This window comes from Apium graveolens, chromosome 9, assembly GCF_009905375.1.
Source record: "Apium graveolens cultivar Ventura chromosome 9, ASM990537v1, whole genome shotgun sequence".
In the NCBI taxonomy this organism is placed as follows: domain Eukaryota; kingdom Viridiplantae; phylum Streptophyta; class Magnoliopsida; order Apiales; family Apiaceae; genus Apium; species Apium graveolens.
Genome location: NC_133655.1, coordinates 209632834 through 209702708, shown reverse-complemented (window position 1 = coordinate 209702708; position 69875 = coordinate 209632834). Strand labels below are relative to the sequence as shown.

The following is a 69875-nucleotide window of genomic DNA, read 5'->3' as shown; positions in this document are numbered from 1 at the left end:
ATAGGCCTGGGAATGTCATGGATAGATCCCATTAAGACCCATATTCAAATTGGTTGGTTACCAAACTATCCTACTGAAGCACAAAAGTTAGCTGTTCGAGCACTAATGTACTCTTTGATAGATGGGATTCTGTATAAAAGATCTTTCGTAAGGTGTCTCAGGCCCGATGAGGCACGCTTGGCTCTTGAAGAAGTACATGAAGGTATTTGTGGGAAATACTTGGGGGGCAGGGCCTTAGCTCATAAGATAACCCGTTTAGGCTTCTATTGGCCAGAAATGATGGCTGATACCAAAGAATATGTGAAGAAGTGTGACTGCTGTCAGAAGCATGCACCAGTCGTTAGACAACCCCCCGAGATGCTGACCTCCATCAACTCGCCCATCCCCTTTGCTATGTGAGGAATGGATATACTGGGACCTTTCCCCATGGCCACGGCATAAAGGAAGTTCCTAATTGTAGCCATTGATTATTTTACTAAGTGGATTGAAGCCAGGCCTTTGGCCAAAATCACAACTAAACAAGTTGCACAATTCCTGTGGGAAAATATTATGTGCCGGTATGGAATCCCCCACACCCTAGTCACTGACAATGAAACACAATTCAACAATGAAGAATTCAAGAAGTATTGTGAGGAGAATGAAATTGAGTTACGGTTCACCTCTTTGGCTCACCCGCAAGGCAATGGGCAAGCGAAAGTAGCGAATCGAATAATCCTGGATGGACTAAAGAAGAGGATCGAGAAGTCAAGGAATAACTGGGTGGATGAAATACTCCCAATACTATGGGCCTATAGGACTACCTTCATGTTAGCCCTGGTGCAAAAGCTGTTGTTCCTGTAGAGATATCACATTCCTCCCCCAGGATTCAAGCTTTCAATGCTGAGGAAAATGAAGAAGGGCAAAGGTTAGCCCTGGATCTAATTGATGAAGTACGAGATGAGGCACATGCGAAGATAGTGGAATATCAGAAAAAAGCTTCATTCTACTACAACCTAAGGGTTAAAGAAAGGTTCTTCAAACAAGGTGACTTGGTCTTAAGGAAAGTGGAAGCTTCTGGCGTAGGGCAGAAAGGGAAACTTGCCCCAAATTGGGAAGGGCCATACAAAGTCAAGAGCGTTCAGGGTAGAGGAACCTACAGGCTGGAGACTATGGATGGTTTTGAAGTCCCGAGAACTTGGCATGCCCAAAACCTGAAGGTTTATTATGTGTAGAATAGTTAAAGTACGATTCTCACTTGTCAGAATGACAAGTAGGTTTAAAAGCACCTTGAAGCTTTGCTTGCTTAGGATTTTTTATATAGAAGTTATGTTTTAGATTTTATCAGGGTTGAACCCATTTTATGAAAGGTATCAAGAATACCAAGTTATAATAAAAAGCGTGCGACTTAATCTTAGCCTATTAGATTGATGCATTGTGAAGGATAAAACCAAGTTATAAACTTGAGTTTGAAAAATCGGAAAAAATACGATGACGCTTGGGCAAATACAACAGAAAATAATAAAAGTCAATTATAAAGTTCAAATATTGAAATACATAAAACTTAAGCCTTGGAAGGCTCAGATTCCTCAGAACCACTATTCGAAGTCTCCTCGGATGTCTCTCCAGTCGGTCCCTCGGATGTCTCTTCGGAAGTCTCCGCAGAGGTTCCCTCGGAACTATCCTCGGACGCCTTGGAGGCCGCAGGAGACGCTGGCTTTAGAGGCTCTTCTACCCTGGCCTTCTTTATAACGGGCTCAGGCTCCTCCTCAGAAGAAGATTCCTCCTCTTCAGAGCTGGATTCAAGCTCCTTTCTTTTTTGTCCTTGGCCTTGACTCCCTGATTATCCCTCCTTAATCAAATCGGCGAGCTTATCCGCAATGCCCCCAAGTGTTGGGACTTTCATAGGGCAGGGGAAAGGAGATTGTTCAAGAACCTCAGGAAATTCTTCCTGGATAGTCTCCACCACAGTGTCCCAGCCTTCCTTATAGCTGACTGGATATAGGAGGGCGTCATGCTCCACCATTAAATCCTTAAATTCCTGAGTATCCATCCAGCCGTCAAAGCTTTGTCTTTTTGAGCCTTGAGGATAACATTCTCAGCCCGGGCCGTTTCAAGGTCAGAAGTTGATGAGGCGAGTTGGGCTTCAAGAGCCTCTATCCTCTGGTTGGCCTCCTCCAGCTTCTTGTTTGCATCCTCTCGGCCGACTTTCCAAGCCTTGGCTTGGTGAATCGCCCCTTGAAAATGGACGTTCGCCTACAAGATACAAAGCAAAAGTGAGAAATGAGAAAAATTACAGCAAAAAACTATGAATGCCAAAGGAAAAAGACGTACCGTCGCCAAAGCCTGAGCTCCGAAAAGCTCGTTAGCCTCCAAGTCCTGTTGAAGGACAAAGTCTTGATAGTTAACCGGGGAAGTGGAATGCATAGACCATTCCTTGGCAAGCGTTGTGTTGCCAACAATCGAATCCCTGCCCCGGATTCCCCAAGCGGATTGGAAGAAAGCCCCTGGTTTTTGTTTGGTACGTAAAAGTTGGTTGGGGCCTTCTTCACCTGGTTCCTTCGCTTGGAGTAGGAACTCTGGGAAGCGATCCCCGAGGCGCGGGTCTTTGAAGACCTTTCCAGCACGCTTCATCCTGGTCGTTTCCAGGTCTTTAGGCTTTGTAGCCTCCTCAATCTTCTCAGCCACTGCAACAAATAAAATAAGTGAGTTGAGAAATTAGCAAAGTAGAATGTGGAAGAAACTAAGATAATTAGAGAAGGAAGGAAACATACTCTTTTTAGGAACGGGAGAAAGGCCACGTTCTACAAGAACGGTCTTCCTGCTAAGATCCCAAGAGTGGGAAGTTCCATTATCTTGAGTAAGGAGGTTGAAAGCTCTGGTCTCCTCCTCAGATAAAACTATATCATTAGGGCTCCCACCTACGGCTATACCAAAAGACGAACGAAATAGGGTGCCCCAATCGCCACCCTCCCAAAGGACGTACATAAAATCTTTCTTCCACCCCAAATTGTTGTCAGGGATGGACTTCCCATTCACTATGTGGGGAAAGATTGGGCGCTGGTTCAAAGAAACCCACCCCGGATTCTTGTCAGGACTGTTCTTGAACTGAAAAATCTTTCTAAAAACAGCAATCGAGGTAGGGACATTGTGCTTGGCGCATTGCGACAAGTAGCACAGAATCAACTCCAAGAGTTTGGAGGGAGTTGGCAAGGGCTGATGCCCACATCAGCTAGAAAAACAGGGATAAATGGGTGAAAGGGGAGTCTGATACCTGCCCTTAAAGTGTCCCTGTAGATGCATAGTGCGTCCTTCCTCCATTGACAGGCCCTGTCGGCCGGACCCGCAATAACTAGCTTGAAAGGTTCCTTGATTTTGAAACAACCACTTAACTTGTCCAGCTCCTTTGGATCCCGCAAGGCACTGATATGGTTGTGCGTGTCTAAATGCGTATCAGACGGGTACTCGTCCCCTCGGGTGTTGATCATATCAATCAAGGAAGTGTACCTTGATCGAATGGGAAATTCATTGGACTTTCTGGCCACATTCATCTTGGCCAAACGAGTCATTTTCTTATCAGCCATCTAAAAAAAAGAGGGCACATAAGAAGACAATTTTAAACGCAAACTATGCAAAAACAAGCACAAAAAGAAAAAGGGAAAAGGGTTTACCTGAAGTAATGCTGCTAAAAGAGGCTGGCTTGCTAAATGGAGGATTTGGGGCTTTAAATACTCCGACCTACAGTTATTTCTCTGAGATCCTTAACAGAAGAAAAAAGAAGGAGAATTTAGAAATGAGAAAGTGAGGAGCAATAAAATCTACTCACTCTTTTATATAGGAGAAAAAGTGAAGTTGAAGGGACAAAAAGCCCAGTAAGAATAAAGGCCCAAAGAAGAAAGCCCAGAAATGGAACGTTCCAGAATACTCCAAAAAAATTCCAAAGAAAATAAATAAAAATTCCCGAGAATTCTAGAAAATTTTAAAGAAGGTGTTTTAATATATTAAAGTCCAGATTAATATGGAAGAGGCCCAAGGGGAGGCCCAAATCCAATTAGGATTTGGAAAAATAGAAGGCCCAAATCCAATTAGGATTTGGAAAAATAGAAGGCCCAATCCAATTAGGATTTAGAAAAATACAGGCCCAAATCAAAGCCCTAAAAAGAGAAGGCCCAAACAAGGCCCAATCCAAATTGAATTAGAAGGAAGCCCAATACAGACCAGGATTGAGGTCGAATTCCAGGTCGTGAATTCTATTCGAATTCTTTCGAATAGGCACCCGAAAATTACGGGTAAAATAGAACAGGATTGAGGTCGAAAGCCAGGTAAATAAGACCAGGATCGAGGTCGAATTCCAGGTCGTGAATTCTATTCGAATTCTTTCGAATAAACACCCAAAAATTACGGGTAAAATAGAACAGGATTGAGGTCGAAAGCCAGGTAAATAAGACCAGGATTGAGGTTGAATTCCTGAATCAAGCACAATATTTTTCGAGAATAAGTGCAGAAACCTCGACTAAAATCCATGTCGAAGGTTCGACTAGGATCCTGGTCGAAATCCAGGTCGTGAATCCTAGCCGAAACCTTTCGACCAGGAAATAAATAAGAACAGAAATCTCGACTAAGATCTAAGTCAAAGGTTCGACTAGGATCCTGGTCGAAATCCAGGTCGTGAATCCTAGTCGAAACCTGACGACCAGGAAGCAAAGAAAGACATAAATTTCGACCAAAATCCAGGTCGAAGATTCGACTAGGATCCTGGTCGAAATCTAGGTCATGGATCCTAGTCGAAGTCCTTCGACCAGGATTGAAAGGCTGTCCCAAAATTTGACTAGGATCCAGGTCGAAATTTCGACTAGGATCCTGGTCGAAAAAGGGCTGAAAATTTGAAAATATTTGTGAAAAATTGCAGAAAATTTGGAAAAATCTCGGAAAAAAGGGAAAATTCCTGAAAAATACCAGAAAATTTCTAAAAATAGGGAGAAGGTAAGAAAATAAAAAGGGAAGTTTTTAAACGACCCTGAAGCCACGTACAAGGCAAATCGTTGTAAACGTGTAGGTCACTCCACACTTTATGCAAAACGATACCCTGAAAGGGAATGAACGAACTTAACTTTTGCGAAATCTTATACGGTTTCCTAAAGGTTGGGGGGCAAATGATAGGGATAAATAAATCCTCACCGTGTAATTAAATATTATTTGGTCTGCTAGGCCCAATAAGAAGATGTATGACATTCAAACCAAAAAGGTTAACACATTGATCGGGCCTGATGGACCAGATCAGGCCTGATGGAACAAATAAGGCCCAAAAACCCTGAATATTAATTAATTTCGTAATTAATTAATAAGGAAAAAATCAGCTATTAAGAAGAGTCCCAATAAAGATATAAATCCTTGCAGATTAGCCTCTAAGGGACCTAGAAGGATAAGAAATCAGTTTCCTACTATTTAGGACTCCAAAGTCTATTCTAATTCTGAGACTTGGCTACCAAGTCTCCTATACCAAGTCCAATTCAAGGACTACCAACATCTATATAAGGGGCCTCACCCCACAAATCAGAACTACGTTTTTGGCTTGATTCTCTAATTCACAGAGATACGTAGGCATCTCATAAAGGCAGAGTTAAGCTACGAAATACGAGAGCAACCATTAAAGGCCTTGAGCTCCCGAACCTTAGTAATAAATACAGCAAATAATAACCTTAGTTTTTTACCCATAACAATTATTATTCAAGACTATCGAATATACCTCATTCGATTAATAGTTATAGAAAACTATATATATAAACACTCGGGAAAATCGCCTCCAGGTTTAGAAAAATGTTCAACTTTGGGTCCTCTATACTAAGGGTATACGCAATTACTGCTTATCTTTAGCATATGTATTATGCAGCTTATAAGCAATTGTATTTGACAATGAAACATGCATGCATATATATATATATATATATTATATCAACATGCTTCCCAAAATATACATGCAAAAATATATCGCAAGATTTTCTAACAATACTAAAGCAATTATCTTAAGTTAACACACATATATATAGGGTCTTACTCCATTGAGAACCTTTTTTTGGTGATATATGAGATCTAATCTTAACCATGAAAATTTAAATTTATTTTTAATCTAGACCATTTATTTTAAATCTAATCATCTTCTCCAACCATCATCTCTTCCATCTTCTTTCTACTTACCACCCACAAGCACCTCCAACAACCAACCATCATTTCAGGCCACCACCACCGATGACCACCACCACCTCCGGCGACTACCAAAAAAATACCACCGTTAAATTAAAAATCACCACCGGAAAACTAGAAATCACCATCGAAAAATAAAAAATCATCGCAACCGACAACCGACAACCGATAAACAAAAAATTAATTCTGGAATAAAAAAATCACCACAACCGGTCACTGCCTATACCCACCAGATCCACCACCAGTTCAATTCATCAACTCCGATCACCACCATTATAACAAAAATCACCATATTTAACTATAAACACCATAATCAAATCCACCATGTCATCGTCACCACCACAACAACCACCACCATCCACTGACCCCCAATATTGGAAGAATCACCAGAATTTTATGAAAAATTACATATGATATTGAGCAACAAATTTCAAACTATATATATTGAAGGAATTATAGAGCCAATATTCGAGGGGAAGCTCTGATCGGTGAAATTAACAGTGGACGAATCAATAAAAGCAGATCTAACGACGAATGAACTAAGCTCGAATGAAAAGTGTGGTGTATTTAATCTGTTGTGGGGGAGAGAGAGAAAGTAGGGGGAGTGAACAGTCCGGCGAGGAGTGGTGTTGTCGCAACATCGAGTAGCGAGGGTGGAGAGAGTGCAGTGGTGGGTGGGATGGGTGTCCAGAGAGAATTGACAAGAAAATAGTTGGGTGGAAGAAGGAAATGTGTGGTAGGAATTAAAAGAAAAATAAAAAATATTATTAAATGGAGGGCTGAGATTAGATCCCATATCTCATCATAATTGGGGTTCTCATTTGAGCAATTCCCTATATATATCATCACAACAATAGTAATACGGGTAGAAAACTTGCCTGAGTGATCTGGGGTGAAAATGGGTCTGGGATGAGTCCGGTAACCTATAAACAACACATAAGCCATAATTAATCCTCGGTCACCTAAGAAACTAGACTCTATTCAATCATACCTAACGCTCGCTTTCTCGCTCAAGGTTTTACGTTAGTCGCTCACGTACCCTTGCCTCCACCATTTTTATAACATTAACTGTTAAACATTTTAAGGAGACTCTTTCGCAAGGACTTTAGTAACTGTCTAATCCACTTTACATTATTGTTTCGTGTTCCGATTAGTCTTTTAAGGGGCTTAAACACGATCTCAAAATTATGCGAGGGGTAAGGGTTCATTCGCGAAACGTCGTCACTTAAAACGGTCGTTTCTCCTAAGACGTAAATCGGATTAAAGCAAACTATATACCAAAAAGAATCTTACAACATAATCTAGCTAATAATGGCAGTGGGGAAGTTTTGACAGTGAAGGTCTCGGGCCTACTGTCTAACACAAACTAGTCATTAGAAATTCGGGCATCATAACGGCCATGTTTACACGATTCCCAAATTTTTACCAATCCAAATCATACCAATGCAACTAAAAATCATCAAAAACTCAAGATCCATATCTAGGCTACTTATTTTAGTCAAAATGAGCTCAAGAATATCAATCCAATCCAATATCATACTATTTCCAAAATCAGCTAAACTACTTAATCAAACAAAGTTCAAATTATGCTTATCATTCAAATTACTACTCATTCATCCAAACCATCTTAAAACTTCAACATTCAAACTTAGTACTAAAGGGTTTGAAGCTTCATACCTTTCTTGGTGGGTGAATAGTTGCTAGGGAGCCTCAAAGAACTTTGATCTAACCTTATACTACCTTGATCTTGTAAATGAAATCAAGAATACAAAGTTATAATTTTGAAAACACTATTCACCCTAACTTTGGTAAATTAATAAGATATATAATCCTTGGAATAAAGGGCTCAAAATCATACCAAGGCTAAGTTATGAAATCTAGAATCCATAGAACAAACCTTGGAATTTATTCTTGAGTGGAGCTTGAACTTTGGAATTTGCTTCCTTGATTTCTTGAGAAAAGCCGAGAGCAAAGTGAAGATGGGGGGAAGAGAAATGCTTCTTATTTTTTCTTTGATAATTGTGTGGTGTTTAATTTTTTGGTTAGCTTAACCTTGGTTTAATCAAGGGTTAAAACACTTGGCTATAATTAATCATTGCATAAATATCTCTTCAATTGCTTACCTCATCATGCTTACATCACATCTTTGCCATTTGTTTAACTCTTGTATGTTGATGACATCATCTTGATATAATCCTCTTGATTAGTACTTAACTGTTTGGTTAATCTCCTTGTCATTTGCATAAACTTTATTCTTGGTCGCTTATTTATTTTACGATTCGTTTAACTCTCGTTCTCGTTCTCGTTGTTCATTTGAGGGATCATATCCGGGATCTTATTACTTGGGATTCCCTAAACCTTTCTTAATATTTTATATTCCTTTAATGATCCTCTGTTAAAATCCTTAAATTGAATTCCTTTTAATCATGTTACCTTATACTTAATTCTTTCGATATCTGATGGATTTTTGGGAAAACTCAAAGTGCTCGAATTCGAATTCAAATTATGACGACCTTTATATACACTTATTTACTTTATGAAATGCTAATACGGTCTCATAATTTCCATAACTGTACTCCTATATAGGGTGGTCTAATAATTTTCCTTAGTCTGTACAATCAGCAAAAAAGTTACTATTCATAAGAATTACAAAAATTCCAAAAATTGGGGTTATTACACCCATGCACATCGCTCAAGACGTACTCATAGAGAGATCTGTCACGACGACTTGGAGATTGAAAAGCAGTGAATGAGACTATCTCGTTTGAAGAAAAGTCTCGACATCCAATTGAGTGACGAGGATTTAAAGAAGTTGATTGCGGAAACGTAAAAGATTGATCAACATGAGATAAGGACTAACGGACGAACCGATATACCCTTTACAAGGGAAGAAAGGCCTCGCAATAACAAATACCCTTCCTCGAAAAGAACCAAAAAAAGCTTTGAACGTAGGAGAAAGGGAAAAGAACCTGAAGATGATGATCGCATGAGCAACATATGGAGAAGTAGAAGCGATACTCAAGGACTCACATACCGAAAACAATGGAAGAATAGAGATCTACGCATCCCAGATGGTGAAAGGAGGCAACGAGGAGAATATCAATGGTCGACAAATCGACAAAAGATCAATACTCATAATGACATACGGCCGCAATCACAAGTTGTTACGCCAACACAACCACAATGAGTAATGCCTCCATCACAAAGCTGTTGTGCCAACGCAACCACAACGAGTCGCACTTTAACCATAATTTATTGTGCCACCACAACCGCAAGGTGCGATGCAAGCCTAAGCTCAAGTAGTGACAACACCCGTGATCTCACCGCGAGCCAAAATCCAGAACATACCCGGAGTCGAAAACATCAAAATGGATGGATGATTTAAGGAAGCTGTTGTCGCACTTGGAAGGCGGAAAAGTCATGGCATCCGCGTAAACTACATCTCCATTTAATTCAGTGGTTAGGGAAGCACCCTTACCTACAATATATAAGAGTACCACCCATGACTTACGCTTTCACGGAAATTCTGATCCAGTGGAGTTTTTGGGAAAGTTCAACATTGAGATGGATGTGTGTCAAGTACAAGGTTTGGCGAGATGTAGGATCTTGGCGGAAACCTTCGGGGATAATGCTCAACATTGGTTCTAAAAGTTGGGACCGGAAGTAATTTAGTCATGAGAATAAATGAAGGTGATGTTCCTAACTCAGTTTCAATCTGCGGTGAAGTATACGTCACCGGTGACAGTCCTGGAGAATGTAAGACAAATAGAAGGGGAGACTTTACAAACTTATTTTAAGCAATTCAATGTTGAGGCATCAGGAGTAAGAGGCGCAATGAACGAAACATTGAAAAATTTCTTGATTGTTGGTCTGCGCATAAGGACGGATTTCTCTAAACACATTCAAGGAGGGAGTCCTAACACCCTTGGAGAATACTACAAATAAGTGGATGCTTTCAAGTTTTTTGAAGAATTACAAATCGAAAACAAAAAAGTGGAGTCTCGCGGAGCCGCAAAAGTGAATAATGGGAAAAGAAAAGATAGGTGTCCTAGGCCAAGTTATCGAAGGAAGCAAAAAATATATCAAGTCAAAGGAAGGGAGTTAAGTCCCTCAAGTAACTATGAAAAGGACTCCACCGCTTTACTCCTTTGGTGGCATTCATAGAGTATATTTATGAGGTTAATAAGAGAAAATGGATCTTTCGGAGACCGGATCCCTTAACCGCATGGAAAATCAAGCACAGGAAGAGGTACTGTGAATACCATGAATCTGTTGGGCATAACATTCATGAATGTCTACAATTGAAAGATGAGATAGAAGAACTTATCAAGGAAGGACAACTTTGAGAGTGGATTGTCAAAGAAGTAAGAAAGTATCGAAGTGACCGCTCGACCAACCGAGAAGGTTTAGGGCGCGCCCAAGTAAGGGAAGAGAAGGAAAAATCTGACGAAGTCAAGTTCGTTAAGTCAGGAAGTATTCACTCTATCTTTGGAGGACCTTATTGTGCAGGAGACACGAATGAAGTTATGAACCGATATGCTAGGAAAGCAAGATGACCTACACTCACTGACGTTAACCGTCTCGAGGAAAGTCCTCCCATAATGTTCCAAAGAGAGACAAGGGAAACCACTTTCACGGAGGAAGATACCAAATGGGTTCACCATCCTCACAATTATACTTTAGTTATGAAGGTTTGTATTGCGGCCATGAACGTCTATCGCGTGTTCATCGACAACAAAAACACAATCAATATCCTTACTACGATGCTTATAAAAAGATAGGATTTCTTGATAAAGATACGTAATTCAAATATATATATATATCCATGGCTTTGGCGGAGAAGCGGTAAAAGTAAAGGGGATAGTGAGACTCCCTGTCACTATTGGGGAATGTCCTCTCTCGACAACATAGATCGTCCAGTTCATGGTGGTGGATCATGCGTCATTTCACAATGCTCTTCTAGGATGACCATTTCTAAAGGATATGCGAGTTTTCACCTCCATTCATCACTTGTCCATGAAGTTTCCAACATCTAACGGCGTAAGATGCGTCCGAAAATGTCAAGCGGATTCGAGAGAATGTTATAACAAGTCTATAAGAGAATTCCAAAAGAGGAGTTCTAACCAAAGTGAGAGGATCAACATGTTATACTCTCTTTACAAGTCAGAGGAGGATAGTATGGAAGCGGAAGCGGAAGACATGTAAGTTGAAGATGAAGTAGAGGAATAAGCGACTTTGGCCATAAAGGATGAAGCATCGAAAAATCTTTCAAAAATAGATGAGTAAAGGAAAGTTGAGGATAAAAAGGTAGAACTGGGAGATGAAAAGGTGGAAGAGTAATTTGATTCCAGCTTGTGTATGTCATTGGGATTGTACAACACTAGAGCTACGAATGAAAAATGGGTATTCCTCATGTAAGACGCGGCTTCAGCCCCTTACTCGCATATTTATATGATGTTGATTTAAGTAAGGCTTAGCCCGAATAGTATACTTAAAGCAATAAAATTCCTCTTAGCCTGGGGGATAATGCATGTGCTATCTCGCTCAGTGTTAGTCGTAGGATGTTTACTATCATTTGTTTTATTCATCAACCGATGATAGCGTCACTAGAACGTATTATTAATAAAATTTTAAAGTTTTTTGTTTCAAAGTTTCTATCTTGAAGATATGGAAAACAACTCTTATTATTACGATAAGTTTGAGTTATGTTAATAGTTAAAGAAAAGGATTGTTTCCAAGCTAGCTAGATAATGCGAAGAAGATGCAAAGTCCCCGACGAAGTCCTACACTTCATAGGGCGTGCCCTATGAGGACTTCCTCCGAGGGTACGATTGTTTAGATTAAGTTGTTAGAGCTACAAGTCCATTTATTATTTTGTTATGATTCTCAATAGCATCAAGAACAGCTCCAGGACACCCCAAAAGAATCAACACCAACATCGGTCGCATCAGCCACGACTCCTACCATGACTACTGTTGTGACGGGCATACCCGAAGCCTGAACATGGTAGTGATCGAATCCTAAGGAGACCCTCCTGTCAACAATGGTCTATGCATTGTCTCTCATGAAGTCTTCAACATAAGATAATATCTCTGCATCGAAGAAGCTCAAGTCATAAGCGGGATCGTTGGCCAAGAAAGTAGTTAGAAGTATGGAAAAACCCTGCTCGATCCCTTGGTCACGAATCTTTCTCCTCTCCTCCGGCCAACCGTGCAGATGATCCTCTCGAAGCTCATCCACCTGAGTCTGAAACTGACACTTCTCAGCGAGTGTTGAATCCAAAGTGTTGCACAAGTCGGTGATGATCTCTCTCTGTTGTCTCGGCTCCTCTACCTGTCCGGAAATCATAACATATTTCTCCTCAGAAACCATCTTCAACTTCTTCTTCGCAGTGGTGGCACGTGCAAGTAAACTCCTACACTCTGTCTCAAGGCTCTCCAGACGAGTCCTACCCCTCAGAGTCTCAGAAGCATCCTTCAAAGAAAGAAATAATAGCTGCGCATCAACTCTAACTTAACACTGTCTCTGTCAGCTGGCACTAAGTCCTTCCAAGAAGATAGCTCATCATTTTCAAGGAATGGAGTAACTAAAGGACCTAGGTGAGATTCTACTTGTGAAAGAGAAGAAGAAGCCATCACCTTTTTTGAAGTACCAACCCTCGAACTAGCTCTAACACGCTTCGACGAAGGAACTGAAAGCGCATGAACGACCTCCGTGGGAGGTAGACTATGGCGCTGAGCCCCTTGCTCGACGTGGGGCGCCCCCAGAAGGTATATTACCTAGGGTAGGGGCGCTCGGAACATACCAGGGGAGGTGGAGCGTTCTTCGTGGTCTCCAAATCACCTCTTCTCTATACTCAGAACCTATGTCAGGGTAGAGCACTCCAATAATCCTGAAGTTATTCTCTGTAACAAGAGCCTCAATGTCAAAATTTATATCGGGGAGATGAAGTATTGCACGAGCTCTCTCCGCAGCCACACCTTTCAACCTCATCATAATCGTATCACCTAGTTGAAGGAGCGGGGAATGGCGTCACAAAATAAGGAAAGGTACAAGAACGACTATGTAATAAGTGCGTAAAGCGTAAGATAAAAATACTCACAAGAGTCTCCATTGAAACTCATGCGAACTCTCTCAATATCATACAAGTAGAAGAAGGTATCCTTAGACCTTTTGTCATTGCTCTTCCTCCTTCTTCCGGAGAATCCAGGAAAGTTATGGCACGAACGAACAACCAAGTAGTAGAAACCCTTAACACCTCAGCGGAGACTAAATAAGTAAGCAACCTCCCTCCCGGTAGGAGCACCAAAGTAATGACGAGCATGCAACACAAACAAAGCCAATGTTAACTTCCAACTATTGGGAGATAACTGAAGAGGAGCTATGTCATACCACTTCAAGATAAAGTGGAAAAAAGGGTGAAGAGGTTCCCTGATACCAAGCTCGACCAAACTCAAGGAAGTGACCATCCGAGATATCCTAAAGTTCTCCCCATAGTTAAAAAGATGGCATCTCATGAAAGATAACAGACGATTCCATAAACTTTCCATCATATAATACTCCATGGTGAATCCAATATGGGCATCCGATGCTCGCGATGCCATACCAACATAATCCCATCTATCATGAATCTTCCGAAGACTATCCATCTATTTCAGAGTAAGCTTCTCATCCTGATCGCTCATCCAATCCAAGTCCAAGTCACACTCCTTTATCTCCGGGTGAAGATAAGGTATAGAAGACTCCGGAGGAGTAACAACGTACTCGGTAGTCGACAAAAAAAAGAACTCCGCCTCGTTTCTAAACACATCCTGAGTAGTAGGCTCATGCATGGGAGAATTGCTCTCCTCATCAAAAACCACGGTCTTGCCTTTCCTCTTGCCATTTGCCTATAAATTTGAAATTTTATACTCATACCAATCTTCCAAAGTGGAACGAGGACTCGGAGCATGTAGTCCATAAAGAACGTCAGAAGTAGATGCCTCATGCTCAATAGCCATAAAAATTTATCCTCGCCGAATCCCGTCTACCAAAGTCTCAGAAATATGAAATAAGGACGAAGTCGACAAAGGAGACGGTGACTGAAGTGGAGTGGTGGAAAGCCCCAACTTGCGGTTAAACTCCGCGAACAGATGGAAATACTTAGGCGAATCGTCATCTAGCTACGATAAGTGCAAGGAAAAATGTTCAGACGCGTCATAACACCAAAAAATATAAAAGTATGTTTTAGAGGAACTAATACACACCCCAACGAAAGGGATAAAAAAATGCAAGAACCTCAGGAACCTCCCCCCGCATTACGCGACGGGCCGCGACCAGAGAGCCGCAAAGCCCCGGGCTCACGGGCTCACCCCGCACTATTACCCAGAATCAAGAAGGCTTCATGCCTTCGATGCGCCCTATGAACGGAATAGGGGGCCGCGACTCGAGGATGTTAAAAGCTTTAGGCGTGCCCCGCATAAGGCGGAGGCCGCGGCCCGTGGCTCCTAACGCGCTTCGGGGGCGCCCCATACAAGAAAATTGGGGCCGTGACCCGAGAGTCCCCATGGCGTGCCTCGGGTGCCCCCCATGTATGTGGGTACATATTTTTTAATCCTAAATTTCAAAATTCAAGTTACTAACATACATGGAAGTCAAATTGGCGCATCTACAAGAATCAAGAAATTATGTATACAACCTATACACGCATATATACACAAAACATGGCATAAAAATTGAAGTTCAAGAAGCTCAAATTTCTTATATCTAGTAGCATACATGGGAGGAATTTAAAAGAGAGACATGGATGAGTACCTTGGAAGATGGAGGATGAGTGGGTTGAAGCTAAAACAAAGATGGAGCCAAGAACAAGCCAGATCGAAGCTTCTTGAAATTTTTGGAGAAAATGGGTTTATGTTTTTGGATTGGGTATTTTGGAAGATGGGAGATAAAAATAAAATAAAGGACAAAGAAGAGTTAAAAGGAAGCAAAGTTTATTTTTTTTTGAAATTTGAACCCCCAGAATAGTTTCCCAGGGTGTAGGGTGTGCCCCGTATGTCTTCGGAAGAGGGAAGAAAGAATTTTTTGTGAAAAATATTTACGGATGACGCTTGCGGAGGATATTTGCGCAAAATACTTACAGAAAATATTTGCGGAAAATATTGATGAGAGATTTTATGGAAGCACTTGTCATAAAGACTCGGAAGAAAATTTTTACGACGAAGATTATCAACTAAAATATTCCTTTACGGAAGAAAGAATTCAAGCATATGGAAGGGATTTTATTTGCAAAAGAAGAAGTGAAGACATCGCGGCTGACAAAAATCATCGAAGGAAGAAGGAAGTAGAAGAAGATTTTATACTTTATTTTAACAAACTTGAAAATCGGAGGGTAGTTGTTATACCATAAAATTATCATGGGTATTTTATCGGATCTTTAAAGAAATGGGTCGGATCACCGCCGAGGAAGAGGACGAACGAGCTCCAGAGAACGTGTCTCCAAAGCCTAAGGCGCCCCTATAGGGCGCTCCCTATATAGGAGTCGCTTACGACGACTATTGACGGTGAGAAGTTACGACGACGATTGGTGAAGTTATTATATGAAGGTTTATGATGATCATTACGACGGGGGATCACGACGACCATAGTGGAGGAACTGTGTGACGACCGCTACGATGACTAGACCACGACGGTCACTATGGTAGAAGATGACAACGAGGAACAAATATTGATAAGGTGATTATGAAGAATGATCTTTAGTCAAGGAAGAAGGAGTGAGATGATCAAGAAATGAAGAATGATCCGGGCTCCGGGAAAATGTCCTTGGACCCCTATAGGGTGCTCCCCGTGCTATGGCCGCACGGGGCGGCCGCTCCGCAATATAAGTAAGGTGGCAAGGAAGAATTTGCGAGGAGGTTGCTCCCACAACTAAATTGGGAAGTTAACAAATCATAAAAATTGTACAAGGAAGGAAAAGGAGCCCCCGGAGGACCTCTCCATGCTCAGGGCGCGCCCTAGGCATGAGGAAGGACTACGGAGAGCTCCAACCCTTCACAGGGTGCGCCCCGTGAAGGAAAAGGGCCCTTCGGGAGCCCTTCATTCCGGAAAATATGTCGAGGGCATCATTCTGTAGTCTTACGGTTTATCCTCGTAGGGGAACGATCGTAAACATCTAGTGTGTGCTTTGGAAGCCCTGTCTCCGTATTCGGCTGGTTGTCCTCGATGGGAGACTTTGGGTTTATCTCGCACTTTGCACTTCTACGCATATGATCACTTATCCTGAAGTCTGGTGCGTTATCCTCATCAGGGGGGAAGTATGCGCTTTGGCATTTGTAGTAAGTCATGGCCATACCTACGGTTACGATCAACAGAAGTAGCGGTTGCAGATGAGGATATCCTTAGGCCGGGGAGTTTCCTTGTTCGTGAAGTCTCGAAGTCATAACCGAGCTTTGGGACTTTGTGATTAGTCCGCATCGTCGGGCACCCCTAAAGCAATACAATGTTTGAGTTATAATAGAAAGTTGGTTCGACAACTCCCATGGGGCCTTGGAATGAGAAGCCAAGTCAATATAGGTTTCTTGTTCCCCAAGAACTACGTCTGACTTGATCCTCTATAAAAGGAGGTACATAGGAACATTGTGAGGACACATGTTTGACAGATCTGATAAGGTAAGCATAAACCCTAGCAATCTCAGTCGTTTTTTAAGCACAAATTTATGCATTCCAGTGATTTCTCCGGTCACTGACCGCTGCAGCAGATCTTGATTCCGGCCGCAAATTTTAAATCTTTGTTAACCAAATTCCTCTGTTAAAATTTGTAATGCAACAATAGGGAAAAATTGTGCGTATCAGGATGAACTGCTTAAGATTGTTGAAGATTAACGTATTGAGATTCCATTTTTTTTATGGCCGATTTGTTCTCATTCTTCAAATTTCTTGAATACGTGACTGGAATGAGGCCAACGTTGGAGATGATGAGGAAGAAATTTGACCAAATATTTGATAAAAATTATTCAGGAGCATTTTTAAAAGAAGTCTAGCGAAGAAGACCACAATGTGCATGACACTGATGATAATCTGATTAATGTTCTTCTGAGAATCACTAAAGCTAAACTCTAAAATCCAAATAAAAACAAAAAATGTTCAAAGAATTACTCTTGTAAGTCTGGTTAATGATCCATGCATGTAAACTGTAATCTATTGTAGAACATAGTATTATTTTTATCAGAGTAACATGTTAACATATAAAATTATATTATATTATTGGATAGTTTCATTATTATAATAGTTTCATTAATAAAATATTATCCTTTACTATATTTGGATTTTGGGTATATAAGACTCTCTTCTATTGTAATAGAGAACAAGTCGTATTATAATAAAATCTCACTTTTCTCCTTTCTCTCCATACTTTATCATGGTATCAAGAGATAGGTTTATTCGATCGGCGACAGGTTGATAGTGAGTTATAACGGGATGACTTTCACGGTTTAAAACATGTGTTTTAATTATTATTTTTTCTTATTTTTTTTCTTTAAATCGGTTCTTTAGATGCTTTTAAGTTTTAATCATGAATATTTTTTTCTTCAAATTGGTGGATTTTTTTTGGAAAACAATTTTGATTTTTTGTTGTAGTTTTTTCTCTTGATTTCGTTTTATTTTGGTTGGAATCCAATACACACTTTCTGCCTCTATTTGATGATATTGACTAATTATTTTTTTTTCTTTACTTTCCATCTCATCTTTTATTCTCTTTCTCGCGTGATCTATAATGGGAGTAGCCTTAGGCGCATCTGTATACTTTTTCACTTTTTATTTTTTTCCTAACTTTACATCTCATTTTCTTTTCTCATTTTCGCGTGATCTATAATGGGAGTAGCCCTAGGCGCATCTGTATATTTTTTCGTCTTTTGTTTTTTATCTTGTGCTCTAGGCACAATTGACCCTTCGTGGGATATGTTTACTTTATTTAGTGCTATAGGCACATTGCCCCTTCGTGGGATTGGTATAGTTTATTTATTGTTATAGGCACATTGCCCCTTCGTGGGATTGGTATAGTTTATTTATTGTTATAGGCACATTGCCCCTTCGTGGGATTGGTATAGTTTATTTGGTACTCTAGGCACAATTGACCTTTCGTGGATTGGTTTAGTTTATTTGGTGCTCTAGGCACAGTTGACTCTTCATAATATTGGTTTAGTTTATTTGTTGCTCTAGACACAATTGGCCTTTCGTGGGATTGGTTTAGTTTATTTGATACTCTAGGCACATTGGCCCTTTGGATAATTTGATTAATTTGGATATGAATTTGAATTTGGTTTGGTTTTGATATTAGGAATGGATAAAGTTTATTATGTTGGATTTATATACGATTTGGATTGAATCTTTGTATTAGATTAGATTTCGAGTTGGTTTGTATTAGGCTAATTATGGAGTTTGTTTTTGGATTTGGATTTAGTTTCGCATGCAGTTTTGGTATTATTTTCGATGGTTACAGATTTGTTACTTTGGTGATTTGATGGCTTTATTTTCTCTTCGGTTGCTGCGTCTTTTGGACGATTTCTCTTTTGTTGTTGTGTTTTCTTTTGTTGTTGCATAATTGAATTCGTTTGAAAGTTTTTGGTTTATTTGGATTCGTAACTGTATTTTTGGATTTGTTTAGATGCTCTTCAATCTGGTGTTGCAGCTTATGATTTGTTTGTTATGTGACTCTGTCTCTTGGTTGGCAGACTCCCAAGTCAACATCCTGAGTTTGAGGGGATGTTACATATATAATGATATTATATTATTGGATAGTTTCATTGTTAGGATATTTTTATTTATTATATTTAGTTGTTGGCTATATAAGTCTCTCTTTTATTGTAACAGAGAATAATTCATATTATAATAAAACTCTGTTTTTCTCTTTTCTCTCCTTATTTTATCGGAACCACATTAGGAGAACCACCTTAGGAACATAAGAGGCTAATGTCTAATTTAATACATTTCCATACCAAAACAAGTCATAACTCAGCTCGTAAACAAAACTTGTGTTCATCCTCTAAATCTTTCTCTAATATTAACTTTTCCAGTTTGTTTTTTTAATTCAGCTATAATTCACTTTTTCTTTGATTCTTTTCCGTCGAATCTAGCTAGAAGTAAATTCTAGGTCTACTTAGCTTAATTGGATTTGCAGTGGCTACACTTGAACTTCTCTAAGTAAAATGTAAATGATGCAGGACATGTTTATGGCTGGAACTGATAGTACTTCAGCTACACTTCAGTGGATGATGAGAGAGCTAATGAGAAATTCTTGATTAATGAAGGCGGCAGAAATTGAAGTGGAGAAGACAAATGTACTAATACGATGTTCAATGATTGAGTTACCTAAATCTGGTGATCAAAGAAACTCTACGCCTGCATGCTCCAGTTCCCTTGTTAGTCCCTAGAGAGTGCAGAAAACAATGTATGAATTATGAATTACGAATTATGATCGATGGCTACATTCTACCAGTGAGAACCAAAGTCATGATAAAGTAAATGCTTGTGTCATTGGAAGAGATCCCAAGACTTGAATTAATTAAGAAAGTTTTGTGCCAGAAATATTTGAGGATTCATCGTAGGACTTTATAGGAGCCAGATACGAGTACATCCCATTTGGTGCAAGAAGGAGAATTTGTGCTGGAATTGAATTTGCAGTGGCTACACTTGAGCTTCCAATGGCTCAGTTGCTTTATTGTTTTGATTGGAAACTGCCCAATGACATGAAACCAGTAAATATTGATAATGAGGAGAGCAATGGTGTCACTGTGATTCCATGCATTTTTCATTTTAGTTATAAGATTAACAACAGATGCTGATTTCTGGAATTCATAACTGCTTATCAGCAATCCCATATTTCCTGTGTTTATTAATTATACGATCCTATTGAGATCTTTCTCTAAGACCTTAAAATTTTAGATGAGCCCATTAGATATCAGATTTTAGAGACCCATAAATGAATTTTTGAATGAGGAGAGTATTAATTATATAATCGTATTAAAGTATTTTTTTGGAACCTTAAGATTTACAATGAACGGGTTACTTTATCATTTAAACTGCAAGCTTTCGAGGATAGATATATTACACACTTGTGTGCTGCAAATGAGGCGGAGTAGCTCAGCTTTCGGCTAAAAACTGGGCTAATATGTGGCTTGTCTATAAATTAGTGGCGTGCACAATTTCAGATTAGTGTTAGAGCATCTTCAAATGAATTAACTATTTTTATTAGCTAAAAGATGGTAAAAATAGATATTATTTAAAATTTGTTGAACAATTTGTTTAACGTGTAAGAAATTTTGCTTTAATGGTATTAATTATAATGGTTAGTCATATTAGAAAAACATTATTGATTGTTATTTTTAAATTTTAATGGTTTTATTCATATTTTATATCTAATATTTTATTTATATTTTTATTAAACACAAGTAAAAATAAAATATACAATTAATAATTTTTTTTAAAATCTGAAAAACTAGTTAACAAACATTACATATATGTTTTAAAATATTTACTAATTTTATTTATTATCGTTTATAAGTAATTTTTATAAATACATAATTTACATTAAAATAGCTATAAAATTAATTAATAAATTTAGTTAACAGTGATTTTTTTTAAACAAACAATGAATTGTTTTTGCATTTTATAATAAAATAATTTTACACTTAACATTAAATAAAATTAAAATTTAAAATTTAAAAGTAATACATATATATATTATAACTATTAAATTATGAATATATATATATATATATATATATACATATATACCTAGACACATAACTAGGTTATAGCAGGAAAATACATTATTTTGGAGAGAAATGACATGGATTTGATATATATAATGGATTCTTATTCAATATATGTAGGGTGCTGGTTTTCGTTATCTAAGCTCTGTGTTGAAGAACTGTTTTTTTTAAGTATATTTTCAAATTTTTGACTGAGAACTAAATTTTATAGCTAGCATTCCGTTCGAGATGCTCTTGATAGGAAATATTGAGCATAGGGGAAATCGGCTCAAAACTTTGCAGTGAAGGTCGGTTAATAGGGCCCTCTACAAGCTCGCGAGCATCCTCTTTTATAATATTAGAAAGATTTAGTTTTAGGGTCTAGGTCTATAGCAAGTGTTTTCTATTTTACCATAATCTAGCAAATTGTTCAGGAGCCGTTTGATTAAAACAGAGGAACGGTCAGGATTACAAATAATAAAGTTTGCGGGAGAAACTTTGCACAAAACTCATTAATGTTTTGTGAACAAAAAACATGAAGTGCTAATGGGATATAATGATTTTCAATATCTTCTTTTAAAATTTGTTAAATTTTAAAAATCATGATAGGTCCAAAATCAGACCCTTACTAAGAAGTGATTTCTATGAAACTGAATCAAAGAGTTATTACCATCTGATGTCATGTAAAATAATCAATTTATATCTATTTACATGTTTATTTTAATTTTTAAGAATTTAAATTGATCAATTTTTGAATATATATTAGAAATTTTCTATTTCTTATTTGTAAAAAAAATAATTAAAAGTTGCATATTAAAATAGATTAAATATATTTTTAATAATATATATATATTTTTATTTTTTTAATATTATGATATATAAAAATTTCAGTCAAATTAAAGTCAATTTGATAACATTGTGCTCAGTTAGCTATATATTGATTAAATATAGTTTAAAAAAGATAATTTATTCATTTATTTAGAGTGATGATGATTATCTAGTAATCAAATTTATATATTTTGACCGGAAATGGACATGTTTAGCTAATGAATTGAGATCAACAAAACCAAATTAAAATATCTAAAATTTATATAATTTAAAATATATAATTAATTTTATTCAGTTCGATTCAATTTGTATTCAGTTTAAAAAATATTAAAACCATAATCATATTCTCAGTTCGGTTTTTATTCGGTTCGATTTTTAATGGTACGATCTTACTCGATTTTATTTGGTTTCGGTTTTGGTAGTCCCTGGTCTTCATAGCGGGAGATATTGTACTAGTTAAACTATAAAGAATTGCAAGTGCGATGAGCATTACAAAGCTTTGCTTGATTAATTACAAATCAAAATGAACTCAACTTGTGTCCCGCTAGTGATGCAATGAATAAATTCCAGATGAAATACGTATATATCATGAAACAGAATATTAAGTAATGTTTAAATTTTGAATACATTGGCATACTTGCACAAGACACAAATGCAAATTTTATACTTTGGTTTGCAAAATACTCCTTATTCATGTGAAACGTCGAAGTTGCACGAGTCATGACCTGTCAAGTGTAATCAAACTTTTGTGTTAGAAAAGGGCTTTGTAATTTTCGTAAACAACACACAAATATTCACCAACTGATACCTACAAGAACTTGAAATATGTAATGTCATCATCTTTTAATCTCCAGCTAGCCTATCTTTATGGGGAACAAAGCCAGAAGAGAATAGTTACGAAAGACCTTGTATTAAGCTTCCTCTTTTTCTTTATATATTTTCATCTTTTCTCAAATATGGCCCCTACTTTGATACGTCTCTTCAAGATTTAGTATCAACTGAAATTGATATAATTTTAATATGCAGAAGAGAATAGCCCTTGTGCACATGGATCTCCTTGAATTAAGATCTCATGCAGTTAAGAAATGTCCTCGTCTCTAGTAGCAAAGTATTGCAACATTTTCAATTTTATGAGATTTCCGATATATTAAAAACTATATACTTGTGAGAGCATCAAGTGACCGGCTCTTCCAACACATGTGTAGGCTGAATGCACAGGACATATCAGAAGACAATTGAACAAACAAAAGATGGAGGTAATAGAATTATAGAAAGGGGTACATTAAAGATATTATTGCTTACTTGGATCGAGGGAAGTGATAATTGCAGCAGCATTGAAATAGCAATCTCCGCCTTTGCTTTTCATGTTGTGATAGTAGCTATTGAATGCAAAAGAAGCATGATCCGCGGTTGTGTTTGGAAAAAAACAAGCCTGGTTTAACTGAATCTTGCTACAGTCCGCGCCATTTTTACAAGCCCAGTCCATTGCCCCTTGCAGTAAATCTTCCGGGGTCTGAACATCAGCTACGCACCAATCCTCAAACTGTGCATCTACAATTCATCACATTACAATAACTATGCTAATTACTACATAAAAACATTTGTGATAATAATCAAAAATCCAGGTATCCATCGAATATTACCACTTAAGTGTGACATTATTGATGAGAAGATAATCATAGTGATTATAATCTTTGGCATTGAAGACAACATGACTGATCCCTCCTCAACTCATGCAGGGTGGACTTCCCTTTGTCCTTTTATATGCGTGGATTGTACAAAGTTGAAACTCCAAAGAATACGAAACTTCGTAGCTGTCATAATCTTGGATCTTGTGATCTACATTACATTTCTATTTATAATCTATCTCTTCATTATTCTCGGCAGTCATTTGAAAGTCTATTTACGGTTGGGGTGACAGAAAGTCAAACTTAAGTCCTTTCACCAGAGTTTTGGTAAATAGTCGCTCTAAAGCGTAAGATGTGTCATTTCAAAATTTTATATTAGTATTATAACAAATATTTTGAAAGATTGTATGTAAATATCATTTTACCATAAGTATTTTATATGAGTTGATTTATTTTAGAAGAAAAAGGTGAGACCATCTTCCTTTCATTTTTCTTGGTAATACTATTGAGACAAATTTATCTTCGTTACTACAATTCTAACTTTAACTTCCGAGAGTGAAGGACGCATGACATTTTGGTCTTGGACGTAATAGTGATATTTTGAAGCATGAGTATTATAAATGTGGCATATTCAATATTATTTCAACGAGACAGATATACTTTAGGCTTTTGCTAAATTTGCAGGATGAATATATATCGTTGGGAATCAAGCTGGGCCTATATTTGAACATTGTAGTTACCGCGAAGAAAAGAAGATAGGGTGGCCCTTTCTTCCACGCTACCATATTCCATATTCTTCTTTTCACAATGCTTCATTCTTCATCTCTGCCTCTCTCTTTATTCCAAATTAATTATTATAAACAGAAGTCTGTCAATTTTACAGCTACACATCACGACACAATAAAAACCATATCTTAATCTCTTTGTATATATAGAATCTGCAAAAGTTGATATTGTCACTTTGCACTTGGGAAATTAATTAGTAAAACAAGTAAAACTGTGATGTCTGGGGCAAGTAATCCCAAACAGCTAAACCCAGGGTGTTAGCCAGCCGGCCACAAGAAAAGATCTATCCTGGACTAAAATGGTCCGATCTGGCCGAAATCAACTATCTCCGCCCTAATTAACATAGCAGTGGCAATGACAATATGTTTACCAATTGCGAATGGAAAGACACACCTGTCACTTGCTAACAAATTTAGGGAAGAAAAGAAAAACAATAATATAGCAACTGAAGCTTTTGCTATTCAAATATAAGGTTTCTTCCCTACATGAGAGCGTAAAGACTGAAGCTTTTACTATCCAAAACTACGACGAAAATTTGACATTTATTGGACATACACAGCTCATCATACAAGTTTGGTATACTGCATAATTTATATATCATAAGGATGTGTGAAATGAAAGAAAAAATGACTGCAAATAATACATCCAAGGAAGTGCAAGCATTCACATAATCATTGTACAGAAAGGGTTAGGTTCATATTTAATAACAAGAAAAACACAATTAACATCTCATGAACCCCTATTCAAGAGGAAGCTCACTGCAAAACATACACATGCTAAAGCAAAACAGTTTAGTAGAGTATAAACACTCACAGCACCTAGTCTGTTATCATTGGATTCCTTAACAAAACTAAATAGAAAGTTTACGGCTTCTAAAACAGTTCCTAGTTATGGACTTACTCAAGGGATAGGCACCAAGGGAGTGGAGACAACTGAACTGGTCTTCTTTAAAAGGTACACTCTACATATTCTTTAGTAGGTCCTGGATCTTGCTGTACATTAGCATCTGGGAAGTGTCACTTCCACTGGCACTGCTTTGAGTATGAGATGCTCTTGAACTCTCTTGAAGCTTAATCTTCTCAAAAAGATACTGCTTCTCAGCCTCCGCCTCGTTCAAACGTTGTTTCAGATACCTGCTTGCATAATCTTCCTCCGATTTTTCAGTTTTAGCAAGTGCAATCCTCTGTATCCTCTCTGATTCTCGTCTAGCCTCACTAGCCTTAAGATCAAACATATCAGCCTCAGCCAGTTTGAGCCTGACAATGCTTTCAAGTTCATCAATCTGTTGCTTATTTCTCTGCCGATCCATTTTCAGTGTTGTCACCTCCCTAGCTTTATCCTTAAGCTCTTGATCACAAGCCTCAACAGCTAGTCGGGCTTTCTTCACCATCCGCAACTTCTCCTCTTCCACCATCTCCATTTTTTTAACAGCTTCCTGAACAACATCAGCTATCCGGTTGAATGCCTCCTGTGGCGCTATAAGCCCGCCACCTTCCTCACTCTCCGAACTCTTTGAAGGGTCCGCCTCAAATTCTGTCCAAAATGAAAGTTCAATACAAGGAAACAATCAATACCATTTCTTACAGGATATAGCCAGTCATACAGAAAAACAAATGATTATCTCCCCCCCCCCCAACACCTTCCTCACTTAGGCCTGTTGTACACCCAAGCTTAAATGGTAAAAATCCTGGAGCTTATTTATCATTCCCAAACAATAAAAATTTTAAAAGAGCCCAATTTGGACCTACAAGATTAAACTTGTTTAATCACATGCTAAAAGCTACAAAAATTGCTAAATAACAGTTCCCACTTTCTTTTCTTCTATTGCCCAAGTCAGATCATTTAAAAAGAAGCATGCAAGGACTCAAACTGATCAACAATGTAATATGGATTTTCATGATTTCCAGTGTAAAGGAAGCTTCTACATGTCTATACTTCATGACTACAGAGGAAGATTTAGGTAAAATTAGAGCCATTTAAGTATATCTCTAATTTTGTTCACATTGTTGTCTATAATAACTCAAACTGATTACAAATGTAATATGATTTCAATGGTTCCCGGTGCAAAGGCATATTTTACATGTCTATACTTCATTACTATAGACAACGATTTGAGAAAAACTACAGAAATTCTTTAATAGCTTAACACTTTGTATAGATGAAACACACACGTTGTTAAGCAGCATATATGAACAGAACAACGTAAACAAGGGAAGTAGTTCGTTACTGTCTTACTGATATATGCATGCAATATGGGAAAACAGGTCAGCATCACCATACCTTGAAAAAACATCAATACCGCCCTAGAAATAACAGGTTCTGTAAACCCTCCTTTCAGTTTGTCTATTAGTTCTTCACACTTCCAGAAAAGTTTTCTTCCCTTGGAATCCTCACTCCCACGGAAAATTCTACCCACATAGTCAAATTCACGAATCAGAGCTTCCCGGTCCCAGCTTGGTACACAGCTCATGAATACATCCTTCACCCAGCCAAATAGCTCGGATGTTCTATTGCAAGCCCGACACCTGAAAATCATCTCAGATATGCCTGCCCCACTTTTCACAGAAGATCCCATTCCAATATGTCCATTACGGATAGCGCAGTCTGTGTGGGTCCAGTGATTGCACAAATCGCAACCAATCCACCTACATGTATTCACTTCAAAATCAAACTTATTGCAAATTAAACACATGCACAGGTTGCAAAAACCAGTCATCTTCGAACAAGGTTCACAGGTACAGTCCTCAGTTGGAAGTACACTCCCACATGATATGTTACGGCACCTTTTGTAAAGAAAAACTTCGATCAGAGAAGCTTGAGAAAGACTAACACTCGGATGAAGAAATGCCTGAATTGCAGTTCTGATAGCTACTAGAATCTCTAGATGGACCTTATGTGCCATTCTCAGTGTATTCTCTGTTAAATCAGTACGAGTCTGGATTAGCTTCTGTAAAAACAGAAACTCTTCCCTGTGTTGTGAACCACCTGTACCCTCAAGCAGACTTCGAACCTCATTCTTCAACTTTTCCAGAACTTCGTCAGGCAGACGTCGCATTTTCTCAGCAATGTTATCCACTCTTTCTCTGACCAAGTCACGAAGAGACATCCTATCCGAGCTAGAAACACGACGGGTGACAGAATGCTCAGTAAACCCATTCTCCCTTTCCTTCTCTAATTTTTGAGCTAGTAAAGCTTCAGCATTTGCATTTGGCCAAGTTTCACGTGAACTAGCACTCTCAGTAGGGGACTCGCGAACCTGATCCGAATTAGAGACTCGCTCTTGGACATTGGGAGACCCAGAAGCATCTACAGCATTTACAGACAATGAAGTTTGTAATCCTCCTCCAGAATGCGACTGTTGACGTGGTGGCAGCATGTTCGGCGAAGGCTGATGATTGAAATGAGACCCAGAAGATGTTCCCATATACAAATTAACAGTTCAAACGTCAAATCTACACCACAACCATCCAAATTTCCAATTTAGTCACAATACGGGCCACCAAAAGTAATCACAATTTCACATTTCTTACTTAAACTAAAGTGAACCAAAAATAAGTTACGAATACAAAACAAGCGAAAGAAACAACATTTATCAATAGTTAAAAAATAAGCTTAAAAAAAACTCTTATTAATTGTAAAACTAAATTAAAAGCATTCTAGTACATGCATTTAGTAGCAAGTAAAATTCCTCACGAATGTCAATTTTATTTTATTTTCTCTTTGCTAAACTTTAAGAAATTAAAATCTTTACCAAGGAGTCAACATGTCACACTTCAAAAACTCAGGAAAGAACCAAAATTGGTGACAAATTACTGAAATTCCCAATCCACACTAACAATATATACATATATATAACATCAAACAATAACAATTTACACCTTTACAAGATACAATAATAGAAATTCAAACATCTCTCTCTACAGTAATTACTAACCAGTAATTTAAATCAAGATCATCTCATAAAACAATAACAATTACTATCTTATCACATAAAACGAACTAAACACATTAAATCATAACCAAAGAAGCTAAAAATGCAATAAAATGAAGCAAGATCTAGGGTTTCAAATACTCACCAGAAAAATCAGAAATGAAGGATAAAACCAAAAGGGGTTGCAATTAAAGTGAAAGTAAAAACACCCTTTTACTGATTACTTGTATGAATGAGAAACGAAAAAAGGCCCAATTCAGCTCTGAAGAGAAGAAGAGGGTGCTATTGCATTTTGATCAACAAAGTAAACGTTAGAGAAAGAGAGGATAAATAAGACTAGACTCATGGAGTCATGGAGACGACTAAGTGACCGGATGAGCCGGTGACAATTTGATCTTATTTTGGTTTAAAAATAAGAGAAAAACATGCCTAAATTCTTATGGGTTTTAAGTTTTAAGCAGGTACATAGTGAGAGTATGAATCTCAAAAAAAAAAAATCGCTTTTTCCGAAAATAAAAACAATAGTATTATTAATAACATAATTCACATTATCTTATTTTTTTTTCTGATAATTGATACCGCACCAGTACTTTCTTGGCTATTTTTTTTATTTAATGAATATAAAAATATGTCCATTTTTTAACTTGCAAAAACAAGGGGGTCAGGTTAGTTGGAGAGAACATGAAACTAGTCTTGGGGGCATTTCAGTTGAACAATCTGGCCTCCTGGAATAAAGATGCACAATATCACATTTTGAACAAATAGGGACCTTAGATCAAGAATATGCAATACAAACAATTCGCACTCTTGATAACAAGTTCCACATTACAGGAGAGACACAACTAGATACTAATGCTCATTTGTTTACAGCAGTGTAAAATTGTACAGAAACAGCCTCTTGATTGTTTACATTTCCACTATTATTTTACCAGTAGCATGGCCATCAATGCTCTTAGCCCAAGCATCCTCAGCCTTGTTTAATGGATGCCTAGAGTCTACTATTGTTGTAAGCTTCCCTTCCTTCACCAACTTTACAAGGTAAGCCAGGTTTTTTCCCTTGGGAATTAGAAGCAACGGGACTATTTGCTTCCTAGAGAAAGTGATTTTTCCAGTTAGGAATTTCCATATGGTCGCAGGACCAGGAGTAATGTCAATAACCTTCCCCTTTGAGCTCAACTGGGGCTCGAAAGTAGACCAAGGAATACGTGTGCCACAGTGGATCACGACATCATATTTCTTGCCTGACGGACTTTCCAGAGTTGCTCCAGCTTCTGTCTTGTAGTCAAGAACCTCATCAGCTCCCAGACTCTTCACCAAATCAATGTTACGAGCACCACAAGTGGCTGTCACATGTGTGTTTCCAAGCTTTGCAAGTTGAACAGCATACAATCCCACACCTCCTGAGGCAGCAGTAATGAGAATATTTGCTCGCGGACCACTTGCATCAAGCTTTATTCCAGCAGAGTAGGTGACAGCCTGATAAGCAGTAAGACCTGCAATAGGTAGGCCGGCACCTTCGGCAGCTGATACTTCAGGTGGCCTAAAAATTGTCAGATTCTTATTCGCCACAGCATACTCAGCTAATCCACCACCTCTTCCCTGCCAGATAAAACATACAGAGAGTGGCCATATCAGCTAACCATTGATACATAGATTTGTCTTTCAGAAGATTGAAACCTAATATGAACCTCATTAGGCAGATCGGTCCCACAAACAACTGCTAACTGTAATATTTACATTACCAACATTTGTTTTTGCAAAATGCATTGTGGAAAACCTATCGTCAGTTGTTTTTCAATATAAACAATGAACAGATGGATAGATATGGTCTGCAGTGATCAAGAACACTAGATTGTTGTGCGTACATATTGACAATGTTTAGTTGAAACTCGATAGGGAAAGCTAAGAAGAACACGACACTTACAAAAACGCTAAGCATCGCCACAACTTTATCACCTGCTTTCAAATTTTTTACCCCAGCTCCAGTCTCAACAACCTCTCCCGCTACATCAGTTACTGTTGTGCCACCAAAAAATAATAAGTCTAATATTTATCAGAAAAGGACTTTTTTAACACATCTAGTACCGTTCAAATTATACTTTCAAACAAATAGCTGCAATAGAAAGATTCATCACATTGTCATGAAAAAGAAAAGAATAAAAGGTTGGTAAAAAACCTGTTTTTTTCGATATCACATCTCAACTCATTTTTTTTATCAACGGATAGATTTACATTTTTCACTAAAGAAAACATCAACTATATTATAAATTGTAGTCGTTAGCTGCAACTTACGAAGTCTATAAAACCACATGATATGCAAAGCTAGAGTTCCAGCAATATGCTGAGTAAAACTAAAATCTTTGAAGATTTATTAGATATTGTTATGCCCGCTTTCGGCCATGGGCCCTAAACAGGTCCCTGTGGGTGCATTAAATAGCTGGACTCTTGTGTGTGGGCTAGAACCATGGATTTATATGACTTGGGCCAGCACATGCGGGCTGGGCTCGCAACATGTGAGCTGGGTTCACATGCGGGCTGGGCTCGTAACATGCGAGCTGAGTTTACATGCGAGCTGGGCTCATGATATGAGAGCTGGGCTCAAACATGCGAGCTGGGCTCAAGTGAGGACATGCGAGCTGGGCTCACACATGTAAGGTGAGCTCATATTTGTCATTTGGGCTCTCATATGCGAGCCGAGCTCGGTTGTGCCCACGCGAGGTGGGCTCAGGTGCCTTCATGCGAGGTGGGCTTAGCTGCCCATACGCGGGCTGAGCTCATGAGCCCACATCTTATAGAAACAGAGGTAAGATTATATTTATTGTTTGAAGGCGGTGCGGGCCGAGGTGACCAGGCCGGGCCGCATCGAAAGACTTTGTGTACAACATGGAAAGTAACTCATAGATGACTGAGTTGCTCGTAGATTTCGGGATCGACACGGGTTGTTCCTACAATCACGGGAAGGATTGCGGAGATGCCGCGAGATTGTAGGAAGCGTGTGGAGCCGATCGAGATTTACGTGACTAATTGGCTGAAGGCCTGACTTTATCGTGGGCTTGGCTACACGGGCTGAAGAGTCCTAACCCTAGCCTACGTGACTTGTTCCCCAAGAACTACGTGAGGCTTGATCCCTATAAATAGGGTACGTAGGCACTTGTATGAGACATGAGTCGACACTTGACGGAGAATAACAAACCCTATTCTTTCTTAAGGAGTCCACATACAAGCTCAGCCACCACCAAACAACCTTCCTCCGCCCTCAAACACCGTCCTTGATCTTTGTTCCGCCCATTAACCTCCACAACATTGTTATACGAAATTCTCCCTATAACATTTGGCGCTAGAAGGAGGGCTTATTATTCGAGGAGGACGAATAATATTACAAAACTCGTGGGTTTATGGTTCATCCATACAATGGGGGATCGATAGTCAATTACCGATGGTGAAAAAAAAGGGGCTCGTGGCAGATATATCCTATATGGATGTACAATAACACACAATTCAGCGGAGTCCAGGCGGTGCAATATGGTGCAGCAAAGGCAGTCTCATGATGAATAACAAGACCCAGCGGCGGCATGCAAACTTGGCGAAAAAAAATAATATTTAACATGGAGCGACCCGTGGCATTTAAGAAAACCCAACGATCAGGCGTTTGTAGTCACACGCGGACGGACATGTTAAGGTAATATACACGCGCGGACAAGGAGAAATAAAAAAAAGGGAAGCAACCATGGAGTAAAAAGAATGACGAATGAACATGTCATGTTGAGATTGCGGGGCCAGCAGGAAAAAGAAGACAAAAAACTTGAGGAACACTGAAACGCACCATAAAAAAATGGTGACACTCGGAAATTCACAGCCTGTTAGAAGCGGAAAATAAAGATAAGATTTTTCTTCTCCAGATTTATTTCTGCAAATTTATTATTACGTGATGAATGCATAGATATTATGTTTTTCTTCTAATTTTTTATAAGAAAAATATTTAGTGATAAAATTCGTGCGAGTCACATATTTTTATGATTGTAAAATTATTGCGTCATCTTAATTTTGGACGACACACATATTTTGGGAAAAAATCGTACGAGATATTTATTTGAGAGAATTGTGGATTTTTAGAAGATCGTACGAGCTGCATCTTTTGGAAAAATAAATTATATATGCGAGATGCATAATTTTGGGAAAATATTTAAGAAAGAGCATTATTTTTGGGAAAAATAAATATCGTGACAATTTTAAATTGGCATATTTATTATGTTTGAATTGCGTTTAAAATATTTTGCATATACTGTCGCGATAATACATATATGTCGAAAAATATTTTCAAACTTGTGAATGGGAATTGCTATGTTTGGTAGCTGAGACAACCACTTGGAATGATATACACTACCGATTGTGAACTTGTATTGTTGACACCTTACGCCTAGATAGGCAGAAAGATTACAAACGGAAAGATTGAAGGTATGAGCTCACCTTATCTCAAGTATGGAAAGAGATTCAAGGTGCGAGCTCACCTTATCTTAAGTACAGAAAGAGATTGAAGGTCGGGAGTTCCGCCTTATCTTTTGCTGAAGGCATGTTTGTTGATCTTGTTACATTCATATAATACTAGCAGTTCACCTCAATAAGACAATTTTACAATCGGCTGTTATATCTATCTTGAAGTGTGTACGTCAAGGTCCAACTTAACATCATTGTTCGCAATGGATTTATAAATTTGTGCTCGCACAACCACAAACAAGGGAAATATGTATCTTTTTCGGATCTTGCATGGTCTCGCACGTGCATTCGCATAATTGTTTTGAGCACGAAGGTGCTCTATGTTATTTACTAAACTCCGATTTTTAGTTGTTTCAGCGATTGAAGAATATTTAGTTCTCCACTACAGCAAGCTACACTGAAGAACTGGGGGGTAGTTGTTATGCCACGTTTTGGCATGACAAATACTTTTTAATAATTCCGTAATTTGTTAATTATTAATTACGGCTAATAATTAATTGCTTAAGCCCCAAGTTATCCTCTCTCCGAAACGAGGAAAGAATCAATCTCAATAAATCAATAACGGAAAATATCTCTCAACGATATTCTTCAAATCAGGAAGATATCACAACGCTCAGATTAAATCAGATAAAATCGGTAATTACCACATTAACGAAACTTATCCCTAAAGTCTCTTAGGGATAAGCCCAAATTTCACAGAACTGCGTAGGCTTGATCCAATATAAATTGGTACGCAGGCATCTTGGCAAAGGGATCCGATACAACGAGACAAATCGAGACACCTCCCAAGTCCAGCCCCTCTTTTTCATAAACCCTAATCTCACAACTACACACAAATTGCTCTAATATTCCAGCAACCCTCCGATTTCGTGTTGTTACGAAATTCCTCCAACAACATTTATTGAGGGGTCCGTTCATCTTAGGGAGAAAGATGATCAAAGAAAGCAAGCAAGCGACGACACCAGGGAGCGGAGGCAAGAAGGACCCTACTTTCGAACACACGCCCCCAGAGAATCAGGCGCCACCTCCACCAATTGCAACCGTGGACGGGCAGGCTGTGATGACGTATCTGGAAGGGCTGGCCGATCAGATGAATCAGATCAACGCCCGAATGTCAAAGGTAGAAAGAAGCTCGGTCCGGAACGCCAAGCGTAAGGCGCGCCGCCTCAAGGTCTCACAGCATAGCTGGAAGGGCAAAGGCCCTCAGAAGAAGCTGATCCACGATTTTGATGACGTGGCAACCGAGACCAAACAGAAGAAAGAGACATCACGTGAAAAGGAAGATATACCCCAAGGCCATGATGAGCGGGGCAGCCAGATCTCTACGAGATCGGGGCCGAAGCCAGCTTCATCTGAGGCAAGGTCAACTAGCGTGCTAGACCGAGTGGGTAGAAAGCTAAGCGAGCATGACCTCAGGCTCAAATTGGAGAATTGTAAGAAGGAGAGAGAAGAGAAAGAGCCCGTGGATAAAAGAGGCTCGAAAAGGGAACGGGCAACGACCCCTCCGGAAAGACGTCAACACACCTCACCCAGGAGGGAGGAGCGACAGAGACGCAGATACAATCGTGAAGAGGAGTCGCAGGACCGAGCTGGGGGAGGGGGACGCCGCGAACGACCTCAGGGCTCACACCATTCGAGTAATGCGGGTGGTGACAGAGAAGGAGAAGTTGTTAGAGTAAGGGACCTGAGAAGGATCTTAGATGAGATGGAGCAAGAGAAGAGAGGGCCCCCTGCCTCGGCTGCCCCCTCTCCGTTTACGACTGCTATCCGATCATCCCCCCTACCTCGGGTGTTTAGGCACAACCCCGACCTTCTATTCAACGGCGAAGCCGACCCGGCGGAGTACCTTATTCAATTTAACACTGAGATGGAAGTCTATCAGGTGCCGGAGATGACCCGTTGCAGACTCTTCGCGGCATCACTCAGAGGTAGTGCCCAACAATGGTTCTCCAAGTTGGGACCGGCTAGCATAAGAACGTGGAGGCAATTGGAGGACTTGTTCGTCAGACAATTTCAGTCGACCCTCCACTATTCGCCTCCTGTGGCCACGTTAGCCAACATCAAGCAAAGGGAGGGGGAGCCCTTGGCAGAATACTTTCGTCGGTTCAACGCCGAGGTCCCGAAGGTGAGAGGAGCCAGTGAGGAGACCATCAAAAATTTCTTGATAGCAGGGCTGAAAGAAGGATCAAAATTTTGGAAAAGCCTCCAAGCGAGTGAGCCGAGGACCTTGGCCGAGTTCTATGAGCAAGCCGAACCCTTCAAGAGGGTAGAGAAATCGATGAGAGAGCTGAAAATCAGCGAAAGCTATCGAGACAAGAGGGACCGATCCTCAAGCCCTGATGAAAGGAGGAAGACGTATCGGCGTAGTTCGAGCCCGAAAAAGTCTGCCCGTGGCAAAGAGACCACTAAAGATTCGGGAAGGCCTTATACAAGCAAATGGCAGACACACACCCCTCTGGTAGCCTCTATCGACCACATATATGCTACATATGTGGGGAAGGGGGTATTCAGGAAGGCAACTCCTCTCACAGACTATAATAAAAGAGACACTTCGAAGTATTGTGCATACCATGAGGCCACCGGACACGATACCGCTGATTGTAGACAACTAAAGGATGAGATCGAGACTTTGATTAGACAAGGGAAGCTTACGGAGTGGGTTGTCAAGGAGGTTCGAAGACACAGGACGGATTATCATACCGTCCCTCCTCCACCCCCAGAAGACAAAGAAAGGGTCCCTCGGGCTGGTAGTATTCATATTATTCTAGGCGGGTCTCACATTGGTGGAGACAGCCGGAAGGCGATGGACAGATATGCCCGGGAAGCAAAGGACAAGCCGCTCACCAACGTCAATCATCTAAGCCAAAGGCCCCCGGAACTCTTTGAAAGGGAGGTCGATGATATCGTGTTTAAAGAGAATGATGCAAAATGGGTGCATTACCCTCATACCGATGCCCTAGTCATAAAAATGAAGATTGGGACGGTGAATGTTCACCGAGCAATGGTGGACACCGGGAGCTCGGCTGATGTTTTGACTTATGATGCCTACAAAAAACTGGGATTATTGGATAGAGAATTAACCTCAACAGGTGGGCACCTGTACGGGTTCACGGGAGACTCGATCGGAGTGAAAGGGACAATTCGACTCCCGGTGACCATAGGAGAGGTGCCTCATGTGGCCACCCAGATCGCTATGTTTACAGTCGTAGACCAGCCTTGTGCCTACAATGTTATAGTGGGCAGACCCCTTATGAGGGCAATGAGGATGGTGACCTCGATCCATCATATGACGATAAAATTCCCAACCCCCACGGGGGTAGGCATCTTGAAGAGCTGTCAATACGAATCCAGGGTCTGCTACAACCAGGCACTCAAAGCGGCCGAGTCAAGAAATGCCTCAAGGGAGACAGCTGAAGTAGGTGAGTGCGACATCCCCATGGAAGAGGCAGAGGGCAGGAAAAGAATACGTCCTGAGGGCCACGAGACTTGTAATTTGATTTCAATTGAGGAGTTGCCCGAGAACTACTTCGAGCACATGGGAATTCATGTGGAACCACGCCCAGGGGCCTTACTAATGGAAGCATCTCAGCCCATCATGTTGATACAAGAGGGGATTGTAGAGGAAGCAAGTGATGAAGAAGAGAGCCCAGAACAAATCACTGCAACACTTAGGAGAGAGAAGTGGGCACACAAAGAAACAACCACTATGGACCCACCCGACAGAATCACTCGAACTGTAACTGCGACCTCTGAACGCTTGATAAACCCGACCCAAGCCCACCATACCGAGCTCAAGGATGCGGAAGGTTTGGCAATCACGGGAATGGAAAAAACTAGCGAGGCTCAAGCAGATCTAGACCCGAGAATGCCCTCAATGGTCGAGAGGGCCGGGGCCGCAGAGGACACAATCCCGATCTTGGTAGACCCAAATGATCCCTCCAAGGTACTCAGAATAGGCTCTAACCTAAGTCCTAACTTGAGAGAGGATCTAGCCCGCTTCCTAAGGGAGAATTTGGATGTCTTTGCATGGTCACACTCCGATATGATAGGGATTGACCCAAATGTCATGTGCCACCGGCTCAACCTGGACCCGAAAAAGAAGGGGGTTAGGCAAAAGAGACGGCCGATTAGTGGAGAGAGGGCAGAGGCCCTCAAAGAAGAAGTGGATAGATTAATGGAGGCAGGACTTGTGAGAGAAGCCTTCTACCCCGTGTGGCTGGCCAATCCTGTGCTTGTCAAGAAGCCCAATGGCAAGTGGAGGACATGTGTAGACTTCACCGACCTGAACAAAGCTTGCCCGAAGGACAGCTTTCCTCTACCCCGAATCGACCAGCTGGTGGATTCCACGGCTGGGCACGCGCTGCTTAGTTTTATGGATGCTTATTCGGGATATAACCAAATCCCCATGTATGGGCCAGATCAGGAGCACACCTCCTTTATTACTGATCGGGGCCTTTACTGTTACATCGGGATGCCCTTCGGGCTCCTTAATGCGGGGGCAACCTATCAGAGGCTGGTGAATAAGATGTTCAAACATCAATTGGGGAAGACTATGGAGGCCTATGTAGACGACATGCTGGTGAAATCGAAAGAAGCGAGGGATCATGTCCGCCACCTGGCAGAAATGTTCCAGATCCTAAGGGAGTACAGAATGAAACTCAACCCCCAGAAATGCGTGTTTGGGGTTGAATCGGGGAAGTTTTTGGGATTTATTGTCAACCATAGAGGCATTGAGGCCAACCCAGCCAAGATACAAGCCCTACTCGAGATGAGATCCCCTCGACGGGTGAAGGATGTTCAAAGCTTAACGGGACGAGTGGCTGCCTTAAACCGCTTCGTCTCAAAATCCTCCGATAAATGCCAAGAGTTCTTCAAAGCAATTAAAGGAGTGGGGAGGAACTTTAAGTGGACCGAAGAATGTGAAGAAGCCTTTCAGAACATAAAGAAGCATCTCAGTAGCCCTCCCATGTTGTCCAACCCAAGAGCAGGAGAAACTTTGATCCTATACTTGGCCGTCTCCGACTTTGCAATAAGTGCGGTATTAGTCCGAGAGGAGGATGGAGTCCAGCTCCCGGTATATTATGTGAGTAAAAGGCTAGCCGATGCCGAGACTCGATACACAAGCCTCGAAAAACTAGCGTATGCTCTGATTCTGGCCTCCCGAAAACTCAGGCCCTATTTTCAGGCACATAAGATAGAAGTGCGAACCTCCTACCCCCTCAGGCAAGTGATGCATAGACCAGAATCTTCTGGTCGAATGTTGAAGTGGACGGTTGAGCTCGGCCAATTCGAGGTGGATTATAAGCCAAGGACTGCGATCAAAGGCCAAGCCCTGGCCGATTTTGTGCTAGAATTTCCCCCATATCAAGAATTGGAGCCGGGAGCCCTTGTTGTTCTACCTAGCACAGAAGAAGTTGGACTGGAGAGACAAAATAGTGCCCCATGGTGGAGCCTGTATGTGGATGGCGCCTCTAACGGTGATGGAGCAGGAGCTGGAATCGAGCTAATCAGCCCAGAGGCTCACAAGATCAGACGTGCGACCCATCTGGCCTTTCATGCAACCAACAATGATGCTGAGTATGAGGCCCTGATCAACGGTCTCAAGCTAGCTTTGGAAATGAAGGTCGAGAATTTGAATGTGTTTAGTGACTCCATGATTGTGGTCTATCAGATAAATGGGGGGTATCAAGCTAAGGGTCCGAGAACAGAGCTTTACCTGAAGTGCGCACAGAGGATAATCACAAGATTCAACGAGGTAAGGCTGGAACTAATCCCGCGTGGGCAGAATGAAGGCGCGGACGAGCTAGCTAAGCTCGGCTCACGTCGCGAGAGCACTTTGCTAGGGACCGTGCCCCTTGATATACAGAGGCAACCCAGTGTGCCCGAGCACGAGGTGGGCAGCCTCAGTAATGAGCTTGGCCCCACATGGATGACATCTATTCTAGCATACATAAGAGAAGGTTCACTTCCGGACGAAAAGAACGAGGCAAGGAGAATAAAATACAAAGCAGCCCGCTATGTGATATACGACGAGATTCTATACAGAAGAGGGTTCAGTGTTCCTCTTCTCAAATGCATACATGGGGAGGAATGCAACTACATCCTAAGGGAGGTACACGAAGGTATTTGTGGCAATCACTCGGGGGGTAGCTCTCTAGCTCAGAAAATCCTCCGTCAAGGCTACTACTGGCCAACGCTGAAAAAAGACGCTTTTGAATTCTCCCGAGCTTGTGATAAGTGTCAGCGATATGCCAATTATTACAACAACCCCGTGGCCACTCTCACATCCCTCATGAGCCCCTGGCCCTTCTCCATGTGGGGAATTGATCTGATTGGGGAACTCCCGAAGGCCAGGGGAGGCGTCAAGTATGCGGTAGTTGCGGTAGACTATTTCACTAAGTGGGCAGAGGCCGAGCCCCTAGCCACTATCACAGCGAGAAAGCTCAGGGAGTTTGTACACAGGGCTATTGTATGTCGCTATGGCATCCCTTACAAGCTGATATCTGACAATGGGAAACAATTTGATAGCAAGGAGATGCGAGAGTTTTGTGAGCAGCTGGGGATTCAGAAGAGCTTTAGCGCAGTCTGCCACCCCCAGAGTAACGGGCAGACAGAGGCTGTTAATAAAATCATTAAGCATACCTTAAAGGCAAAGCTTGAAGAGAAGAAAGGAGCATGGCCAGAAGAACTCGCCCAGGTCTTATGGTCTTACAACACTACACCCCGAACTACAACTGGAGAGACCCCTTTCTCTCTGGTGTATGGGTGTGAAGCTATGGTGCCCGTTGAAGTGGGAGCAGGATCTTTTCGAAGGGACAACTATGACTCAGAGGCAAACGAGGTCAATCATCGGCTCTATTTGGATATGATCGAAGAAACTCGAGAAGAGGCTCAGATCAGGATTGCGGCATATCAGCAGAGGACAGCTAGGCATTACAACAGTAAGGTTCGAGCCCGAACTTTCAAGGTGGGAGATTTAGTTCTGCGCCGGGTCATGCCAAATACCAAGGTGGTGAGTCACGGAGTCTTGGGAGCAAATTGGGAAGGCCCTTATAAGATAAAATCGGTGCTCTGGGAGGGAACCTACCACCTCAATGATATGCAAGACAAGCTGATCCCAAGAGCCTGGAACGCGGAACACCTTCGCAAGTATTATCAGTAATATTATTCTTTTCAGACTTAGTATTATCTTCAAATATTCCTAAGTCTCGGGGGGTAGTGCCATATAGGTGCCTCCCTGAGACCACAAGCATGTATTCCTTTCACTTCCCATTATCTATGAATAAACGATTGATCTCTATTTGTGCACTTGATATTTTAACTTCTGTTAATAGATTAAATACCCAGCAGGGGACCCCATCCTTGGGAACCCATGCGAGGACAGAACAGTTGTTTTATTAACATGTTAAATCAAGCTGGGCCCCGACCCGCTTGATGCCAAGAACATGAAACGAGCCGGGCCACGGCCCGCTTAGGTAAATACGAACACATAGTAGATAAAAGATGTGGATAGAGATATAGGCTCGCGATGCGAGCCCATACCCTGGCCCTCAAAACCATAAATGCGACCCAGGGGGCCCAGCCCTCCATCAAACATACTCAAAGTCGCATGATGCGAGGAGAAGACACATACGAGCTCCTAGTGCGAGCACACCTACAACACCTGCGAGTCGATGCGGGCGTGCTCCACTTGGCATTCTCTTTCAATGGTTGTTTGATTGAACAAATGACACGAGCTGAATAAATTGGGCTCGTAGTGAAGGGGTAACGCTCGCCATAAGCGGCCAGAGTTATGATTACTTTTTGGTCAGTAGAAGCATGGTAAAAAAAAAAAAAAAAAAAAAAAAAACAGCTAGCACCGTAAAGACATACGCGGGCACAAAAAACTTAGACATTTTATACAAACAAAAGTTAAATAAGTTATGCCCCGAGGCAGAATATTTCAAATACAAGCGCGAGGCGAGAGGGGTGCCCGCTTACCCAGTCAAAAGTCTAGTTCTAATCAAAATTATATTAAGGGTTATCAGCCTCTGCTCCCTCACGATTTTCACCAGCGACCTGGGCCTTCTCGGCCGCGAGCCTAGCCTCCTCAGCAATTTGGGCATCCCTCTCCATCTCCAGCTTCAACTTGTCAGCATGCCTCGCTGTGCTCGCACCCAGAGCCGCCCAATCGAAGTCAGGAACCTTCTTCATAAAGACTTTCATGAAATTCCTGGCCCCCAGGTTCCTAGCATCAGCGAGGGCGGCCTCATGGCCCTCGGTCAGGGCAGAAACTGATCCCTCCAGCTCAAGCACCCTCTCCTCGAGGGCATCCTTCTCCTTCTTACATGCCTCAGCAGCCAGGTCATGAGCCTCCTTCTGCTCCCTTAGGGCCTTGTCGTGAGCAGCGTTCAGATTAACTATCTTCTGATTATAGTTGTTCACCAGCGTAACTTTCTCTTGCCCGTGCTCAGCGACCTTACTCTGAAGGGACTTGACTTTAGCCTCGAGCTTTGTGTTGGTCTGGCTGAGGGCTCGCATCTCTCGAGCCTTAGATAACTGACGATAGTATACTTCGGCCGCGGCTCGGGAGAGTGCATCCTGGTTAACCTCGAGAGCAGAAGAAGACCAATCCTTTAAATCCTGCTCGCTGATGTGACCTTGGGCGAGCCGGCCGAATGTGGTCGCAACCGCATTGGCAGAAGAAGAAGAGGGAAGAGGAGCATCAGAGGGAGCAGCTTTCTTTGGCTCAGGCTCGCCAGTTTTTCCTTCTTTACCTCTATGCCTCTTTAGTCGAGGAGAGGGCCCCGAATCCTTGAGGTGCTCGGAGAGAGTAGTCATGCGGGCCGGAGGATTGGCCTGAGAGCGAGCCCTTGTGCTCGCAGCTGCGGGCTGAGCTGGGCCCGAGGCCGCGGCCTGCTCAGCCTCTTCCATGAAGGGGATAGGAGAGATGGCCATTTCTGAAAAAGAAAACAACAAAGCAATAGATTAGTCACAGCAAGATGCAAAGGAAAGAAGTAATGCGAGCAGTTGAAAAATATGGAGAATTAAAGTGCGATGTGAAACAAGATGCATGCAGGAAAAAGTGAGCACACGAGCTCGCGCATGCGAGCAGCCAGGCCCGGACGTGCGAGCCCGATATTCTTACCCTTTCTGGATCTCTTCCTAGATTTCTTCTGAGGAGTCAGCCTCACTCCTTCCTTCAAAAACCCACATGCGACCAGATTGGAGGTCGTTATGAGTTTTCGGATGTCCCGGTCCGCCTTAGGAAGGCTTAGAAGACTGTCCGCGTTTATCTTTTCCTGTCCCACAAGGACAGTGCGAGGCGGGGTGGCTGGAGATGAAAGAAATTCTTGTTAAAAGGAAAGAGCTATGGTAGAAGAGACGAGAGCGGGCAGGAGAAAACTTACATGGATTATAATAAAAATGAGTCTGGACTCGAGGCACCTCGTGGATATAGAAGTAAGGGCTTTTCCACTTCCCTGAGTTGCTCGGCCCGTTGTGGATGAGGTTCTTCTTGTTGAAGCACGGCCAGACAGAGAAGTAGAAATATCCAAAGTCGTTAGGAGAATGCTTCAAATGGAGGAAGTAACCCAGCTGCCTCGCGGTTAGAGAAGGGTACCCGCATTTGTGGTACATGATGTACAATGCGAGGGCGGCCCGGTATCCGTTTGGATTGATCTGAAGGGGTGCGAGCTGGAAGTACTCGCAAACATTTTTGATGAAGGGATGGAGAGGAGAGGAGATCCCCAGCCTTAATAGGAAGGTGGACAAGACCATGCGAGGCACCCTGCCTCCATTCTCTGAATGATTGAATCTATAGCATCTCATATGAGGTAGGGGCAAGACTATATGGCCCTCGAGCTGAAACTGCTCAATGTGCTCGGCCAGATATTTCTGAGTCAGCGAGGTAGGCAGGTCGCGACAAGCGAGCACCTTAACCTCCTCGTTTGCAGTTGAGCTCTCCTCCCCATCAGGAATGATCTGCCTTTTGAAAACAATCTCACCCTCGAGCTCGGGCTGGGCAGGAGGCACATAAGGCTCAGGAGAAGCCGCGGGGGCATAATTATAGTTACAAATCTTGTACTGACTTGTAACATCTGCCACCTCCTCGCTCTGAGGAGAGTCATAGGACCAATGCGAGTCGTCCTCTTCACCCTCGAGTCCCAGGATGGGATATTCAGCAGCTACAGGCTCTTTTCCTTTCTTCCTGGTGTCATAGTATGCACTCCCCAGGTCGCTGTCAGTTGATTCTGAATCAAGGTGAATGGGGTCGAGGTGGTTAGCTGCTGCTTGCCTCAGACGGGCTGCCCTCTCTTCAGCCATTTCTCTTAAAATCTCCTCGGCTCGGTCTTTATCCAAGGGAGCAGGCTCGCGGTTTAGCAGCTCTTCTACCCCAAGGGAGGCTGGAATATGAGAGAGGTCCACGGGCCTATTTCTCCAATTATATATATTCTTCTCCCTGGTAAAATCCTCAGGGTTCGGGTCGAGGTGAATATCAAGCGAGCCGGATCCAGCTGCTCGCATCGAGTTCTCAACTCTGGCAATGTTCAAAGCCCCTTGAGGGGTGACAGCTGAGCCGGGAGAGATAGGTTGGCTAAGACGACCAGAAAGAGAGGTCAGCTCGCGTTGGAAGTCCTTGGAGCCTCGTTGCTCAGGAGGGTATTGGTTTAATGGAGATGGAGTAGCTGAAGAGCAAGCCGGGCTAGCAGAGGTGCGAGCCGGGCTCGAGGAAGAGCGAGATGATCCATAGGAGCGAGCTGAAGACGCACTCGACATCTGTAAAAGATGGTGAAAATTAGTGTGTGGCCCTAAAAAAAAAAAAAAAAAATAAAAATAAAAAACAAGTATGGGATCGCACCTAAGTGTCCTCACATCTCACACGGGATCGCACCTAAGTATCTAAACGAGCAAAAGGACTCGCATCGCGCGTTGTGGTTGTGTGTGAACTCGCATCGAACAGGTGGTGTGTGCTCGCATGGTGTGCGTGAATAAAGCATGAATAAAAAACGGGCTCGAATCGAAGAGTACCTGTGGGAGAGGTGTATGAAGATCCTGATGAATCTGGTCCCGGAGAATATCGCCGCCGGTAGACGGTTCTTGTTGAAATGATAATCTTCGCCGTGGTAGATCCTTGAGCAAATTGAGCAGCAATTCAGGAAGTGTTCTTGGAAATGTGAGAAATGAATTGGAATCTCACATATTTATAGGGGATAGGAGAGAGAAAGGAGGAGGCGACACGTGTCGTCATCTCATAAGATGACACGAATCCCCACGCCAGCTGTCCAACGGCTGTCAAGATGAATGCAAAGTTGAAAGGCATGCGAGGCGAGACACGCGAGGCGGCTTGGTGCGGCCTGGTGGGCTCACACTTGCGAGGCCATAAAAAGATTAGAAAATACCTAGCCTCAAGATGCGACCAGGAATTTTGGGGGGTAGTTGTTATGCCCGCTTTCGGCCATGGGCCCTAAACAGGTCCCTGTGGGTGCATTAAATAGCTGGACTCTTGTGTGTGGGCTAGAACCATGGATTTATATGACTTGGGCCAGCACATGCGGGCTGGGCTCGCAACATGTGAGCTGGGTTCACATGCGGGCTGGGCTCGTAACATGCGAGCTGAGTTTACATGCGAGCTGGGCTCATGATATGAGAGCTGGGCTCAAACATGCGAGCTGGGCTCAAGTGAGGACATGCGAGCTGGGCTCACACATGTAAGGTGAGCTCATATTTGTCATTTGGGCTCTCATATGCGAGCCGAGCTCGGTTGTGCCCACGCGAGGTGGGCTCAGGTGCCTTCATGCGAGGTGGGCTTAGCTGCCCATACGCGGGCTGAGCTCATGAGCCCACATCTTATAGAAACAGAGGTAAGATTATATTTATTGTTTGAAGGCGGTGCGGGCCGAGGTGACCAGGCCGGGCCGCATCGAAAGACTTTGTGTACAACATGGAAAGTAACTCATAGATGACTGAGTTGCTCGTAGATTTCGGGATCGACACGGGTTGTTCCTACAATCACGGGAAGGATTGCGGAGATGCCGCGAGATTGTAGGAAGCGTGTGGAGCCGATCGAGATTTACGTGACTAATTGGCTGAAGGCCTGACTTTATCGTGGGCTTGGCTACACGGGCTGAAGAGTCCTAACCCTAGCCTACGTGACTTGTTCCCCAAGAACTACGTGAGGCTTGATCCCTATAAATAGGGTACGTAGGCACTTGTATGAGACATGAGTCGACACTTGACGGAGAATAACAAACCCTATTCTTTCTTAAGGAGTCCACATACAAGCTCAGCCACCACCAAACAACCTTCCTCCGCCCTCAAACACCGTCCTTGATCTTTGTTCCGCCCATTAACCTCCACAACATTGTTATACGAAATTCTCCCTATAACAGATATAATGGGTGGAAGGGGGAACTTATGCGATCCAAAAATGAAGGTGTTGTAATAAGAAAGTTTACACATTGGTAGACTTACAGGGTATATTTGGAAAATGGAAGGGTAAAAAAGGCCGCATCATGCCTTTCTGCGTCTTCCAATCAACTGGATTAACGCTTGCAGCTTCCAGTTTTAGCAGTACTTCATCTTTCTTCGGAGCAGGAACAGAAATTTCAACATGCTGGAAAAGCATAAAATTAAACATATTATAAGTGCCCAACAAACGAAACAGAATTCCTCAGGAATCAGGGCACATCAGCAGACATGCACTACTACTAGTCTGCTCCTAGAACATAACATATATCAAACCTTAACTTTCAAAATCTTATAGGTATTAATAATAATTATACATCTATAGACCGTTTCAGCACTAAATCCGAGCTAGTCATCAGTGAAACTTCATTGTATTGTAAAAAGTGTTAAACATTCGTAGAATAGTGTTAAACTCTCACGGAAGATCACCTCTTGTTCCTCAGGTTGTTAAATACAAAACCCATTGGGACAAGTCATCGAGTATGTAAAGAAAATGGTTTCAAGATTACTACCTTTAGAGCAGAAGGACCACCGCCATAAGCTAAGTACTGGATCGCCTTCATAACTTCTTCAGCCATACCCAAATTATACTTGTTGTAAGATTTTGTAAAGCAAAAATGAGACTTTTTATGTGACAAAAAAGAAGACAGCAGATGAGTCAAAGTAAACATCAATTAGAAGCAGAATGGTGTTCAGACCATTACCTTGCGTTCGGGGAATGTTGCTGTTTATATATTCACTAATCACCATCCTTTTATCCTTCTTTTCACCCTATTATATGCACTACATTGAACTTATCGTCCACTGCAATGTTAATATATGTGCTGTGCAGCCTGTGCTATTTGAATCATAGACAAATCTTTAATTTTTTTATGACACTTTTGAGAGATGTTGTCCCATATATATTTTATAATAAATAGTTTACATGAGTTCAAATATTGCGCTGTTTAATACTTGTAATTTTTTTTTCAGATTTAATACTTGTATTTTACTAAAAGAAACTACATCTTTAAAACATAGTGCTTTTTAAATCAACTTCAAATGATCGTAACACAAAAGAGAGTTAATCTATATAAAGGGTTCAGATCCCCCATAGATGACTGTTGCAACATTTTAACGCAATATTTGTTTTTTAAATGAATACAGTGCCGGTTATCCTTGCCAGTTAAAGTGGTTAGAGTTAAAATTTTAAGTTTTTTTTGGTCTTACGAGCATAATAAGCGCGGTAAGTATGTTGCAAAAAAGAACAACAAATATTAGAAACGTTGATCAAACTAACATCAATTGAAAGTACAGTATTGTATAATGGCTAAACATCCTATCTTCAGTTCCAAAAGCAAAAACATGAGGACCCCCAAATACAAAATTCAAATATATTTATTGCCTCACTTTTAATTAAGTATGATTTAACACAGCTACATGAAAATCAATGCTCAATGATGATCTTCCCGACAGCATGTCCACTCATGCTCTTAGCCCAAGCATCTTCAGCTTTGCCAAAGGGATACTTGGAGTCGATCACAGTCTTCAGTTTTCCTTCTTTCACTAAATTCACAAGATACTCCAAGTTCTCAGCTTTGAAGTTCACCAGAAAGGGAACCACTGTCTTCTTAGAGAAGGTGAGCTTCTTCAGCACAAAATTTAAAAAGGTCCCAGCACCCGGGGTCATATCTATAACTTTCCCATTCTCGCTCAAATTAGGCTGGAAAGTAGTCCAACGAATACCAGTGGTGCAATTGATAACAGCGTCGTATTTCTTGCCTGAAGGGCTCTTCACGGCTGCTCCTTCTGGGGTCTTGTAGTCGATAACCTCATCAGCGCCCAGACTTTTAACGAAATCAAAGTTACGGGCTCCACAAGTAGCAGTTACATGTATGTTCCCTAACTTGGCCAATTGGACAGCATAGTGACCAACGCCACCTGAAGCAGCTGTTACAAGGACGTTGGCGTTTGGTCCACTCTTATCGAGCTCGAGTCCTGAAGATTCAGTGATGGTCTGGAGAGCTGTAATAGCAGCAGTAACTAAAGCAGCAGCTTCAGCAGCTGATACTTCAAGGGGCCTTGTAACAGTCAAACTTTCCTTAGTCACTGCATACTCGGCTAGTCCGCCTCCACTCTGCCAAAATAAATTTATATATTTGACAAAACATGATACAACCAAAATAAAAAGATCCAATAATTTCAATTTGTTTGACACTGAATAGGATTTATCTGATGATGTTGTTACTCATGCGAGCTTCAAATATAAAACACAGGAAGGCTGATCCTCCAATAAACGAAATCATCTAAACAAGCAAAGATTCAACTGAGTGAAACAACATCATGAATCGTACCACATCGTTAAGCTTAGCCACAACTTTGTCACCAAATTTGAAGTTTTTGACGTCTGATCCAGTCCCCGCTATTACTCCTGCAACATCAGTAACTGTTCCAACCAAGATAACCAAAAAGAAAAACTGTTAAAATCTGTATATCATGTTTAGTTTCAAATAAAACTCTAAGCCGATTTCAGTTTATGCAAATGAGTATTTTAATTAGGATTCAGAGTAAACAACATCTCTGAAATGAGGAAGACTAGTGAGAAGTTTTAAAGAGATGAGGCTGTCCTGATTGAGTCCTATTAAGTCGAGAACTGGTGAATTGAATAAAGATGATGCATCCGGTGATCCAGTCGGACATGTGAAAGAAGCATGAATGTAAACGAAGACGAGTTACCAGGAATAAAAGGAAATTTGCGGGGTAGAAGTGGACGCAGAAGCCCGTTGTGCAGTTTGCAATCTATAGGATTGATGCTTGATGCTTCCACTCTAATGAGAACCTCATCATTCTTAGGAATCGGAACAGGAGCTTCCACATGCTGAATCACCAAAACACAAATATTGTTAAGGAAGAAAGGGGCACTTGCATTTTGTTTTAGCTATGGCTTGTTGCAAATAGAATGATTACCTTTAAAGCAGAAGCACCCCCACCATAGCTATCGTACCAAACAACTTGCATAAGCTGAGCAGAAGCCATTTCTATCTGTTTGGTTTTTGCCTTGTTAATGTTGGGGTCATGTCATGTATATAGTACCACTACCAGTACTAGTAGTAGTTGGATAATTTGACAAAGCTAATAAATTCTTAATTGGCGTGCGCTCTACATCTCATGCAATCGTACTATATTTCGTCCGTTCCTCATTTCCACTCTCTCATTGCCTGCTGGAACGGACTTGTTCAAATTTCTTTTCACTTCTGAATTCAAATTAAATGACAGGTGCACCAATTTTATCTACATTAAAAAATTACTCTCTCCTCCCCATTTTATTTTCCTGCACTCAAATTTCGAAATTTGACCCAAATTTACAGTGACTTGTTGGATATTTCTTTTTACTTAATTCTAAATTTAAAATAATGACAAGACATTAAGTAAAACAATATATTTACATTAAAAAGATTAGTTAACAGCACTTGGGAACTCTCATAAACTTCTTATAATAAAAAATGCATATGTTTTGAACTTATACAAACCAGGTATTTTTATTTGTTATATACAACATCTCCTGACTCATTACATAGTTTGTGTATTTTTTTTTTTTGATGTATAATTTTCAATTAACTTAAAATCAATTTCAACCCATCCAATCTAAATTTTTCAGTAATTTTTTTTATATATGGGAAGGAACATCAAATAATTGTGATTTTTGGTGTCATAATAAAATGATTTCACTTAAAATTGAGGTGGAAGTGAAATTTTACCCAAAATAGTATAAAATTGCAATTATAGAGTTGGGTATCGGCACCTGAACTTAGTTGTCAGATGGGTCCCCAGGTCCAACCATTACATAGGAATTTTTGACTAATTAATTTGTGTTGAAATATGTATTATTTGACTAAATTCATTGATCATATAAGCAGACAACGGCAGGAAGCTAACTGTTGAATAGAAATGTTTTGTGGAATTTTAGGCCAAAATCACCGTGTACCAGCAGCTACTCAAGTGCTCTACAAGTAAACTGTTTTTTTTTTTTACAGATTTTCCAGAAGCAAACCATTTTAGACAAGTTTCAATCTAATCTGACCAATCTCAACTTGTATAAAAAGCCCATTCAATTACCCCAACCAATTCATCTTGTATAATTACGTGTCCAAGTTCCAATTGTGCTTATCGTGGGTACACCGTAAAAAACAACGTTAAACAAAAGCATTTTACAGAAGTCTCGGTAGAACCTTGACCAAAGTGACCTTGTATCTCAGATCAAAATTTTGGTAATGCAACATTTCACCTCAACAAACTTCAATACTAAAATTACTAATTAATCAAGGGTAAAACAAATAGTTTCAAAATGATGTGGGATGGATGACATTTTGAAATATTTTTAGTTGATGAAATTGATGTGAATGCATGCAAATTCATTTTATTAATTATATGATGACCAATTAAAACATGACACGTGACATTTTAAAAACGTTTTGGGATCCAATTTTGGGTACCTAACATTTCCCCGTAACATACAACATTCACGGACAAGCTACAGTTGTGAATGCAATCAATACTCAACTATGATTTTACCCAAGCATCTTCAGGTTTGCCAAAAGGATACTTGGAGTGGATCACAATCTTAAGCTTTCCTTCTTTTACTAGATTTACAAGATACTCCAAATTCTGGCCTTTGCAGTTCACCATAAAAGGTACCACCGTCTTCTTAGAGAACGTGAGCTTCTTGTGCAAATGTCCCAGCACCAGGGGTCAAATCTACAACTTTCCCATTCTCCCCCAGCTGAGGCTCGACAGTTGACCAACTAATACCTGGGGTGCAGTTGACAACAACATCATATTTCTTGTCTCTAGGGCTCTTTACTGCTTCTCCCTCTGGAGTCTTGTAGTCTATAATCTCATCTGTACCTTGGCCCTTAATCTCACCACAGACTGTCAGAGCTTTGAACCATTAATCTCTTATACCCAAGAGCTCACACTACTGGAACCAAAACAATTTTATTTGTACTGACTTCTGATTCAAGTCCCTTTATAGTGATGCTGATGCCTCCATTATACGATATGCAAGGAAGCAACAAAATAAAACATCATTAAAGCATACCAAATCCTGAAGCTTCGCAACAACGTTGTCACCAGTTTTGAATTTTTTTACGTCAGATCCAAGCTCGACTACCTCTCCTGCTACATCAGTAACTGTTCCGACAAAGATACAAAGCTATACAGGTCACAGGATTTAAAATTGCTCCAGTAGGGTGAGAGTGCAGAAGTTGAGCAACAGAAAAAAATAGCTCAGTTAGGATTCATATTTAAAAGCATCTCTAAACGAAGGTAAAATTAACAAGAAATTCAAAGAAATTACTGCCTCGATTGATTCACGTAGAAATTAAAATACACTCGTTGGTTAAAGGTGCAGTGGCAGTACAGGATGAAAGGGAAACAAATACTAAATAACAAACAGAAATCAACTTAGCAGGAATAAAAGGAAATTTGCTGGGAACGGCTGGACGCAACATCCCACCCTGTATCTTAAAATCTACTGGATTTATGCTTCATGCCTCCAATTTTATCAGAACCTCCTCTTTTTGGGGAGTAGGAACAGAAGCTTCGACGTGCTGAATAATACAACAGCAAAAAAAAATCATCATGTCAACAGCACGTAAATTAGTCTGATCCCACAATAATGCATCCCAAATGGTTTGAATCTTATATCGATTTCAAATAGCATAATAGACCTTAACAATCAACCACCAGTAACTTGACGTTAGAGATGGATAAAAATATGAACATAACAATATATGAGAAACAGAGAAGATACGGTATGAGCTTTATATTAAAATTGAAGGGGGGTGGAGATATGACTTATGAGTTTGCAGGTTTCAGACAGATACAACTAATATGAACACACTGTAGGACAAATAAATACATGCAACCATATAGTATATTGTACTAATTACAATATGATAATATCAAGAACATACAAAAAACAGAGGAAAAGGAAAAAGTAAAAGAGAGAGACGTTTAGAGATGAAGCACCACCACCATAGCTATCGTACCAGATGACTTGCATAAGCTTAGCATAATAGCATCAGATGACTTGCATTGTTAACACAATTACAATAAGTAGATGCCATAGTTCCTTAAAGACCACCGATAATCTACCTTATATTTAGGACCAAAATGCACCAACTTTTCTAATATGAGTTCTATTCTGGTTTGTGTTCAGTTTCACACTCTGCGCACTGCATGTAAAATATAACATTTCATTTTCTCGATTAAAATGTATCAAAAAAAGAGAGGAGAAAATTTGTCGTAAGCTAATGTGTCAAAATCTGTCACAGTACCGGTAATAATATAATTTTTGTTACATTATTCATGATAACATTTTTTTGTCACTTTCAATTATACATTCAACCAATCATTAATGTTAGAGGTATAAAAAAAGTTATAAAAAATTGTTATAAAGTAATATGATGGGATGATGTGACGAAGTTATAAAAAATTGTTACAAAGTAATATGATGGGGTGATGTGGCGATATTATATAATTTAATTGGTATTCGCACGATATCCATTTACATTTAGTTAATAAAAATCTGACATATGTTATTTTATAATTATTTTGTGAACTAATTTTGTACTTCTAATATTTTTCTAGAATGTTACCGAAACACATGACTAATTATAATTTATGAACGCATATTAATGCACAATTGACCCATCATTTATAAAAATTATTACCAATCAAGTCTTGACACTTGTCATTGGATATCTATTTTGGGACAATTTTTTTATAACTTTATCATTTCTCTATTTAAACTAGTTCTTATGCTTCTTTTTGGGATTTTCTTAAACTCAAATGTACATATAGTAAAAATAAAAAATTAGCTCAAAAAAATAAAAAAATGATATTCCTAAAAAAATTCTTAAAATTTTTAAAAAATAATTTTGAATATAGTCAGGTCAATTTGACCCTGAAGCTGAACCATTAAACGGGAGTTTCAGTAACTCAGCTCCAACATTTCTCCCTCAGTCTCAAATTTCAGAATCAATTGATTAGGAATAGATACGAAATCCATGGCAATGTCAGTACTAATCAAACGACACCGTTCAACCCTAATTTCCCTTTTCTCAGTTCGCCTTCACTCCTCCGCCCCACAAAACCCCCAATCCCCAATAAACCCTAACCCTAACCCTAAAACTCGAACCCCACTTGAAAAACAATTCGAAACATGGCTCGACAAGCTCAAACCAGGATTCACTCCGCTCGACGTCCAACACGCCTTGAAATCCCAATCAGACCCTGATCTCGCTCTTGATATCTTCCGTTGGACTGCCCAACAACGTCGTTACAAACACAATGCTGATACTTATCTCACCATGCTCCACATTATCGTTTCCGCTCAACGGTATCGTCAAGCGGAAACTTTAGTTGAGGAAGTCATTGCCGGTGCTTGCCCCGGTAGTGTTCAACTTTACAATTCGGTTATTAAGTTTTGTTGTGGTCGTAAATTTTTGTTTAATCGTGCTTTTGATGTTTATAAGAAAATGTGGAGATCGGAGAATGCTAAGCCTTCGTTAGAGACTTATTCGTTGTTGTTGAATTCTTTGTTGAGGAAGTTTAATAGGCTTAATGTTTCGTATGGTTATTTGCATAGTGTTAGGTCGATGAATAAGCAAATGAAGGCGTTAGGGATTATTCCTGATACGTTTGTTTTGAATTTGATTATTAAGGCTTTTGCTAAGTGTTTACAAGTTGATGAGGCGATTAGGGTGTTTCGTGAGATGGGGTTGTATGGGTGTGAACCGAATTTGTATACTTATAGTTATTTGATTAAGGGGTTGTGTGAGAAGGGGAGGGTTAGTCAGGGACTCGAGTTTTTTGGGGAAATGAGGGAGAAAGGGTTGGTGCCGAAAGGGAGTAGTTATATGATTTTGATTTGCAGCCTTGCGATGGAACAGAGGTTTGATGTTGGTGTTGATGTTGTGTTTGATATGTTGAGTAATTCTATGCCGCCTGATTTCTTGACGTATAAAACTCTTTTGGAAGGGTTATGTAGGGAGGGAAGGGGTGATGAAGCTTTTCAACTTCTTGATGAGTTTAGGAAGAGGGATCATATGATGAAGGAGAATACTTACAAAATGTTGTTGAATGGATTGCATTTTGTAAGTCGAGAATAGGGTTTTATAGATTTTTATTCTTCTCTTGTATAAAATTGTATTTGATCACAGGCATTTTGCCTCCCTGCATAAATATAATGGATTACAGGTTTTTACATTTGTTTTTATAGTTACTGATTCCAGCACTTCCTCTCAAAAATTCAATGGAGAACATTTATATTTCTTTATAAAATATGATATATCAGGACACTTATTTTAAATTAGCTGTATTTTTTGGAGAGAAAATGGTCCGCTTCTTTTGGGTTTATTGCTTCTAAATTTCTGGTCAAGTTATTCAAAAGCGGATGCAGGTATTTTGTGGTATGGAAGCTATTTTTTTAGTGTATTCCTTGTAATGGATTTGATTTGGTCGTGGACTGAAATTATACACTACTAGTTTTTTGATTAAGGGGTTAAATAAATTGGGGAGAGTAAATCAGTGACTGATGTTTTTTTTCTAGGTTAATTAGACAAAAAGAGCTTGTATCGAAGGTAGTTATTTGATTTTGATTTGTAATCTTGCAACGAAAAGAGTTCTGATGTCGTGTTCGATATGTTAACTCTCTGCTACCTTATTTCTTGACATAAAACTCTTTTAGGGGAGTGTCAAGGACTGTCAAGCTATACAACTTTGGTGGTTTCAGGAAGATGAATTGCATGGTAAGGAGAAGACTTCCAAACTGTTGTTGAACAGATTGCGTTATATAAGTGTAAAATAGACTTCAAAAGTAGTGTCAATTTCTTATTACTCCTAGAACAGGCACCGCCAGATTTGGAGCCTATTTCGGCTCTTATCTGCATATGAGAAGATGAAGAATTCCCACTCCTAAAGAAGCTTGAACCATTAGTACAGTAGGTAAAATTAAATACCTTCTACTGTTTTGGGCATATAGATCCTGTGTAATGTAATTTTTTTAGTTTCAGAAGCTAAAATGATTCACATTTATCTGTGGATCATATTATTGATTGTATGACATTTATCTAGTTTTCTAATCTATTGGTTTGTTTGTCTAGATTCTGTATAAACTCTTGTTAGGTTAGATGATAAAAAAAATATTAGAGTTAATTTGTGCTTATTATGTAACAGTTTTTACTATATGATTATTGTAAATGTGATTTGCTTCTGTTTGTTAAATCAGGGGTAAATGGCCTACATTTCTGATTTTTGGTGCAGTCACTTGTGCAAAGTCTGATGCAGTATAATTTACTATCCAATATGTTTTTTTTGTTGCTCGTCTTATAAAATTATAATTATGCAATATGGGTTGTGTGTATACATATTTAATTGTATGTGTGGAGTGAACCTAATTTGCAATTATTCAAGGTCATCTATGCCACCTTGGCTGAAGTTGTAAGAGTATGAAAGGAGAAATGGTCCTTCTCACGTTGAAGCCACAATAAGCTTTTTGGAAATATCTGATATTTGTAAAGAATATGTTTTTATGTTGGTTTTTCTTCTCATTCAGATGGATTTGGGAAGAATGTACAACTAGCTTTTAATGCTGCTGCTACAGTTCCACCAAAACGTGTCACTGCAGATTGCGCTTGAGCTTGTACCCTGCAAGATGTTACTTATGTAGGTGAATCCAAAAAGGTTTTGAGGGAAGGAGGGAGGTAATGAAAGCAGAACGAAAGAGCTATTATCAAAGGTGAGTATTGTGCCACTAATACTAGCCAGTTATTTGCTTTATCGAAGTGTATTTCCAAAATTTTGATGCATATACATCTTGTAGTGAAATGGATGTAAATTTTGATGCATGACATCTCATAGTGAAATGGATTGGGAAGCTACAAGATGGTACTGTGTTTATTAAGAAGGGTCACAACACTACAACAGTGATGAAGATACTCTTGAGTTTCAGACAGATGGTGGTAAATTGTACCTTAGCCTTGAGTTGAAATTTAGCTAGCGTTTTTTTGCTTGTTTCCTAATTTTGAGGTACATGTGGGCAGAACCAGTAATATTCAGGCTTATTAACAGTTGCACCTGAATGTGCTTTTGGCTCATCTGGATCACAGCAGGAGCTGTCTTAGATTCCGCCTATCTCGGGGACTTACTATGAGATTGAGATTTTCTCTTTTCTCAAGGTAAGTTCTGTATTCTAATGGATTCCATATTTTGTTTGGTGTTTAGTTCTTACTTATAGACGTCATATGGTAGTTCTAGGAGAAGGAATCATAGTAATTGAACGCTGAGGTAAAAAGAAGGAAAATGGTAATGCATGCTTCGAGGCGGGTTCATATGCGAAGCTTTCAAAGTATGAGAAGTTAAACTCGGACCAAATGAGAAACTAATATCGAAGAGAGCATATTGTAGACTCTTGTTAAAGTATGCAACAAATTGTTTTAATGCGGGCTGGCAAGTACATGGAGTATGATATCTCATTTGGAGAAGAGGAGATAAAGCAGGCCTAAGGATTGAAGGTGACATGCAATCCCAACAATGCAGCTTGCAAACTGAAATTGAAGAACTACAAGCAAGTAGAGAACTCTGAACCAAGGTTGGACGCCTGATAAGATAGATTTTTTACACATGTTATTACTTTTCGGCCGAGTCCCATTAATTGATCATAACCTGTGAAAGAACTTCCTTTTCAAATGAAATGCCACATCCTCTTAATTGGACCTCTCTCTCGTTGTTGATTACCTTCATTCATGTTGATTACATAGACATCTTGCCCTTTTTCCAAGTCTTATTAAATGGATTGTAGATAATCCGGTGTCTGTGATCATGGTTGTAATATCGGCAAGTCAAAACAGTGTCGATGGAGGTACAACTTCTCGACTAGTCTAGTCTGAGAAATTAATACTGATAAATTAAATAATATATAATAACAGACGTCTAACATTTGTGGTTTCTCACATTAAAAGTCCAACATTCTCATATATGTTGTTTACAAAATAAAAATGTCAACTAACAAAATTTTATGAGATAGTGAGTCTCAGTTTTTCTCTCCTATCCTTAACAGGATTGTGAGAGGGTGAGTTTTTCTCTCCTATCTTTAATCAAGATTGTGAGGGGGTGTCATTATGGCATCAACGAGTGATTTAGAAATGCAACTAGCAGGGTTGGACATTGACGATGAGGAGAATGAGCAGTTAGTTTTTGATGAAGAGATCGAGGAGGAGATTAATAGGTTTGAGTTATGCTTAGTAGGGAGGTTCCTGACAGAGAAGAGTATCAACGTAAGGGTGATGAAGACCAAGTTAGCGGATATATGGAGACCTGCTATGGGTATTACGATCAAAGATCTAAAGCCTGGATTATTTTTGTTTCAATTTTATCATATTGATGATCTTAAATGGGTCGTTAATGGGGGGCCATGGTCTTTTGATAGTGCACTTCTTGTTCTGAATGTTATCAAGCCAGGGGAAGATCCAACGAAGGTGGCATTGTTTGAAGTGGATTTTTGGATACAGATACATGATCTTCCGGTAGGCTATATGTCAGAAGCAGTTGGCAAACAGCTGGGTAATTTCTTTGGATCCTTTATTCAATACGACTCCAACAACAATTCCAGTATTTGGCGTGACTTTTTGAGATTAAGGGTACGAGTTGACGTTCGAAAACCGCTGAAGAGAAAGAAAAAGATATGCAAGAAAGATAAGTCGGAAGTGATAATTCACTGTAAGTATGAAAAGCTGGGAGATTTCTGCTTTATATTTGGGCTGTTATCGCACACAGAGAGATTCTGTAAGAAGAAATTTGAAGGGGAGGGGACAGAGATTACGAATGAGTGGAATGGGTGGCTTCGAGCTCTTCCACGACGGGGTGGTGGTGGTAGTAAAAGTAGGTGGTTGCGGGATGAGAACGACGGTGAATGGGATAAGCATAAGGAGCAATTTTCGGGGGAATCGTTCCCTAAGAATAAGAGTGTTACAGATATGCAGTTGACTATGAGAGGGAAATCAGTTAATCAAGCTGTAATTTCGGAGCAGACAGGCGGGGCATCTCATTTTTCAAATTTGAAGGGAGGGAAATTCTGTAGCCCAACTAATGGGCCTGAAGAAGAGGAAATGGATGGGCTTTTATTCGAGGAAAGAAAAAGACAGAGGAGCGAAGCTGTTAAAAGCCCAAACGAGATTAGTAACAAGGTGACTAACATTGAGTCTGTATTTTCTCAATCTGATTATACAGAGTCTTCTACTACAATTTTGGCTAAGCTTGCACAGCAGCAAGCTAGCCACTCGAAATGAGTTGCATAAGCTGGAACTGTCGAGGCCTTGATTCACCTCGCACAGTTCGAGCCCTTAAAGACCTGCTGAGGACTTGTAAACCTAGTTTTGTTTTTCTTATGGAGACATTATCTATTGCTAGTAAGATAGAAGATTTGATTTTTGTTTTTCAGTAGATAGAGTAGGAAGAAGTGGTGGTCTAGCTGTCTTGTGGAAAAATAACTTTACCTGTGAAATCTTAAACTATTTTCGTAATCATATTGATATTGTTGTGCTCGAGAATAATGTCCATGCATGGCGTATGTCCTGTTTTTATGGCTATCCAGAGAGGGCGAAGAGAAGGGATTCGTGGAGTTTGATTAGGAGATTATCTGGATTAGATTCTTTACCGTGGCTAATCATGGGTGATTTTAATGACCTGATGTATGAATCAGATAAACAAGGGAATGTACCTCATCCGAACTATTTGTTGAATGGTTTCAGGGAGACTATTACAGACCGTCATCTTTCGGAGATAGATCTTTGTGGTGGTAACTTTACTTGGGAGAAGAGCAGAGGTTCCACTAACTGGGTTGGAGAGAAGCTTGACAGGGGTTTTGCTTCTTCAAGCTGGTGGACTAAATTTCCATTATGCAATCTCAGAGTGATTCAAACCTCTCATTCAGATCATGATCCGATTAACTTAGTGCTGTTAAAGGTGGACATCAGTAAACAAAAATTTCAATTTCGTTTCGAAAATATGTGGCTCAAGGAGAGTAGTTTTGTTGCTGAAGTAACGGAAGCATGGAAGAATATCCCTGCGTATCATTTGCTTCCCAAGTTGATAGAAGTATCTTCGTTTATGGACAAATGGGGTCGTAAATTCTTTCATAAATTCAGGGAGAAAGTCAAAGAACAAAAGAGAATCATGGATGATCTGGTGGACAGGCTAGATGATGATAGTATGCAAGCTTACCGTACTGCTAAAGGTAATCTTAATGATCTTTTATACCAGGAAGAAGCGTATTGGAAACAGAGAGCGAAGATGTTTTGGCTAACGGAGGGGGATGAAAATACCATGTTCTTTCATTCGAGTGCTTCTGCAAGGAAAAAGTTGAATCACATTGATCATTTGTTTGATAACAATGGAGTATGCATTAAAGACCAGGAAGGTATGGCAGATATTATTTTTAACCATTTTTCGAACCTATTCACAGGGGTTATGGCTGAAGATGATTTTGAACATATGGAATGCCCTCGACAAGTCACAGATGAACATAATGCACAACTGGTGGAGGATTTGACCTTTGGGGAATTTACGTTAGCAGTTAAATAGATGCATCCGGACAAAGCCTCAGGTCCGGATGGCTTAAATCCAGCATTCTTCCACATATTTTGGAATGTCATGGGTCAGGAAGTGTTTAAGCACTGCAAAGGTTGGTTGGATACTAAGATCTTTCCTGCTGGTATTAACAATACGAATGTTGTACTCATCCCTAAAAAGCCAGATGTAGCGAGAATGAGTGACCTCCGTCCAATAGCACTTTGCAATGTTTTGTACAAAATCTTGGCTAAGGTCTTGGCAAATAGACTTAAATGTATCCTGCCTGCAGTAATATCAGAAAATCAATTAGCATTCGTACAAGGGCGGAGCATAACTGACAATGTTCTCATTGCTTTCGAGATGATTCATCACATGAGGTTGAAAAACAGAGGAAACGAGGGGGAAGTTGCTCTCAAGCTTGATATCACTAAAGTTTACGATAGAGTTAGTTGGAAATTTCTGAAGCATAGAACGAGAGTCATGAAGTTTTCGGAGAAGTGGATCGACTGGATGCTTTTGTGTGTCAGAACTGTGTCCTATCAATTCTGTCTCAACGGTTCTTTGATTGGACCAGTAGTTCCTAAACGAGGGTTAAGACAAGGGGCTTTGTCCCCTTATCTGTTTCTTATTTGTGTAGAAGGATTGTCAAATATGTTGGATTAAGCGTCTGCAAATAATACGGTCCATGGTTGCAAAATAAGTTCAACAGCCCCTGTCATCTCTCAATTGCTGTTCGCCGATGATAGTTTTCTTTTCTTCAAAGCCTCGGTAGAAGAAACAACTCGAATTAAAGCTCTGTTGTCAAAATATGAGAGCAGTTCGGGGTAATCTGTTAATTACCAGAAATCAGGAGTCTTTTACAGTGCAAACGTACGTCGAGACAAACAAGTAGAACTCTCAGCAATTCTTGGAGTGCACAATAGTATTGTCAATTCCAACTATCTTGGCTTACCCTCCCTAGTTGGCAGATCGAAAAGACAGGTTTTCAGATACTTAAAAGAAAGAGCGACCAAGAGAATTCAAGGTTGGCAAAAAAACCGATTTCAAGAGCAGGGAAGGCAATTCTAGTGAAAAATGTCTTGCAGGCAATTCCTGCGTATAGTATGTCCTGTTTCTTGATGCCTAAAACTCTGTGTCATGAGCTAGAAGTCATGTTCAACAGCTATTGGTGGTGTTCTAATTCGAGATCCAATCGAGGGCTTAATTGGTTATCATGGGGCAACATGTGTATGTCTAAAATGAAGGGAGGTCTTGGCTTTAGAGATCTTTATGGTTTTAATATCGCTCTTCTTGGCAAGCATTGCTGGAACTTTATAAACAATCCTCAGTCGCTGGTTTCCAGAGTTTATAAGGAACGCTATTTCTCGAACACAACCATGTTGGGGGCCAAGAAAGGTCAGAATCCAAGTTTTATCTGGCAGGGGATTATGACAGCAAAAACTGAACTACAGAAAGGCTTCAGGTGGATCATGGGAGATGGAGAAAGTATAAATGCAACTAAAGATCCATGGCTTCGTTTAAAGGCTGACTTCTGTGTTGAAAATAGTCACATCTATTCTGGGAGAGATGAGTTAGTGACTGCTTATATTAAGCAAGATACGAGGGAGTGGAATATCCCTTTAATCACAGAGAAATTTGTATCTGAGGATGTTCAAGCTATTCTCTCTGTTCCCATTCCTCAAAGACGTACGAGGGATAGACTGGTGTGGTCTCACTCGACAACAGGAGCTAAGGAGGGCTATAGGTTTTGGCAAAAACAGGCAAATGTTGGTATTAATGTTCTGCAAAGTCACGGCTGGCAGAGAATATGGAAATTACTCATCCCTCATAAAATAAAGATCTTCATTTGGAGGTTTTGTCGCAATATTCTACCAGTCCGTTGGAAACTCAGGTCGAGAGGAGTTCAGCTTCCTATAACATGCCCGATGTGCATGGATGACATCGAACACCTTTCACATGTGTTTTTTGATTGTCATTTTGCTATGCAGTGTTGGAATTATGTAGGTCTTGTTTATGACATGCAGGAAGTTGAGGACGTTACTATATGGTTGTTGGGCAAACTATCGACATCTAGGGACGAAAAACTCAGGAAGATATGTACAACTCTCTGGGGGATCTGGTTTTGGAGAAATAAAAAAGTCTGGGAGGATTAGAGTACCACACCTGCAATAGCCATGGATAGCAGTTTGAAGATTGTTGCAGACTGGAAAGATGTGAGGGCAAAAAACAAGACAAACAGTAGTGTTCCCAAGAGTAAGCAAATATCCTAAGGGTGTCGTTGGGTAGCTCCAGTGGAAGGCATTCTGAAATTAAATGTGGATGCATCTCTGTTCAGTGGTGCACCAGACTTCACAGTGGGAATGGTTCTGAGAGATCATAGGAATACTTTCTTGGTAGGATGTACTAGCTGTTTTAGAGCACTAGTATCAGTGTTTGAAGCGGAGGTGATAGGTGTTCGAGAAGCACTGTCATGGGTCAAGGACATGCAGTTTAATGCTTGCAAGGTCGAGTTAGAAACAGACTCTCTGTTGGTGGTGCAAGGAATCAAAAACTCAGTCATTAATCTACTTGAAGTGGGGGAAGTTCTTGAGCAATGTCGAAGATATCTTAGAGAGTTAGAAGGAATTTCCATTCATTTTGTCAGGAATCAAGCTAATAGGGTAGCACACGAGCTTCTACTTCTAGAATATCCTGTTTAGTTAATTGCCATCATGTTTTTACATCTCCCCCTGTTAATATGGTCGAGACTCTTGTATTGGATTCTCATTATTAATGAAATTTGGTTATTTTCAAAAAAAAAAAAAAATGTTAACTACAAATGTCTCTTTTTCTTTCCTAATCTATATACACACATACATATATCTCACTTTTAATCAATTCAAATACATACAAAGGAATTATTTTCCAATTCAATAAAGATAAAAAGCAATAAATAATAAAACTAGCATGCACGTTGCTATGTTGTTGTTCTTAACTAGTCTCGAGTAGGATTTTAGAAAATGTAGAAGTGTTTTTTTTTAAAAATTGTTGGACTAGTTGCCTAAGTCGATCAACTAGTTGATAGTTCACAAGTCTATCTTTCCGCTTAACTATGTATTTTTTTGAATTGTTTGACTAGTTGCCAAAGTGGATCAACTAGTTGACAGCTCACAAGTCTATATTGTCCCACTCCATTAACTAGTCGATAATTTGCAAGTTGACCGGAAAGGTCAATTTTTTGAATCCGATTGTAGTTGTGCGACTAGTGGAGCGGCTTGATAACAATGTTTGTAACACATTAATTGTACAATGAATGAACACTGTCTAACTGTCCATGCTTTTCTAAAGGAATATTGTCTGCGCTTTTGGAGAATTGCTGAATTAGGTGCATACAAATACAATTTTATCTAGGATTATTTGGAAATAAGTAGACCGTGTGGTAGAACTAGAACGAGCCACTTTCATTTGCTTCTTTCTATCCACACTGTCAGCGTCCCCTTGGTCTACAGTTGAAGAACACCGGAGACAAATGATAGAATGGGTAGATGCAACGCAAGTAAATGTAAATATGAAGTGAAGGTGACTGCTGATGAAATGCGGAAAAATGTACGTGATGGACAGATATAAATTATGATTTAGTTAGTTGTGGGGTTGGTAAAACAAATGATTCGCTGGTCCTCTTGAGTAATTTGGTTACCAACAAGTAAAGAAAACTATCAACCTAACAAAGGTTCAAAAAAGCAGGTCTCTTTACATGAAAATAGACACACCAATCCAAAGTGTTATTAACGAAGACACAGCTATGTTACGGTGGCATGTCTGATATTAACCACCCACCCACCCTGTTAACCACCCACATATTCTTTCATCAATTGTTGTTTTTTTTTGTTTCAAATCTTTTAAACACATTCACATCTTATTTTGATTGAAGTTTCTGATTTCCTGTAAACGGAGTGAGTGAGTGAGATCCTATTTTGATCGGTGAGATCCTATTTTGATCGGACTTTCTGAGTGAGTGAGATAATAGGATCGACGGCGAGTGAGATAGTGTTAAAGCACATTAGTTTGTTGCAACACCTATTATCTTTTTACAATTTTATTACATATATATTCAAAACTAGTAGCAATCTAATTGTAGTCATATACATTTATACTAAATGCATGCCATGCCAAATGAAACTAGGAAAAAGTAGAAGACCCTTAAGAATCTGTTTAAGTGTAATTTGGTTTGCTATTCCTTGGTTGAACTTCATGATGTTAATTCTTACTAATAATGATGACTGACCTGTATATTCTCCTGCATACTACCTAGTAGCTTCATAGAGACACCAATCATGCTTAACACATTAACATATTCCCTCTTTATTCTATATTAAATAATGGAATCTTACTACAAACGTATGCTACATTATTTGTAATAGTCTTTTAATGTAAATAATTGGTATTTTTGTCTTGACAATTTCCCATAAATATACATCTTTGCTTAAGCTAATAGAGTAGTTTGCAAAATACCACCATCTTCAGGTAAAAGACAATTTTAAGAAGGCTTCATCTGAAGATGTAACATGAAAAATAGATAACTTAATTCAAAGTACATTACTCATCTTTCTTACACTCTGCAATGTATGATTGGTGTTTGTTACAGCCTGCTATATATATTTAATACAGCTTTAAGGGTATCTTTTCATGGCTCCACTCCACTACTAATCCTTTTTCTGATCACATAATTATTAAATTAGGTAAGATTTGATTAAGTTAATCATCTCAGATTCATTGTGTCTAATTATAATGTCACCATTATGCCAACCTGGTATTCTTAATAATAGTTCCTATTCAATAATAGCCTCATTTTTTACTAGTACAAATTTGATTACATTCAACTAATCCCACTGGTTACACAATAATAGTCACTTTTTAGTAGTACAGTTTTTTAGGAATTCTTGTTTCATACTGGTAGTTACAAATTTATCATGCAGCTGTGTGTAAACTAAATTTACCAGGAAGATGTAGAAAGATATAATCAACTAGAAAAAATTACAACATGTTCCATAACTAGTTGAAAAAGAATCTCTACAATATGGTCTAATGAAACTCTTCTCATTATATACATAGAAGCCTTCCTCTCCCCCTTGGACTGTGATTTTAGGACAACTAATTTATGATCAAAAATCAACATTCAGGTAGATGTCTGGTTTGGACAAGGCCTGTTTGGACAAGGCTTTGCAGATCATCCTCAGAGAATGCCGGAAACTGGACATGATAGAAAAAATGTGACCATGAAGGGATATTATGTAAGCAGTAATATTGTTAAAGATTAAACTGTTGATTTTTGTTAAATTTTCTGATTTTTGTTAAATTACCTGAGAAAGACCATCACCAAATCCATCTAATCGAGGTCCAAGGTTGCGGCCCAATGTGACATCTAATGGCTGCAATGAGTCATCACATACTTGAGGGGTTTGTTGGTCATGATAACCTGAAGCAGAAGACTCCGCTGAGTACATTTGAGTTGAAAGCCTCCCATTTGGCCGGAAAATCTGGAGTTTATGACTATTTGAATTAGACAATGAGTTGTATTCAAAAGCTATCTCTTGAAACTCAATTCACTTACATTCTCGGGGAGAAGATTAACCATGCTTACATTCTGTCTCGAATTCACTGTACATAACTTCATCGAAAGAAACTGCAACAATGTTGAAGTTTTAGAGTATTCAAGTAAAGATTCTAAACTGAATATGGATGTGTGAGTAAATTACCTCAACCTGGCACTGTAAAGACTGTACATAATTTATTATTTCATCAAGCATCACTGCTTTCCCGGTCACCTAATTACACACCAATTTGTGACATATCCCATGTTAGTAATGGCCTTCAAAAATTTGATTATGATAATCTTATTGCAATATTACCTTATTGCAACCTGGAACAAGATCTTGGAGAAGCTTCATTCTTTCACCAATCTTCTCTCTTCGAACCTGATCAAAAGTAAAATTTGCTATAAGCTATTCAGTATCAACTCTGAACTGAATTTAGGGTGGGCTTGCTTACTCTTTCTGCTAAACTATGACTGTCAGTGGCTTGACCTCTTCTTGCTCTGACATGAATGTAGTCCCTTGGTGCCTCTGGAGGCTTTTGGTTGTCATCATCCTGTTTTTTTTTCTCTGCAGCTATATTTGTTTCTGCTTCTTTTTTAACATCACCACTCTCATCTCCACTTGTCATCTTGGATCTCTTTCTTGTCTCTAAATTTTCATCCTCTTCCACTACCTAAATTAATCAAATCGAGAATTAAAAATGGAAATAGTATATCATCTATAGCATATAGAGGGAAGAATAAAGTTTGCACCTTTTCAGACTGAGGTAGTGCAGCTTCCCTGGCTTTTCCTTTTCTCTTTCTTGATCCTAACTCGACTGGAGAACCATCTGCATCAAGAAGAGGACTAGTTGAAACTCCTGGTAACTTATCATTTTCCTTGAATAAGCCACTATCTTTGTATTGGAATTCTGCATTATTTATTCCGATTGGGCTCTTTTTCTCGTTAAAACTATGGCTACGAAAGCAAGAAAGCTGAGCAGAGAAGCCCGGATGAGTTGAGAGCATAGGCAAAGCAGATGTCATAGGCATTGGATTTCCTGAAATGGGAATGTTTTCTTTTACAAAATGATGATTAATGACTGGCATTTGCAATTTAAGTGGAGAATCTGTGGTTGTGTTGTAAGATGAAGTGTTGGGACTGTTCATGTAAGTAGACCTCTGCACAATCTTGGGCAACATTTTGCTGGAATGAGATGATACCATTGAGCTCAGCGCTGAATCGAATTGCGAATATGTTTCAACTGCGTTGTTTTCTAAATTGGGATTAGTTTGAAAGGCATTGGCAAATAACTCAAAGTTGAATTGTGGTGGTGAAATTACAGTATTAAAAAATTGCTCCTTTTCCATGTTCGACTGAGAGCAGGTTGTTCAAAAAAATGACAACTCAGATGAGAATTAGAAACAATGAGTAGGGAATGTGAGGTTCTTGAAATGCAGCAAATATGTGCACACATGATATGCAAAGGATGGATAGAGTGTGACACAAATATTAGTAGGTAGCTTGATGTAAAAGTAATTAAACAGAGGCGAATAATGAATTAAAATTAAGAAAAGTGGGCTCAAAATGATTGAAATTTTTAGGTAATGTAAAAATACAGGTAAGGTTAGTTGGAAAAGATGGATGGAATTGTTGGTACAAGTGCAAACAAATGGCAAGGAGAGGCTTTTGGTTCGGGAAAAGCTTGTTTTCTTATATATATAGACCAAACTTAAGAATGAGAGAGAGAGTTGCTTTAATTTATGTACTTTCTATCTCTTCTTTTACCTAAGAATTCACTTTTTAATCGTCCATCTCCGTGATTTAAGTTATGTTTGGGAGTGTTATTAAAAATTATTATGACATGAAAAAAAGTGCAGGTGGAAAAAGTGCTGTCAGGAAAATTAGATAATCTTTGGTAATTTTTTTAAGTTATGCATATTTTGAGATAAAATATATAAAAATAATATGTTTCAGAAGGTTTGATGGTGAAACTGACCGCAAAAACTGAAGACAGCTTTTTCTAAAACCATGGGGGACAAGTTTTTGCTAACAGCAGCTTTTAGACTAAAAACGCTTTTCCTGATAGCAACTTTTAGAATTTAGCAAACACATTTCTGACAGCTTTTCAGCAAAAAGCTGATGTAACTGTCTGTAACAGCAACATCAAACGGAGTCTTAGACAAGAGCCCCGGGATTTTAAGTGAAACTTTTTTTTGCTAAGTTTTTTAAGTGAAATTTAATAAAATAAATTTGTAAAAAGTAAGGAGAACAGCAACGTGATTATACTTACGAGCTACATGATCATGACAAAGCAGCAGAGATTTCCAATAGTCAAGGAAGGACAATGACATGATCATGCTGACAAACTGCATGATCATGCCGAAAGGACGGTAGCAACAGCAGAGCGCGATACCTAGTACATGATCATGCTCGAATCTGCATGATCATGCTACTTATATTTAATATTTTATTTTAATTATGATTTTTATATTTTATTTTAGGGTTTATTATCCCTATATGAACCATACTTTTATATAACTGATTATCCATCTTGGATTGAATTAAAACACTAAAATTTTCATTTATTTTTCTTGCAGATTCAAGAAATCTTGTGAATTCGAGGTTTACCTTGTAAATTCAAAGTGTTTAACGATTTCTCGTTTGAGATTCCTTGCGAGAATTATCTTTGTTTTCCCTTCGCACAACCAAGGGAGGGATAGCGACATGATCATGTTGACAAGTTACATGATCATGCCAAAGGGGAAGTAGCAGAGCGTCTGATCGTTACCTAGTGCATGATCATGCTCGAATCTGCATGATCATGCTACTTATATCTAATATTTTATTTTAGTTAAGATTTTTTTAATTTTGTTTTGGGGTTTATTATCAATATATAAACTATGCCATTATGTAACTGATTATTCATCTTTTATTAAATTAAAACACTAAAAGTTTTCTCTTATTTTTCTCGTGAATTCAAGAATTCTTCCTCGTGTATTCGAGGTTTGCCTTGTGGATTTAAGGTGTTTAGGGATTTCTCGTTTGAGTGTCCTTACGAGGATTAACGTTTATTTTTCCTTCGCTTCTCTACTACGTCAAGTGGCATCAGAGCAATAATTTCACCTCGTTCTCCGATGATCGGGAGAGGCACAACTGGAGGTTCTAATGATGGTGATCATGAGGCTGCGAATACACGGGCAATTGAAGAGTTGAGGCAGTCTATGACAAGATTGAAAACGATATTTCAACAATATACGGAGGTCAGAAGTACTAGAGCCAATAAAAATAGAGTTTAAGGATTTTGCCACACACGTATAGTGGTTCTGATCATAGCAACAATCAACATCGTAACGATTACAAGATTCGGGCTGATATTCTGTTATTCCAAGGGAGGTCAGAAATTGAGGATTTCTTAGACTGGATTTTGGAGGTTGAGTGTTTCTTTGAGTTGACAGAGGTTAATGAATATAGACTGGCGAAACTGGTGGCTTGTAAACTAAAAAGTGGCGTTGCTGTATGATGGGAGAAGTTGCAAACGGATAGGATACGTAAAGGTAAAACACCGATTCAGACTTGAAGGCGGATGAAGCGATCGATGTTTGATAGGTTTTTATCAGAGGTTTATGACTCTAAGATGTATATGGAACTCAAGCAAGATGATGTTACAGTTCAACGTTATGAACCCGTCGATGCTCATAATATGTTTGATATTTGTTTTCAACCGAAATATAGTAACTTGTTAGGTGTGGAAAATAAAAAATAGTTTGGTTGTGAAAATTCTGAAAATTATTTGGAAAAGGTTGAAAGAGGTGAGATACTGAAATTCGAAAATTTTATGTCTACAAATTTTGGGGAAGGTAATATAATCGAAAACATAAAAGATCGAGGATGTTGAAGAACACACCAAAGAAATACTTGATGATGCCTACAAAGATGTGAATAATGGTGATGATGAACATCATGATTAAGGCGTGCAAAAAGTGTTATTGGATGAATGTAACTTGACAGTAGGGATGAGCATTTACTCCGGCACGCCAGACCCCGACCGGATTCCTGCACCGAAAGGGACGGGGATTCAGGAATTTTTTTGGGTACGGGCCGGGGAATAGGGACGATTTCATAAAAAACCGGGAGTAGATCAGTGACAATTTCTTATGTCTACCCGACCCGATCCCCGTCCCCGACCCGATTTCCCCCCGCTCTACATTATATATATATATATGTAGTTAAAACTTGATAAATAGATATTTGATAAATAGATAGATTGAATATCTTGTCTATCCAGAAGTCAAATTGCATATTTTATGATATTAAAGATGCTTTTAAGTACGGAAGTCTAAAGTGAAGTACTACAAAATACTTTGAATTTATATTAAAATATATGGTTAAAAGATAAAATTATTATAATATTCAGTACAATATATGAGTTTCCCTACTATTTATACCACCGTTCGCATGAAAAAAAACTAACAAAAATTTTAGGTTAAAAAATAATTCTCTGAATCCCTGCGGGATCCCCCCTTCCCCCCGGTTTTGGGCTAGGGACGGGGAATGATATATAATCCCCGACGGTGAATGGGGCAGGGATGGGGATTGAGGTTGAAGTCGGGGGCGGGGATAGTACTACTCGACCCCGAAGTGGCCCGACGCCCATCCCTACTTGATGGATGATTTGCAACATGAGAGTTTGACTCAATTATTGTGCAAAGTGAGTCCCCAAACTTTCGAGATTGTGCTAGATTGTGAAAATTATGTGTTAGGTATGAAGTGTAACACGGGGGGGGGGGGGATGAATGTGTTTTCTTGATTTTCTTGATTTTTACTATCTTGAAAATTGAGTTGTGTTTAGGTTATGGAACTTAAAACAACCAGATACAAATTTGTAGTGATAAGTAACTCCATGTAAAAGACACAAACAATTATCAAAACTCACTTGATTTATATTAAATCAAATTAGTTGTGCTACAAATATGTGTTCTTGAATAATAAGAACTTATCTACTTCTCTTAAGAGAATACAAGATTTCTAAATCTGTTTTTGTTATACTGAACTAAGGACCTGTGACATGTTTATAGATCATCTTGCACAGTTTACAGAACTTGCACTAAAATAGACTAACATATTTTCTAAAGTTAATTTGTCTATTTTTATTTCTAGTGCATCATATCTGTGTAGAATCTACTAGGTCTATGACCCTCCTTTGTCCAGTTCATCTTGACCCTTGATCTTGCACTCTTCAAACTGCATTTGTAAACTTTCCATTTTAGTGATAAAACAGTTTGTTGATTGATAATCTTGAATCATCAAGTGGGTTATATTCTATAAATTTGTGCTCGAGATCTTCCTTACTGTGTAGGGATGTCTCATGTTGATATGTAGAATGACTTATCCATATCTTCACTTTTCTAATGCAGTTTTGACTTGTCGACATCTCCACTTCTCTACATGCAGTTTTGACTTGTCGACATCTCCAGTTCTCCACATCCACTTCTCCACATACAGTTTTGACTTGTCGACATCTCCACTTCTCTACATGCAGTTTTGACTTGTCGACATCTCCATTTACCTTGGACTTCTCTACAAGTAGAATGATATCTCTACAAGTAGAATTACTTCTCTACAAGTATAATGACATCTCTACAAGTAGAATTACTTCTCTACAAGTATAATGATATCTCTACAAGTAAAGTGA

The 69875-nt window shown here is 39.7% G+C and overlaps 8 protein-coding genes and 2 long non-coding RNA genes across 19 annotated transcripts; 4 read left to right on the top strand and 6 right to left on the bottom strand.

Annotated features, from left to right (window-relative positions):
* Window positions 1–22279: 22279 nt before the first annotated feature.
* LOC141684838 (uncharacterized) lies at window positions 22280–23549 on the bottom strand. Its single transcript, XR_012560705.1, has 3 exons — window positions 23375–23549; window positions 23034–23282; window positions 22280–22456 (listed from the first exon to the last, which is right to left on the bottom strand). It is a non-coding gene; the product is annotated as an uncharacterized LOC141684838 (long non-coding RNA).
* A 1240-nt stretch (window positions 23550–24789) lies between these two features.
* Window positions 24790–28394, bottom strand: LOC141683695 (OBERON-like protein). The gene is made up of 3 exons (XM_074488449.1): window positions 28222–28394; window positions 26426–27597; window positions 24790–25678 (listed from the first exon to the last, which is right to left on the bottom strand). The coding sequence occupies exons 2-3, from the start codon at window positions 27567–27569 to the stop codon at window positions 25107–25109; spliced, it is 1716 nt and encodes a 571-aa protein (XP_074344550.1). The 5' UTR covers window positions 27570–27597; window positions 28222–28394; the 3' UTR covers window positions 24790–25106.
* A 414-nt stretch (window positions 28395–28808) lies between these two features.
* Window positions 28809–45908, bottom strand: LOC141684723 (chloroplast envelope quinone oxidoreductase homolog). 5 transcript variants are annotated; one of them, XM_074489820.1, is made up of 5 exons: window positions 45722–45908; window positions 45530–45585; window positions 45024–45165; window positions 30001–30092; window positions 28809–29675 (listed from the first exon to the last, which is right to left on the bottom strand). In XM_074489820.1, exons 1-5 carry the CDS (start codon window positions 45765–45767, stop codon window positions 28983–28985), a joined length of 1029 nt encoding a protein of 342 aa, XP_074345921.1. In that variant the 5' UTR covers window positions 45768–45908; the 3' UTR covers window positions 28809–28982. The 5 variants fall into 5 exon arrangements, with proteins under 5 accessions (XP_074345921.1, XP_074345922.1, XP_074345923.1 ...); XM_074489821.1 differs by having other exon boundaries at window positions 45530–45582; XM_074489822.1 differs by having other exon boundaries at window positions 45530–45640; window positions 45722–45859.
* A 363-nt stretch (window positions 45909–46271) lies between these two features.
* On the bottom strand, window positions 46272–48118 carry LOC141684327 (chloroplast envelope quinone oxidoreductase homolog). The gene is made up of 4 exons (XM_074489242.1): window positions 47964–48118; window positions 47733–47874; window positions 47351–47442; window positions 46272–47133 (listed from the first exon to the last, which is right to left on the bottom strand). Exons 1-4 carry the CDS (start codon window positions 48030–48032, stop codon window positions 46444–46446), a joined length of 993 nt encoding a protein of 330 aa, XP_074345343.1. The 5' UTR covers window positions 48033–48118; the 3' UTR covers window positions 46272–46443.
* Window positions 48119–49397: 1279 nt separating this feature from the next.
* LOC141684576 (uncharacterized) lies at window positions 49398–51131 on the bottom strand. The gene is made up of 2 exons (XR_012560648.1): window positions 51010–51131; window positions 49398–50605 (listed from the first exon to the last, which is right to left on the bottom strand). It is a non-coding gene; the product is annotated as an uncharacterized LOC141684576 (long non-coding RNA).
* Window positions 51132–51993: 862 nt separating this feature from the next.
* Window positions 51994–53267, top strand: LOC141683423 (pentatricopeptide repeat-containing protein At3g25210, mitochondrial). Its single transcript, XM_074488141.1, has one exon. The coding sequence runs from the start codon at window positions 52067–52069 to the stop codon at window positions 53168–53170; it is 1104 nt and encodes a 367-aa protein (XP_074344242.1). The 5' UTR covers window positions 51994–52066; the 3' UTR covers window positions 53171–53267.
* On the top strand, window positions 52313–61406 carry LOC141683421 (uncharacterized). Of its 5 annotated transcripts, XM_074488137.1 has the most exons (6): window positions 53405–53809; window positions 53910–54005; window positions 54616–54798; window positions 54883–55021; window positions 55103–55237; window positions 55311–61406. In XM_074488137.1, the coding sequence occupies exon 6, from the start codon at window positions 56180–56182 to the stop codon at window positions 57344–57346; it is 1167 nt and encodes a 388-aa protein (XP_074344238.1). In that variant the 5' UTR covers window positions 53405–53809; window positions 53910–54005; window positions 54616–54798; window positions 54883–55021; window positions 55103–55237; window positions 55311–56179; the 3' UTR covers window positions 57347–61406. The 5 variants fall into 5 exon arrangements, with proteins under 5 accessions (XP_074344239.1, XP_074344238.1, XP_074344241.1 ...); XM_074488138.1 differs by lacking the exons at window positions 53405–53809; window positions 53910–54005 and adding an exon at window positions 52313–52451; XM_074488140.1 differs by having other exon boundaries at window positions 53405–54005; window positions 54921–55018.
* On the top strand, window positions 57627–58640 carry LOC141685909 (uncharacterized). Its single transcript, XM_074490986.1, has one exon. It carries the CDS (start codon window positions 57627–57629, stop codon window positions 58638–58640), a length of 1014 nt encoding a protein of 337 aa, XP_074347087.1.
* Window positions 59867–60781, top strand: LOC141685908 (uncharacterized). The gene has a single exon (XM_074490985.1). It carries the CDS (start codon window positions 59867–59869, stop codon window positions 60779–60781), a length of 915 nt encoding a protein of 304 aa, XP_074347086.1.
* A 2076-nt stretch (window positions 61407–63482) lies between the features above and the next one.
* LOC141683420 (transcription factor bHLH62-like) lies at window positions 63483–65844 on the bottom strand. Of its 2 annotated transcripts, none has more exons than XM_074488135.1 (7): window positions 64954–65844; window positions 64656–64874; window positions 64517–64582; window positions 64364–64432; window positions 64249–64290; window positions 63968–64144; window positions 63483–63857 (listed from the first exon to the last, which is right to left on the bottom strand). In XM_074488135.1, the coding sequence occupies exons 1-7, from the start codon at window positions 65548–65550 to the stop codon at window positions 63777–63779; spliced, it is 1251 nt and encodes a 416-aa protein (XP_074344236.1). In that variant the 5' UTR covers window positions 65551–65844; the 3' UTR covers window positions 63483–63776. The 2 variants fall into 2 exon arrangements, with proteins under 2 accessions (XP_074344236.1, XP_074344235.1); XM_074488134.1 differs by having other exon boundaries at window positions 63487–63857; window positions 64219–64290.
* Window positions 65845–69875: the final 4031 nt, after the last annotated feature.

Excerpts from the sequence above, each read along its gene's own strand:
- LOC141683420 (XM_074488134.1), bottom strand. The coding sequence starts at position 65,550 with ATGGAAAAGGAGCAATTTTTTAATACTGTAATTTCACCACCACAATTC. Across the intron at positions 64,875-64,953 it reads CACTACCTCAGTCTGAAAAG|GTAGTGGAAGAGGATGAAAA; the intron begins GTGCAAACTTTA and ends TGATTAATTTAG. Across the intron at positions 64,291-64,363 it reads CTTTACAGTGCCAGGTTGAG|TTTCTTTCGATGAAGTTATG; the intron begins GTAATTTACTCA and ends ACATTGTTGCAG.
- LOC141683421 (XM_074488138.1), top strand. The coding sequence starts at position 56,180 with ATGGCATCAACGAGTGATTTAGAAATGCAACTAGCAGGGTTGGACATT.
- LOC141683423 (XM_074488141.1), top strand. The coding sequence starts at position 52,067 with ATGGCAATGTCAGTACTAATCAAACGACACCGTTCAACCCTAATTTCC.
- LOC141684327 (XM_074489242.1), bottom strand. The coding sequence starts at position 48,032 with ATGGCTTCTGCTCAGCTTATGCAAGTTGTTTGGTACGATAGCTATGGT. Across the intron at positions 47,443-47,732 it reads CAAATTTCCTTTTATTCCTG|TTACTGATGTTGCAGGAGTA; the intron begins GTAACTCGTCTT and ends TGGTTGGAACAG. Across the intron at positions 47,134-47,350 it reads TGGCTAAGCTTAACGATGTG|AGTGGAGGCGGACTAGCCGA; the intron begins GTACGATTCATG and ends TTATTTTGGCAG.
- LOC141684723 (XM_074489819.1), bottom strand. The coding sequence starts at position 45,688 with ATGTTTACTTTGACTCATCTGCTGTCTTCTTTTTTGTCACATAAAAAG. Across the intron at positions 45,166-45,529 it reads GTGGTCCTTCTGCTCTAAAG|CATGTTGAAATTTCTGTTCC; the intron begins GTAGTAATCTTG and ends ATGCTTTTCCAG. Across the intron at positions 30,093-45,023 it reads CCATTTTCCAAATATACCCT|TAACTGATGTAGCGGGAGAG; the intron begins GTAAGTCTACCA and ends GTGGCACAACAG.
- LOC141685909 (XM_074490986.1), top strand. The coding sequence starts at position 57,627 with ATGTCCTGTTTTTATGGCTATCCAGAGAGGGCGAAGAGAAGGGATTCG.
- LOC141685908 (XM_074490985.1), top strand. The coding sequence starts at position 59,867 with ATGAAGGGAGGTCTTGGCTTTAGAGATCTTTATGGTTTTAATATCGCT.
- LOC141683695 (XM_074488449.1), bottom strand. The coding sequence starts at position 27,569 with ATGGGAACATCTTCTGGGTCTCATTTCAATCATCAGCCTTCGCCGAAC. Across the intron at positions 25,679-26,425 it reads GGTATTGATGTTTTTTCAAG|AATTTGAGGCGGACCCTTCA; the intron begins GTATGGTGATGC and ends CATTTTGGACAG.